Raw genomic sequence first — 60948 nt, 5'->3', positions numbered from 1 at the left:
CATTTGGTATTCATATATTCGTTTTTTTTTAAATAAAAATGAGTATATGAATATTGTTTCAGTTTGGTGTAAAAACAATATTTATCTTTTTTTTTTATTATTATTATTTATGCCCTGATGAGATATTTTATCTGTGTTAATATGTGAAATGTTTGTACATGTATTGTTTTCGCTATCATTGTTCTCGTAAATACAAGGTAAAACAATTATTGTTCTAAGTAAAATCTAAGATAATTTACTTTTTAAAGATTTTTTTAATTAGATGTATTAAATTTTGGATTTCAGTAAGCATTATTTTAAATACATCCTCCTCTTCATTTCTTCCTCTTACTTTTAGACAATTTTATTGAGTTAATAAGTTAAGTTGAGTTAATAAGTTACTAATAAGTTAAGTTTGAAAATTTACTTTTATATTGCTGAATATTTATATTTAATTTTTCCCTTTGGTATGTCTGGAAAGATAAAGTTTTAATCTCCTAAATGATAAAGAATTAATGCTAAGTTAAAATGCTGTCATAATATTGTGTACATTTCTACAGAATTATCTTTGATTTAAAATAAAACAATACAGAAAGAACTTATATCTTTATTTATATATTTCTCGTTTACTTTCAAATGATGATTTAAAATGATTTGTATCTAAACCCACTATTTTTATTTAATAATGTTATTACTTATTTAAGTAGTTTATCTTCTCGAGTTTTTGTTGAAATACAGAGATTTTTGATTCTGAAATTAATATTTCTGCTTTTTTTTTTAACAACTTGTGACTAAATTCATTTGTACAAGAAGGGAACACTGTTAAAATTATTTTTGTACTCATTTAAGGAACTTACATCATACTTATAAATGTGGAATTTTATAATTGATATTTCTCCATTTCCTGCTGCACTAAAATTTTGAATTTTTATGCATGCGTAGCGTCATGTTTTTTATGCCAATGTATTTTAGTATCTGTAGAAATTATGCAATATTTTCAGAATTTAATCAACAGAAATGAAATTCAAATTAAACAAATTCAGCAAATTAATGAAATTTCGATTCCCTACAAATGACACTCACTAATAACAAATTTGCAAAAAAAAAAAAAAATTGATTGCAAGATTTAATAATATTTATTACTAGCTGATGAACCAAGCATTACCCCAATTGAAAATATTTTAATGACTATTTTTTTATGTAGAAATTACTTTTATATAAAATATTATAATACACAAAATTCTCACATTATATATAAGCTCTTTAAAAATAAGTAAAGAATGAATTAATGGAATAGGAGAAAATAAGTTCAAGGTTTTATTATTAGCACTATTGTGAGAATAAATGAAGTATTAAAATAATAATTATCGCGGTGCGTAGCGTCATGAAAAGTGTTAAAAAAGTTCTTAAATTTGAAAATCATTTTTAAGCACCTTAAGTTAATTTTCTCTTGAAGGCGTAGAAAGCTTTTCGTTTGGTTTTATTTCCCAAGTTGAATACGATAATTCGAAATTATGGTCGTAAATGCTTGTTTACCGGATGTATCAAAAAAAGAAAACCAACAAAAGGGAAGAATTCGGAGAAGTATTCCAGGTGTTCCAGCACATTATAAGATAACACTCAATGGCTCCAATTTCTTAAAATACTCGAATAGTTATCTGGAAGAGGCAGTATGAAATGCGTACTACGCCATATGCTGGCTTTTAATGGGAAGCAATATATCCCTACATGCTGGCCATGTGTGTAGACCATTTAGATGGGTTATGCATTTTAGTCCGTGGTGTATCAATCAGCCGGTTTCTAGTCGTTTGACTGGTCTGTGAAGGGGATCAAGAAAAAATGATCAATTTCTGGAGCTTGGCATAAAGAGAGATCAACGTTCTCGTAAGTGGTCCTGAGCTTATAGATCCATCTAGCACTTACGAGGCTGGGAGTGAATAACTGGGCTGCTTTTTCCTATTGGGCTCGGTGGTGGCTGGTGCCGTCGTAACCCGAATCGTTGTCGTACTTGCATGGGTACTTGTTTGAGTGCCTATGTCCAAATTCTCCGCTTTCGTTTGTCAAATTTCTTAATGTAACACAGTAAAAACTGTCTCCTATTTTAATTCCCAAAACTAATATTATTATGGTTAGTAAACCAAAACATATAAAAAAAACGATTTCAGGTGACCTTGCCGAATGTTCACCTGCAAATCAAGCTAACAAAATTATGACGTAAGAAACATCGAATATGTAGGGAACATGAAGTGTCAGTCTCTCCACATAATTCTCTCAATGCTTCTCGTGACATTATCTCTTAAATTGATTTTCAAAACGATTCCGAATCTTCTATATTAGAAACTTTGAAATGCCAAAATTCAATGGAGTAAAAAAAAAAAAAAAAAAAAAAAAAAAAAAAAAAAAATTAAAATTAAGCGAGATAGGAAGCTCCTCCCAACCATGTACATTAAATTAGCATTTGATCAGCCTTTCCCTCCCAAATTACTTAAAATTGTATATTCAAACTGTCCGACCATTTATGTCAAGCCCATTGCATTGATACAAATGCGAAGAATTTAGTTACACAGTACAAAGCTGGCAAGCTAAACAGACATACCCTCGATGCTCCATATTCGGGCATGACAGGAAAATGTATTCAGCATCCTTTCCAATAATATATTAATTCTATTTAATAGAAATAATCCAGCTCAACCAAACTGATTTCATTAGCCAATATTATTGGCAAATGAAACATTAATATATTAAATTACCCTGATTGCACAGGTTTTGATAATTGCAACGAATACTTCATCCCTAAAATTTCTACAAAATTTAGGAAGCAATGAAAAGTGCAATGGAATAATGATTGTAAGATGCAAAGAAAAGCCTGGGTTACGTTCCGTAAGTACCCCTGTCCTGAGAACTTCATTCGGTTTAAAAAGCTTCGTGATGATTTTAAAAAGGAACGTCCTTGGAAAAACAGAACAATAAAAGCTAAGTCACAACTATGCCTTTCATTATGTATCGATGCTCTCGGTGATTTCTACCAAAAATTGAACAAGATCCATCCAAAGAAAGTCTGACTATTCGAGTACAAGTGAATACGATAACTACAAATTATAAAGAGCTAGATAAATAAAATTAGTACACAAGTTAAGTATTTAAAATGTAGATTCTTTTCCATTTTTGAACACGTCAAAAATTTGACCGTATGTCGGTCTGTACATTCGATACATGTAAGCTAAACGACTTAAATAGGTGAAATTTGTGGCAAAAATTCTAATTCCATTTCAGATTTTGGTTTCAATCGTTGGAAAAAAAGCGACCAAAGAACAAATTCAATTTTCAGATACTTATTCATTAACCGCATACCAAAAATGAATCGCCAAATATATATATACTAGCAGACCCGGCCACTCGTTGCTGTGGCTAAGGTTTTTGTTATATTACATAGTAGTAAACTATTCAAGGAAACGGTAGGAGAACACCAGTCATGGGGACCACCATGCTTTTTTACACAGATGACATTTGTAAAAAAAACATGGGGACCTCCATGATTGATTTTCTACTACCGTTGATATTGAGAAAAAATCAATACAAAAAAAATAAATTTAAATTTCTTTATTTTTTGTATTCAAGTTTGTAACAAATGAGTACATTAAAAAGTTGTTAGTAAAAAACACGTAACACTTAAACTTATAAATGAGGTAGGTAGGGCAGATAGTTTTAAATCTTTGACAATAATGTTTATTATTTTGAATTATAAATACTTTTAATTTCAATTTAATTTAGCACTAATCGGTGCACAATATTTTTGATTAACCTGTCTCTAGCTAACACAAATAGATTTGACGGTTTTCCTACACGTGAACATGCAACATATAGTTGCCCATGAGAAAAACATGGATTTTCCTAATCTAAACCGCAAATAGACATTGTTTGGCCTTGAGACTTATTTATAGACATGGCAAAAGCTAAACGAATTGGAAACTGTAGCCTTTTGAAGGGTATCGTAGATTCTGATGGTATCATCGGAATATGTGGCAACAGGACCACTTCTCCTTTAAACTTTCCAGTTAAAATGGTAGCTTCAAGTATATTTCCGGTGATCTTTTTGATGACCAAACGCGTACCGTTGCATAATCGAGGTGGACTAAAATTACGCAGGAGAATAATAGGTGAACCAATCTTTAATCGAAGGTTATGTGGTGGCATTCCAGGTATATCTAGTGACTTTAAAAATTCAATTGGAAAATTTACACTATCATTTTCATCAACAACAGTATCGATTGATTTAAAAGACATCAGATCGCCTGGTAACAACTGTTGTATTTGGAAGTTAATTTCGTCAACATCAACATTTTTGGCTGCCAAAATAGCCCGATCACTGAGCCAGTTATGATTCAAGTAATTACTCTGTATATCCGGAAAAATACTCTGAATCAATTCATTTTTTCCCTAAAGAACAGTGCAGAAATTGTCTGGCAGTTGAATGCATTGCGTATTTGGTTGCAGTTCTATTTTACCATTCGCAATATCTAGTAATTGTTCAAAAAATATTTGTGCTGATGGATCATTTTGCAATTGTACACGCATGTTTATGGCCAATCGAAGTGTTTCAACACTTCGCCATAAGAATGATTGTTTTAAACATGCATTTTAATTAAAGATTGTTGAACAATAAAGCACTAATAATTAAAAAGCAAGAAGAATTCCACTGTATTACTTTTACTATAATAGGAATTCAATTTATACTTCAGTCTAAATAACACGTGGTCGGCTATGCTAATACCAAAAATTGAAAAAGTAAGAACAATTGAATTTCATTGTATTGCGTTTACTACGAAATAAATTTAACTTATACTTTAGCCTCAGCAGCACGTGGTGGTTATGCCATTAAATTGTAGCTTATGTGAAACGTTGGTACTTTTAACACAGCGCCATCTGTTAGAATACTTACTCAATCCAGTCAACAAATATCGCCATCTGTTAGAATTGCTTGGAGCTAACAGATAATTGTGACTGTCAAATAATGAACAAATAATTTGTTCCTTCTTAGTATAAACCCTTTATGTGATGTATAATAAATCCTCTAACTTCAGTGATACAGATTCTGACTTCCTCAGCTTAAAGGAAAGATTTTAAAAAAAAAAAAAAGTTCTATATTCCACACATGAAGTTGCCATGAGATTTATTCCGTCATTGATACATTTGTCTGTTGCAATAATTCAAAATTCATTTACAAAATGAAATCAGTTTCAGAAACATTTATTAAATAATGATAAGCATTGTAGCTGAAGTGAATGATAGCTGAGTTGATGATAGCTGACATAACTTGATACGTACATGCAGTTTATTAGTAAAGAAATGAAAAACTGAAACGATTATTGTAACCATTTTTTATTATCATATCTTCAATAATTTATATAAAAAAAGATTAAATTTCATTTAGCATACAAATGAGTTAATATTTTTTTATTATCCGATTAGAGGAACTTATTATTGGCTCGTTCACTTACCTTTTTTACGATATCCTTAACAAAAGAAATAAAATCATTTAATTGAAAATTCAATGAAGGTAACAAATGTTATTGCCGTACAATTTTCTTAGTAAACAGTCAGATAAAGAATCGGAATTCATTCAAAACGAAAAGTAATAATTATCCGTGTGCACCTCCAAGTATTTTTCCAAACTTCTTTATAATTAAAAAAAGTAGAATTTTAGTATGTTATATTAATCAGTGATCCGTTAAAACGTTTGTAATTAATCATTTTCAAATAAAATATTGTGCGGGTTGAGGTTCGAACTCGCAACGTTAGGGTTCATAGAAGAGTAACATAACCACTAGACAAAAGAGTACTCTCTTCTCCGGAAGTTGTTATCTGGCTTATAATGTTACCACCACAACAGTCCCCCACCAGTGAGTCGGTAGAGTTTATAGCGCCAGTTATGGCGAGCGACGAACGTGATTATCGCGCCAAGCGTTATGGCGAGCGACGAACGTTGTTATCGCGCCAAGTGTTATGGCGGGCGACGGCGAGTGTGTGTGAGTGGTTGCTGCCGGTAGATGGAGCCACGACAGCAGAACGAAGGATGCGGTTGTTCAGAACCAGGGTCACCAATGTGCGGGTTGAGGTTCGAACTCGCAACGTTAGGGTTCATAGCCGAGTAACATAACCACTAGACAAAAGAGTACTCTCTTCTCCGGAAGTTGTTATCTGGCTTATAATGTTACCACCACAATATCTTATTTCTGAGAATTGCCACCGTGCACAGCAATACAAAATTCAAACATAAGATCGTGATACTTTATCCGTTGCAACGTATCAAATTTATTGTATGCATTAAAAAATAATTGTGGAAAATGATATCTTATTCCTGAGAAACGTTTTCGGATAGGATCATGAATAATTCGAACATTTGGATTCGAAACGTAACGCAAATGTGTGAGTTTTTCTACGCCAGTTGGGGTAACGCTATGCAGATTAGAGATTTTTAATTTCCTTTATTCTGTTTTATTTTAATTCAAAAGTACTTAAGAATGAATCTGAAAAATCGATTAATTAACAATGTTTAATTTTAAATGCATCAAACATTAAGAAAATAAATAGAATCGTTTCAAATAATCAGCCGAAAAATCTTAAGCCTAGCCTCATGAATGTTGGGGAAAAAACTGAGCCGTACTCATTTGGCGGTGGGGAAAATGAAAAGATTTTTTTGGCGGGAAAGTTAGTTTTTAATTAATAATTAAAATTCTAATTAAAAATTCAAAAAAAGGGCTATCCTATCTTTTAAGTTAGATCAAACTGCACACGGTGTGCAAATTTGATTAAAATCGGTTAAGTAGTTTAGGAGTCCATCGCGTGACAATGTGACACGTAATTTATGTATATTAAGATATACCAGGTGTCCCATAAATTTGTAAATACTTAAAAAATTCATAAAAATTGAAGGTCTGGGTATATTTGAATGCGTTTTGCGAAACTATTATTCTCATGAAGGGGGATTTTTTTTTGATACAGAAAAAAAAAAAAATTCAAAAATTTGTCAATAGAGGGCGCTGCACACAAGCAAATCAGTGGAAATATGCAAAGTCTTATGAAAGGCAGAGTGAGCGATTGACACATCATTTCTAACGGTTTGCATGATGTTTGTATTAAGATGTTGACACTGGTGGATAAAGCACTATTGGTAAAGTTGTTTTATGTCAGCAACGAATCGGCGGCTGAAGCCTTACGAAAGTTTAGGACCCACAAAAGATTGAAGAAAGGTTCATGTCCGATCACTCCTGCTGGACTTGTTTCCCTAGTACGCCGTTTCGAAGAAACTGGAAGTTTGTGTCATCGGCCACGCAGTGGTGCACCTCGTTTAACAACAGTCCGTACCCACGATGTCTCTTCGCAAATGGACACGCTAAGGGAACAGTCTACAAGTGCAGTCAGTAGCGCACGAGAAGTGGCACGAATAACTGGTATACCAAAGACTTCGGTCCTTCATGGTGTATTGCAATTGTACCCATACAAATTGCAATCGCTACATCAGCTCTTACCAAATGATACAGCTAAGAGATTGGAATTCTCAAATTGGGCTTTGGCGAAAATTGAAGATGATCCGCGATGGCTGCTGAAAATATTGTGGACAGATGAGGCTCTTTTTGCTTTGCATGGAGCAGTTAATACCCATAACTGTAGAATATGGGCACATGAGAATCCACATGCTTACACTGAGAAGCCCCTGCATTCACTACGGGTTACTGTTTGGTGTGGTTTCACTGCATCCATTATTGTAGGCCCTTTTTTCTTTGAAAAGCCCTGTAAAAAAGCAGGATGGAAGACATGTTCAGTTAATAGAACAAGTTACTTGGAAATGTTACAGAAGGAAGTGATACCGTCCTTATTGGAACACGATGTCCTTGACACAGTGACATTCATGCAAGACGGGGCACCTCCTCACATCGACACCGAAGTGAAGGCATGTTTGAGAAGAACTTTTACTGAAGAACGGATAATCAGCCGTCACTTTACACATGAATGGCCCCCACGCTCACCAGATTTAACACCCCTTGATTTTTGGCTATGGGGTTACCTTAAGTCTCGGGTGTACCGCCATAGGCCAACTTCGTTAGTGCAGCTAAAGGAAGCCACTCGCTACGAAATTTCATGCATTCTTCCGGATATGCTGTATGATGCAGTTACCAGTGTTGCTTCCAAACTGTTATTTGTGGTGATGGCGGACACATAGAACAAGTACTGTAGTACTGGTGTGATACGCATGTAAACAATTGCTTGCATGCAAATAAAAGTATTTTTCCCGTAGAATTGTATGTTTTGCTTGTGTTTAGCGCCCTCTATCGACACATTTTTGAACTATTTCTTTCTTTTTTTTGTATGAAAAAAAATCTCCCTTTATGAGAATGACAGTTTCGCAAACCGCATTAAAATATACTCATTCCTTCAATTTTTATGAATTTTTAAAGTATTGTTACAAATTTGTAATTTTGCTACCCGGCAAATATAGTGTCATCCTGGAAAAACCGTTAAAACCTTTGTAAGATCTGTCCTGTGCGTCAATGACCTGAGAACTTGGCGGCCATTTGGCGACTAAATGGATCATACTGGAAAGTTCGAGAAGTTTCACGATCCATCCAGTAAGAACTGAGATACACACAGATACGCCCTGATTGGTCTGAAGATTCTAGCCCCGCCTCCCGGAACTATAAAAGACTGGCAATCTGAAGCTGCGAGAAAGTTCTAGATTTCGGCCTCAGTCAGCCAATACAATAGACCTCACCTTAATTAAAGTCTTCCAGTACCCATATGAAATTCACTCCTTACCTGAACTTAGCTCTGACCATAATCCCATCTTATTAATTTTTTTTAAATATTCCCTGCCCAATAATCTTAATAAATATAAAACAAACTGGAATAATTTTAAATTAACCCTCAGTCAATCAGAAACCTCAAACATTGATGAATTTACAAACCCAGATAAACTTGACCATTTTGTAAACATCTTCGAATCGCAAATTATTAATACAAAAAATCTAGCCTCCACCCCCATTATAAATAGTCAAAATTTTATTGACCCTAAAATTAGAGACCTAATCAGGAACAGGAACTTTGCCAGGAAAAAATTTCTAAAAACCAGAGACCCAGTCTTCAAGCGACTAATGAACCAAATTAATAAGGAAATTGAAAAACTTAACAATAAAATCCAAAACAATGAATTTATACACAAATTAATTAGTGTTAACACAGAAGACGGATCAATCTGGAAACTTGTCAAAACTTTTAAAAGTAAAAAACAAAAAATTCCGGCCCTTAAAGGCCCTGCTAGTATTGCAATAACTGATAAAGGAAAAGCAAATTGCCTGGCGGCTAGCCTTGAGAAACAATTTCAACTTAATGAACTGAGCAATTTCACCACAGAACATAATGTAAATGATACAGTCAAAAGCTTTCTCGACTCATTGCCACAAAAATTTATTGATATTCCCCCTCCCTCAACTGATGAATTAAAGGATCATATTAAAAAACTTAATATCAAAAAAGCCCCTGGCCTTGACAGTATTAACAACAAAATGTTAAAAACACTTCCCGACAATTACCTAAAATTTTTAATTAATATAATTCATAGCATTCTCAAATTAGCATATTTTCCCATGTCATGGAAAACAGCTGCAGTTATCCCCATATTAAAACCAGGAAAATACCCAACTGATCCCTGCAGTTATAGACCCATATCCCTACTCTCCTCTGTCAGCAAAATTGCTGAACAGATGATTCTCAATAGATTAAATAATTACCTAGAAGAACATAATATACTAACACCTGAACAATTTGGATTTCGCCGTAACCTATCTACAACCCACCAATTAATTAGAGCAGTAGAATTCATTGAGGAAGGTTTTGAAAATAAACAAAAAATTGCAGCGGTTTTCCTTGGCATTCAGAAAGCTTTTGACAGAGTTTGGCAAGATGATCTTATATACAAGCTAATTAATTACAACATACCCCCACACCTTATCAAAATTATAATTTCTTACCTCAGTTACAGATCCTTTAAAATCAAGATAAACAATGAATTTTCTGACGTAAAACCTATTCTTGCAGGTGTACCTCAAGGATCTAAACTAGGGCCAATTTTATTTTCCTTGTTTATTAATGATATCCCCAAGCAATTTAACACTATGTTGTGCATGTACGCTGATGACACTGCAATACTAGCTAGAAAAAAAAATCAAAATTTCATTGCCATAGCTTTAAACCGACATATTAAATCTCTTGAGGACTGGTTCGTCGAATGGAAAATTGAAATAAATGCTAGTAAAACTGAAGCTATAGTTTTTAATAAAAATAACTGTAAAAAGAATTTCTCCCCAGTTAAAATTAAAAATCAAACTGTCCCGTGGTCTAAGGAATGCAAATATTTAGGCGTTATTCTAGATAGTAAATTAACTTGGAAACCCCACTTTATTTACACAGCTAAAAAGTTTCGAGACCTAACTCGTAAATTTTATCCCTTAATTTCTCGAAACTCCAAAATGAGTAGACAAAATAAAATGCTTATTTACTCTGCCTACTTGCGTCCAGTATTAACTTATGCCTGCCCTGTGTGGGGATATGCTGCCAAGACTAATCTTAGACTTATTGAACGCCAGCAAAATAACTTAACTAGAAATTTCTGCAATATGAAATACTACATGCCCAATACAAATATGTACTTATGCCTAGACTATCCCCCTCTTAAAAAATTCATTAAAAATTTAGCCACTAACTTCTTTAAAAACATGGATAAGAATGAAAATGAAGCAATAGCCTAAAATCCCTAAATATAAACCATCTACAAACTCTAGAAGACCCCGTAATATACTACTTTAATTTATCTCAGCCCTTTAGTTTTTCTTCCTAATTTTTATTTTTTCAAACTCAAATTAAACAGTATCTCAATAGCCAATTCTAGCTCACAAGCAGTAAAAACTTACTAAGCCCAACGGCAGCGTACCCTCCCTCCCTACCCTCACCCTAATATCAGACAATCACAATGAGTCCTGACACTCGTCATCTCCAAATTTCGTCGAAGACGGCCACGGCAAAGTATAGACAGCAAAGCACTGTGAAGTCTCTCCTTACTGGGGATAAGCCCCTGCCGGGGCTAGGCGCCCCGTCAACCCAACCATCAAGCTGCGAGGAAGTTGGTGTATCGTCAGAAGTATGTGTGAGAGTGGTCGGAGTCGCCGACGAGTAAAAAGATTTGGAGAGGATTAGACAGTAAGCAAGCAAGCTGCTGAACTAGCAATTGATTAGCGGTATTTGTAGAAGAAAATTTTTGTAACAGTATTTACAAATTTATGGGACACCCGGTAGATGTTTACATTAAATTTTCTTTGAAATGGAAACTTTTTAGTTCTCAGGAATTTTGTTTTTTAAAAAAGGAAGCTAATTAATAGTAAAAGATTTACATGTACGAAATAAAAATTGCCGTAAACAAAAAAATTTGATTAGTAACATAATGAGATTATTCATTAATTTTTTTAAGCTTTATATAAATATTGGATTCAAAATATTTTACTAGAAATGTTTGTTTAAAAAAATATAGCAAATGAGCTGTACTTGTATAAAGAAATAACACATTTTATTTAATAAACATGAATGAATTAAGAAATTATAAAATATGAACCAGATGAAGACACATATTAGTAAACATTTATTTATTTCAACATAATAGCAAAGAAAAAAAATACAATTATGCAGAGCTCGTACATATACAAAATAGAAATACTATTATACTCTGTTTCACCCTAACTTGGCAGTAGTGTATATTCTAGGCATGCCGAATCGCAGTTGTTGTCAGGGGAACTGGGTTATTTTAAAGTACAAAGTTACTAGAAATGCAGATCACTGGCGAAACTTCATCTCGCAAATTTTTCGCCAAATAGTAAATATTTATTTACTTTATTATATTATCATTTTATCAGCGAACTAATTTTTTCCTTATTTTCATTATTTTTTCAATAATATTGATACATTATTTTAATAAATCATTAAAATTATTTCATTTCGTTTCATCGTTTCTCAAAAGAAAACCCTAAATCTTTCAATATTCTGTAAAGCATAGTTCGGCTATTGTTTTTAGAAAAGATATCTGTAGCATCGTTCACATCTTTTAAAACTTTATCTAATGTTGAGATCTCATTTTTACGAAAAAAATGCATGGATTTTTTGCCAAATACAGGATAGTGTAAAATCATCATATTTTACAAGACCTGAATGTTTACCTAATGAGCCTGGTCGCTTCTTTCCTGGGGTACTTAAAGGACTGAATGCTTTATTTCTTTTTTCAAAAGGAAAACTGTTCATTGCGAAACACCTGTAAGATGCGAAACTTTATCGACGATTTGATTGATGGAATCTTGAGGGTTTTCTCGGAGACGAGAATAAACCTTTAATATGTTTCTGCATGTTGCACTTTTCGTTGGTTTCACTCGTCTTGAAGGTGTGCACAGTGTAGTCGGTGATAACACTTTTTCTTTTTCAGACATTTTAGAAATGAATAGAAATGACGAATCGAATAAATATTCAACAATCAAAACTAGTAACTACTAATGATTAATAGTATCAAAAATATCAGCTGGTAAAAAAGAGAGAATAAAAAAGTACGAAAGATGATAATGGTTGCGAACTGAATGAAGCTGAGTTGGCGGAGACGTAAAAGAAAAGCGCGCCAAATATTTGACCTTGAAGACCGGTTCTAGCCAAAGTGGAATTCATTATGTCAATCTTTTAGTTTTATTCGTTCGCTTTATTTACAAAATACTTAACAGACAAGCACTTCTAACTTGAGAATAATTTTGAATACAAACTGATAAAAAAAGAATTTCTGTAATTTATGATATTTTTTGACAAATTTCTGCGCATTTTAACTATTTTAAAGTCGGAATTGAAGGGGAACTCTTTCCCAACGCGGAGTGTCACATTTTCTGCCTTTTACAATACTGCCAAGTTAGGGTGAAACAGAGTATAACATGTGATTAATAAACAATTATTTTTATTTACTATATAAAAAATACAATTATTTAGAATACATATATGCAAAATAGAAATATATCAGTAAACATTTATTTATTATAACATAATAGCAAGAAAAAAATACAATTATTCAGAACTCATACGTATACAAAATAGAAATATTATTAAAATGTGATTAATAAACAATTATTTTTACTGTGTGTCCATGACAAGAACACTTCCAGACAATCGTGTATGTTTACGGCGGGCGTTATAGAAACAGGTTAATAGAAGGAAGAGTTCATTTCGCAGAGGTAGAAATTCATTCAAGTTTCTTACGTTGGCACGTTTAGCACCAAATTGGCGATATTTGATATTATTGCATTTAAATCTTGAAAGCAAATTTTAAAAAAAATTCACTAAGCTGAAAATCATTTGCATACTCGAAATATAAAATATCTGATATTTCTGTCATATGTATACAAGGAACAAAACAAATCAAATAGAAAAACTGAATATTTATTTGTATGTCTAACGATTGCACAAGAAGAAAAAAAAAATTAAGAAGTAAAATCATGCATGAAAAAACATTAATCGTCTTTATTTCATTTGTTTTAAATTTATATCAGTTATTAATATCAAATTCTCCGTAGCAAATGCGAGGTAATCTGTCTAATTTAACAAAAACTATAACATATATTTCATAATTTTTATAAAAGGTTGCTTTTATTCTGTTATAAAGTAAAATGTTCATTGTTAAATATGCTTGAAACCTTTCCAAATTTATATTTATTTATTTTTCTGATGTATATACTATTTCCCGAAACACAAAATGAACGATTACCATACTATCAATTTTCAGATTTTAAAAAATCAAACTTTGAGTTGTAACTTATTTTCAATATGCACAAGCTTTTTGCAGCATAATTAATTTTGCAAAGTTTATATGTAAAAGTATTCTGAATTTGAAGATAATTCAAGTGTTCATTCATGTACGTGCCAGATATCCCGAACTTAACGGAACCCAACTAAATAAGCTAAACATTGTTTTACATTATTCTACGAAAAAAGCTGTAAAATTTTGTTTTTATATTCCAGATTACCATTTATTCATTTCCCCCGGCTTGAAAAAGAAATACAATTATTTCAAAGAAAAAATTTTCTCACGAACTATCAATTTAAATAATGGAGTGATAAATGAGCTTTTCCTTTCAATGTATATCAGTAGTCATGAGCTCGAAGCAATAAAGGATCCAAATTCCTGCATGCATTTTATCATTTCGGGTTGAAAATTCTTCACTCCCAATGTTCTTCACATTTCTATTCAAAGCCCATCAATGCCGTTTGAGAATACTTATCTGCTACCGTTTTATTATCACAATCAGCGCACCTGAGTAGAAAGGAATCCCGTTAAATACTTTAATCCTTCTAACTCACATTAACGTGCATCAATTTTTAGATTCTTGGAATCATAGTTAAGAAGGAAAGCTATTGAATCAACAGGGAGGCGAGAAAACAAGCCTGGATAAATGACTATTTTTCTTTATTTTATTGAGAAAAAAAATAATGCGCTACCTATGATATAATATTTTCTTCATACCATTATATATTGAATAATATTTCGGAATACAAAATGAATAGAATGACTTCTTAACAATTGCATATACTCATTCAATTCCAGAAAAGAAATGAAATCGTTTGAATCTCTAAATATTTTCATATAGCAGAATAGAATCACTATTTTTAATTTCAAAGTATTTCTTTTTTCTTTAAAAACTATAAATACAATTTCTCATAATTATTATTTAACACTAAAAGCAAAAGGTTAAAACAACGGGTTTTTTTTTCTTTCTCGTTTTTTTATTTTGCCAGTGATTGTGATAGGAGATAACTGAATTATACCTGTAGATTTAAGGAAATTATTCAATAATTTCGATGCTAATAAAATACTGAATTATAAAGTATACTTCTTTAAAAAATAATGAAATTCAAAGTTCCCTGCAAGAACTTTTTTTTAATAAATTTTCAATACACTTTTCAAATAAAGAATTCAAAATCAATAATCAATTAATTTTACTAATACAAACAGCTGAGTATAATTTGCTTTAAAAGTTTCAATTGTTTATTTTTTTTATAAATATGATCTGAAATAGATTTCTATATTTTCCATTTCCATATTTTACGTGCTTGTGATTTTAAAGTCTCTCCTTTCTTAAATCGAAAAGGCATTTTAAAGGATGTCTAAATTTAAGAGAAAAAATGTTAAATAATGAAATGCAGTTTATGTTAACCAAAAAAGAGATTAATAAAATATAAAAGAAGTAAGCTTAGCAAATATAAAAATACGTGCAACTGCGACTAAAGCGAGAAGACGAATGAGCAACAGGTTTTCTTTTATCGCTTCACATTGACACCAAGAAAAAGAATACCCCCCCCCCCCTCCAGACTTCTGTCCGATTCCACCCATTCAAAATGGATCTTCCCTACCGAAACCTGTTTCTATAACGCCCGCCGTAAACATAGACGATTGTCTGGCAGTGTTCCTGTCGTGGACAGACAGTATGTACTATATAAAAAAGGTTCATTACTATATAAAATAGGTACTATATAAAAAAAAGGTTCATTAAAGGTATTATATAAAAAAGGCATTCAGGTTTACACTTCAGCAGATGATTTGCTCAAGAAAAAATTCAAAGAAAAATTTACATTTATCAGTAAATACTTCTTTTGAATTTTTGATGATAGATTCAATAATATTAATTTTGACATTCAATGAACTTGATAATCTATCACAGGGATCCTTTTCATAACCATCAAGAATATCAAATATTTGATTTATATAATTAACTTTAATTGGTAATGGGAATTGCACGTGTTTCAAAATCCTTTCTCCCATAAATGATGCATTTAAAAATAGATCATTGTTAATATTTACAGCATATGTTATGGTAGGAATGCCATCATTAACAGATAGGTGGATGAATAACATATTTTCATTCTTTTCAATAATAGTCCAAAAGGAAGAAAAGGTATGGTCTTTAATACATTTTTTTAATTCATTAAAATTAGTAAATGCAGTCTTGCTGTCATAGTTCTGTTTGGAATTTAAGCTTTCAATTAAGGAACGTTCAATTTGGACTTATTCTAATCGTTGCCTCTTTTTTGAAGGACTCTCTCGAATTGAGGATGTTGATGATGTCAGATATGTTGGACAGCCAGGAAAAATACTTGGCACATCATTTTCTTTCAGCCTGGGCTTCTTCAGAGGAGTAGATAATGTTTCCCCAGTACTTTCATTGTAGAAAGTAGTTCTGTAAAGCACTTCACCATCTTTAAAATGTCTTTAACATACCTGAAAGAAAAAGAGAGAGAAAAAAAATCGCTATCATGTAGAATAACTTTTTATATTTATAAACCTACAAATCAAGAATAAATTTTTTTTAAGTTCTAAAAATGTTTTAAATTACTGCTTAAAAATCAGTTATTTTCATGCTTTATTTTTTTAAAAAAAATGAATCTGAGTGGCCTATATTTTACGTTAACAAAAGGAATGAACTAAAATTAGTGCATCTTAAATAAATTTTAATTAAATCAGAATGACATTAAATATTTTTACAAAAATTAAGACTGTAACACAAATTATAATATTTTACATCTAAAATAATTGAAACTATTTCAAAATATTAAAATGTATTAATTATCAATGCTAATTTTTGCTAACCTTAGAATTTTTTGTAATGGTAAAAATTTTTCTTGGAATTGCATGCAGCCATTTCTCTTTTTAAATCCTCATCAGTGGGATATCCAAAAACAGCGACTTTACTTTTTTCATCATAATTTCCACGGCAAGCTAGAACTAAGCATTTATATGTCATCTTTTTTTTTTTTTTTTCTTAAGAAAAGGTAAAATTTATTTATCAAAAAATAAATAATTTAATTAAAATAAAAGTTCGAATGAAGTAATATAAATCTCTTTGTTTATCGATATTCAAAGTGATATTAATCTACATTGTAACTTTAAAAATAAAACTCACTGTCATGATTAAAAATACTTAAGAGATAATGGATGCAACTTTATAAATTTTATGTAACTAAATAGTAAATAAAAGATAAGCTTGAGAATAATTGATGTAAAAATTTAATAAAGAGTTTATTTAAACAGAATTTTTATATCAAAATTATGAATAAGAATCGAATAAGTAAGAACCCTGACAGGACTATCATAGATAAACAAATGATAGTCTAAAAATCGATTCGATTTTTGACATAAAGAAATAGAGAATTTGCATAAATAGATTACAGTTATTTATTCTTATTTCATTAAGTTCATTCTTAATCAACGCTACATCATTGCTTAACAGTAACAGATTCAATAACACTTTAAGTTTATATTTAGGATTATAAAAGAAATGCACTTACCTTCAATAATTTGTATCTTAAACTTGCTTTTGCATCTCATCTATTTCAATATAACACCATCTTGGATGAAGAAATAAATATAAAAATAGAAAAAAATGAAGGCTTATAAACGCCAGCCCGTCGTTCACTTCGCGCAGAAAACGTGCAGAGTGACGATTGTTAACCGGCTTTTCGATCGACTAGCAGTGGTGACTCATGCAGGAGCGAATGGGAGAGCCAGTAGGCCTTGTCTCTCGGAGGTAACGCTACAGTTGCGATGATAATGTCTTTAAAAAATTCCAAATCATCTTTAGCCGCTTGGCTATTTTCTATAATTTGTTTAAGCTGCACAAGATTATTTTTTTTTTCGGAACTACCTAACCTATTGCTTCAGCGACAATAATTAAATCTTTCTGTTTTGTATTTTTAAACATTTTGAATATCCCTTTATTTTTCCTAATAACATATGCTAATATAATAACGATAATAATAATAATAATAATATTTCTTCAAAACAGAAATTTCTAAAATAAACACATTCAAACAGTTTCTTTTTCTTGAAAAAGTCATTCTCAAATATACAAATCTTAAAATAAATGCTTGCAAGATTCTTTATTCAAAATGATATAGAAAATTCTCCTACCTGTTCTTCTTCAATTATATCCGTTGAGATAATATTCTGCAGGAATTTCACAACTTGCCGGCCACTGCCGAACTGAAAGATTTACTTGAACAATTTTGCCGGCCACTGCCAAACCGAAGATTTTCTTGAAAAATTTGTACACCACTGCCGAACCGAAGATTTTCTTAAAAAATTTTGTCGGCCACTGACGATCCGAAGATAATTTTTTCGAAAACTAATGGTGAAATTTCCGGATTCTTACCGGATCGAAGATTATTTTCCTATTTCCGAGGTCATTGCATCCAGGACCGAGCCCCCACATGTAGAGACATGTTAACTCTGACTTGAAAAACAGGCATCTACTAATCGGATTATATGCCAAATCAAATATCTCTCACAGGCCCTAGGGGAAAGCCCGGTTGAGATTAATGCTTAGAGATGGCTCATATTACAAGAATCACACACTAATTTAACATAAACGAATTTAATGAACTAGACAAACGGCTGGGCCGTTTTACATCGATGAACGCTATTACAGTACTGAATACAGTTTTAATGGCAGGAATCAGATAGCTTCTTATTGGCTGTTGAGTGATGACGCGAGTGCCGCCAGGATGACGCTCCGTATACCCCCCCCCCCCCACATATATATATATATATATATATATATATATATATATATATATATATATATATATATATATATATATATATATATATATGTAGAGGTATGTTAACTCTAGCTCGAAAAACATGCCTCTACTAATCGGATTATATATCAAATTAAATATCTCTCACGGGCCCTAGGGGAAAGCCCGGTTGAGATTAATGCGTAGAGATGGCTCATATTAAGAGAATCACATACTAATTTAACATAAACAAATTTAATGAACTGGACGAACGGCTGGGCCGCTTTACATCGAGGGACGCTAGTACAGTACCGAACACAGTTCTTAGAGCGGGAATCAGATAGCTTCTTATTGGCTGTTGAGAGACGACGCGAGCGCCGTTAGGATGACACTCCGTACCGCGAACGCCGCTGGGATGACGCTCCGTACCGCTAACGCCGCTAGGGGGACGCTCCGTACACTACATATATATATATATATATATATATATATATATATATATATATATATTGGTTCTTAATTAAAAAATAACGAATGGATTGTAAGTTTGTGGGGATGGAATCTATGACAGAAAGAGGAATGGAGCGCTGTAGACAATAATCGCCGATTAAAAAAGAACATTCATTTTCTCAATACAATGTATTTCATTAACGTAACGAACATATACATTGATCTCTTAAAAGTTAAACGTAAAGTGAAAAAAAGTAATATATTTTTTTTATCCTAAAGTTTAAAAATGAAATAAAGAATCAATATTCATTTCGAAGAGCAATTGATTGTGCGATATTTTTTGTCAATCCGTCTTTAGCCAACACAAATAAGCTCGATGGTTTGCCCACGCGAGAACATGTCACGTATAATTGTTCGTGTGAAAAACATGGTGTGCCCAAATTTCAGCCGCAATCATACATCGTTTGGCCTTGCGACTAATTTATTGTCATTGCGAATGCCAATCTAATAGGAAATTGAACGCATTTGAATTCCATTGGCACGTCTGTGAGAATCATTTTAATTCTTGGCAGCAGAACATTTTCGGCTCGGAATTTGCCATTCAAAATAGTGGCTTCGATAATGTTTTTCATCAATTTTTTAAAGACCGATCGCGTGCCATTGCACAGCCGTGTGGGTTCAAATTCCGAAGTAAAATAACCGGAAATTCCACTTTCAGTCATAAAAGGTGTGGTGGCATGCCTGCCAAATTCAGTGAGTTCAGAAACCCTGTTGGATAATTTACAGCTTCGTTAGCATTACAAACTGTGTCGATCGATTTGTATGATACCAAGTCGCCTGGCAAAGACTGCTGTACCTTGAATTTTAAATAGTCAACGTCCACATTTTTTGCTGCCAAAATGATTCTTTCTGCCAGTCATGCTTGATTTATGTATTGTGTGCGTACATCGGGAAATATGCGGTCAATGAGAGCAGTTTGCGAATTAACGACAGTGCGGAAATTAGTGGGCAATTTTAAGCATCTAGTATTTTCATAGACAGCAACTTTTCCATCGCCGATATCTAACAATTGGTCCGAGAATGTGTCAGCAGATGGATCTTGTAGCATTTGGACGCGCATGTTTATTTTTAGCTGGACTTTTTCAACATTTTCGAAATTTTTCATCATGGCCACAGTGGCGATGATTTCAAGCAAGCGTTGGTCTCATCAGTGTACGTTGAACGTGGATAGGGACACCCTAATTACCTAGCGTTATGAAATATACTTTACGACCTATTCTCATACTTACCAAATACACATAAAAAATTTCTTAAAAATCGGTCGAGCCGTTTCGAAGGAGTACGAACACAAACAACGTGACACGAGATTTTTATACATTAGATTAAAACTAATTATTTTGATACCATACACATCATGTTAAAGTGCTCTAATACATTTTTAAAGCATGCATAAAAAAATTACAACTAACAAATATATTTTTGAAGCATGAAATTAATAAAATACATATAAATTAACTTGGAAGAGGTACATTCTTTTCAACACAATGTGTCAAACTATGCTTTTTTAGATGTCTTTTATAGGTAACTCAGAGAAAATTCCATATACATGTTCTTTTAGGGCAGGTGGTAATGCTCGCTTAACTGGTCTTCCACCAACTTGACTTTTCCTTCCACAATAGATTGATTTTGTTCTTCAATTGTTGTAGGTTGGACAGGTATTTGATTGCCTCTCCTTCTATTGCACTTCAAAACTCTGCTTGAGTAGTTAAGATTTCTAAAAGGAGGGAATAAATAAAAGAAGAAATTTAAGTACATTTCTTCCAACTTTCATCATACAACTGAAGAGTTTAGTGGAAGAAAGTCCTACATGACATTTTAATGAATTAAAGAAATTTAGCTTTAGAATGTATAAAAATACAAGAAAGCCACTTACAAAACCTCTTTTCATATTGAAACTATCTTATTAAATTGTCTATAGAATAGATCCTACCATATTATAAAAGATGAATATATAAGTTTTCAAACTGCCATTTGATACTTTCTTCCACTAAACTCTTTAAGTGTGGTGTAAAAAATGATAAGTTGTTAGTGTTAATCCGTAACATATAGCATTAACTATACTTTAGAGAACATTAAAATAAAATTAATAGAAACCCAATAAGTTTAGCAAAAATTTTAACAATATATTTTTAGATTCTTGTACTGAATGTATATCGTAGTAAATTTATCACTCTTTCAGTTTCAATTTTTACAGCTATAAAAATTAAAAGAAAAGCATCAAACAATTAAGAAATCTAAAGGTAAACAGACTTCAAAACTAGATTTTTTAAAGTTTAGTCTTTAAAAATAATAAAAAAAAAATTACTTTGCTACAATATAATATAAACATTAAATTGTCACACAATAAATCTTATTTTCTATCTTGCCAATTTTTTAATGTAAACTTAACAAGCCTACAAAAATAAGTTTAAAAAAGTACCTTCCTAAGTTATGCAAGGCAGACATCAATCCAGTTTCTGTTTTTCCAAACTTGTTTACATTCTTAACAATTTTTCATTGCTGGCTTAAAAACATCGGAATTATTTTTGTTCCCTGATTTAATACAATTATTTATATCATCACATTTTTGTAAGTAATCATCATTATCTGCTTCACTAATTTTACTCCATGTTTTCGTTATAGTTTATTTCCCCTTAGCCAACAGCATTCACTTAGTAGCAGCAAATATCGTTTGTCTCACTGGTGGAGGAGTATTGTGGTGTAGCTTCATAAGGAAATTAACAACTACCGTATACGATTGATCGCTTTTGTCTAGTGGTTATGTTACGCGGCTACGAACCTTAACGTTGCGAGTTCGGTCCTTCGCAACTCAACCACGACCGTTTCATTTGGCTTTTTTCTTTCTTAAAGAAAAGTAAAATAAGGAAGGAAAGATTTATTTTTATTTATTTATTATTATTATTTTGTGAACAAGACTACAATGTGGAAAATTTACTGTCAGAATAGCACTGCTTATGAATCTATACGTAGTATAAAATGAAGTCTCCAGAAAGCGTCGTATGTTTGAAAGAGAAAAACTCGAGAAATACTTAACTTATATTGGAGATATTTGTACCATTTTGTAGGGCATTTATTGGGAAAGGTTTTAGTTTATTAAAATCATATCAAAATAAAAAACGAGTTTTATAATTACGATTTTAATTATTTTTTATTACGATCCGCACATGCGTAAAACAGAGGTATCTGTGCTTTGCATTTATCCGCACATGTACGAAAACCTCAAACTGCGCATGCGCAAATAGCAAGAACTGTGGTATGCATATGCGATACATTTCTTTGTTTACGCTTGATTTTAAACAGCGATTCAAAACTCAATGTGCCCCCTCCCCCGAAAAAAACAACAACGGAAAACCAATCTTGGACGGAGCACATTAAATGCCAAAATGCTTCTTTGATATTGCGTGACATGCCCATGTCATATCGGGTGGAGGCTAGACTTAAGTATAAAGTTAATTTTTCCTCTTGGATGTTATGTCATAGGCAACGTTGTGCGGGTACTGCTAGTTCTTTCTAAGTGAAGAGTCCTGAGCTGATTAGGGGCGACGAATATTTTACGAGCGGTTATTACCAATATAATAAAGTCACAAATACTAGTGATCAATACTTTTCAAAGAGGGGCGTGATTCAAATCCTTGATACGTCCTTACTGGTGATATTTCGATTACAGGTTTTGGATCACGATAGAAAGTAACAATCGATACGATATCACTGAAATTTATCGGAGCGGTGACTTCACTGGAAAGTGACAATCGATACGATCTGTCCAATGGAGGCTCTTGAACAAAATAGAAACGGAGAAATCTGTGAATGGATTGAAAAGTGAATGAACCGGTTATTGGAATTATCATATTATTGAATTGCATATTACTGAAATTTATCGGAGCGGTGACTTCACTGGAAAGTGTGAAGTCGCTGCTCCATTTCGTGAGAGTAACCTTGACTTTCCGATATTCGTATTTGATGATGCACTATTCCATACAAATCCTTTTTAATTGCTTGTGACTTGACTTTGCATATATTCCATTTACTGCTGGCGCCATCAATTGGTAAAATATAGAACTAAAGTAAACAATTTAAAGAAATGACATGTATATTTAATTCAAATTTTTTAGAAAATGGTTTACTCCAATAAAGAAATTAAATAAATAGGTTTGAAAAATAATCAAATTTAAGAAGTAAGCTGAAATAGATAAAATAATCCAATCACACGTTACTTAAATTAGTAAATTAAGTATTAATTGCAATTAATATTTATATTTAATAATAAGTAATAATTTTTAATTAATAATATGATTGAAATAACAGATATTTGGAACAAATATTTAAAAATAACAATAGCAAAATTATTTGTTATTCAAAAAATCGTGGATTATGCATCTCTAGAGCTGATTGCTTCCAATGTCTGTGCAGAGAACCGCTGCTGCCCAGCTTTTATCCTGTCAGTCAATATTTACAGATTTCGTAATTGGTTGGACGCTCAATTTTCTTCATTATTTAATCCTAATGCCGGGTTTACACTCGACTTGTTATAAGACGGCCAGTAGGCAGAGCATGCGTAGAAAGGGACTGATTTTTATTTGCCACAATTTCATAAGATATTTCCGGTATTCAATTCTTGACTATGAATTGCCGTTTCGGCGTCTCTGAAATTTTCTTTTTCACTGCGTATCGTTTAAAATGATGGATATTTACACAAAGAAACATGGTACAATAAAAAAAAATTAGGTCAATATACCTAAATTTGAAAAACTATAGAAAAAAATGGCAAATAATATGAGAAAAAAAACAACACCCTCGCAGCAGAAAGAACAAAGATAAAAAAAAATGTCGAAATAAATCTATAATAAGTGTTTAATTTTTTCATGCCCCCCCCCCTCCAAAAAAAACCCAACCTTCCCCGCCAAATTCTACAAACGTATGCTCAGAAAGAAATAAAAGTGCAATATAGCGGCATGTTGTTGTCTTACCATGAACCGAACTGCATATTTTCAGCCTTTAAACGCATGCGCTACCTGGCCATTTTATAACTGGTATAATCCCGGCATATCTGTTGAATGACACCTTGATTGCAAATAGCTTAGGATTATGTTAAAAAAGTATCGGGAGTTCGTGCATGTAATCATCTTCATGCCCCAGCAAAATTTAAAACAGTAGTAACAAACGGATCTTAAGTAAAAAGTAATCGTCGTGTACTACTACTACTAGTAATAATGAATAAAATGCAAAACCATAAAAAAATTTCGATTTTTTTAGTTAATTCACTTATTTGAGCTAATTGAAGCCCCTGTTCCTTGGCATAATCAATAAAACTTCTTTACATTGAAGCAGGTTGATTATTGATGGTTGTAATAGGGAATGATATTAGGGAGCATTTAAAAAACAAAACGAGATTAATGAATGGATAAGGGAATTTAAAATGTTAGGAAATGGTGATTAAAGTAAATGTTGACAAATATGCTTATCAGAATACAAATATGCTTACCCTGCAATGTAAAATATTCATTGCAGGATAAACATTTTCTAACCATCTATTCCTATTTAATATAAGGATAATCTTTAAATAAGCATCATGATTGCTACGTCATTGCTGTCGGACAAAATTCATATCAATTTAATTTGGTTTTATTGCATTTCGAATTTTAACCCAGAGTGTTTTAGAACCATGTCGTTAATTCATAAATGAGTGTTTTAAAATGAGCCTCAAGATCAAAAAAACATTTTACATTCATCTGTAAAAAAATAAATAATTATGTATTTTTTATTTACTGTCTTTTTTTAAAGAATAATATGAAATATTACATTAACTTGTTTTATCCTTCATCTGATAATATTCGAAAAAGTTTTGGAAAAACTTTTATTTTGTTGGCAATAGATCATTACAAATCAAATACCAAAACAAAACTTCGATATACGATGGCTACTGGAGTTCGTCTAGTTGCAAATGGTGTCCTTTGTAAAGGTGAATTATTATATTTAATTAATTTTATATTTGTAAACAGAATATTCGAAAATGGTATTTTAATTTTTCTCTATTAACATATATGTTTATATTATGCATGGATCTGATGACATTGTCTGCTTTTAATGAGGACAATTACATAACTCTCTCATAATTGTTCGATGCAAATAATTTTCCTTTTAAACAAAAGTTATTCTTTTATTCAACTAATTTCTGAAGATTCCAAACTTAAACTATTTTTTTTCGTATTTCCTAATATTTTTTATCTGATCTTTATATCGATTATGCATAAAAGTAATAACAGAATAGCTCTACAAAACAGTGTAATATTAGATATAAATAATTCTCTGTGCTTATTTGGGTTTGGATGTTTTATTTATATATTTTTGAATAGGGCATTGGGGTTAAAAGAACTAAAAACCTTAATATAAGAGGTCTTCTATCTAAGAAAATATAATTTGTGACATAATTATTAGAGAATTTAGTGTTGGAAGATCTGAGGGATAAAAGTAAATGATTAGATTTTGTTTAGGGAAAACTATAGGATTTTCCTTAAAGAGCATAGTATCAAAATATTTAGTTTTAATAGTTTGGACTTGAATGCATTGTTCTAAAATTATTTATTTTAAGTATGGTTAATTGTTCTAAGCACTTATCCTGATGATTAAACATTCTTACAATTGATGTTTCTATTAATTTTTTACCCCCCCTTAAAATAACTGACATATATATATATATAATATTAATATGGATATAAAAGATTTTTTTTTTCAAATTCATTGTCATAAAATTTAGGTGTTAATGTTATTTTTTATTATCTCTTCAAGCTTTATTATAATAAGTTATTTTTATTATTCTATTCATTTGGAAATTAATGTACTTAAAATATAATACTTGTAATAAAATTATAAAAGGTAAAGTCATTTAACATCTTCAAGGGCACCACCATGTAAATGTATTTATAATTTTTTTCTAATGGAAGTGATGACCAATTTATATTGGAAAAAAATTCTGAAAAGTATGTTTTACTTTTTTGGGTATAATATGATCAAACAAGAAATATATATATATATATATATATATATATATTGCATCCATAATTATATAATGTATATTGCTTTAATGTTTAAAATGATTTTAATATGTCAACAATTTAGGAAATTGGACAATTTTATTTCAAATGAATTTCATAATTTCTAAGTGAGATTTGAATTAATTACAAATAATAAATTTGTATTGAAATTTCAGGGCATTTTAATACAAGTCCATTAAGTGCTTTGGTTAGATGGAATTCTACATCAACTGAATCACCTACAAAGGTATAGAAATATTATGTAGTGAAGAAATATTCTGACTTGATTTATTTTTTACTTTATTGATTATTGTTTTATGTGAAATGTTATAGTCAATTGTTTTTACTTTTCTTTTTTAGATATTTTCAATTGTTAAATTATGACTACAAATGAGGTTGCATAATAAAATTTTAGAATTATAAAAATTTTAAAATTATGATTTTTTATATAATTTTTTAATATTAATAATGGTTATTATTAATTATAAAGTAATCAAGTGAAAGATTTTACTTAAAAATTTATGAATTCTATGCATTAATTTTCTTTTCATTTATTAAAAAGTATTTAAATTTTATTTTATCTTCTAAAGACATATGCTTTAGATTGTAAAAACATTTTTCAGCTGTAAATGGGCAGTGAAAAAGTTTTAATCAAAAAGTTTTAGCAACAATTTTCTGAGGTCCTGATTTATCATGAAGTATTTAACATATTCACAGGTTGCTTATATGGCCGTATAAATGAAAATTATACCCAGCAATAAAAAAAAATTACATTTTTTTTTTTTTTTTTTTTTTTTTTAGTTTCATATTTACTAAGATATTAGTCTATGATAATTTGAAAGAAAAACCACTTCAACCTGGAAAATAAAAATATGACATTGCTAGTTTAAAACTGTCTGTGAACTGTGTTAAGAGATATTAACAATAAAATGTATTAAAGAAAGAATGAATTGACTGAAAAATTATGATTGTAATAATTATAAAAATATTTCTAATTCTATATGCTTTTATGTTATTCAGACTAAATTTGGGCCTTTGAAAGATCAAGATAGAATTTTCACCAACTTATATGGTAGACATGACTGGAAACTCAAAGGAGCTCTTTCGAGGGTAATTTATTCCTTTCAATTTTAAATGCTTTCAGTTTATCACTTACATTTTAAAAGTTATTTCATAATCCTTTTTTTTTTTTTTCATTAGGGAGATTGGTATAAAACAAAAGAAATCCTTATCAAAGGAGTGGATTGGATCCTGAAGGAAATAAAGGATTCAGGTTTACGTGGAAGAGGAGGTGCAGGTTTCCCCACTGGAATGAAATGGGGATTTATGAATAAACCAAGTGATGGAAGGTGATGCATTTCTATCCATTTATTAGATCCCCCCCCCCATCAAAATTGGAATGTCATAGTTCAGTTTGCTGTTAAAATTCAACAGTGCATGAAAAATGTAAGCAATTATAATAATTAAAAATGTGTCCCAAATGCATAATGATACTGAAATAGCTGATATGACCATGATTTTGACTATAACATAAACAGACTTTCAAAAAGTCTTGTTTTATTAAAAAGTGCTTAATTAATAATGATACAAAATGAGTATTACAGAATCAAAAGGAGAAATTAACCCTGATCCCCAAAGCAATTATTCTAGCTCCACTTTTTCTCATTTTTGGCAGTATCTGCATACCATTTCCTGTAACTGGTCTGTTTTTTCCTTTCTTTAAAAATACATATGATGGACTATTTGCAGCACGATCCATCTATGATTCTGAAGAGAAACCAGTTTCTATACTCTAAAGGAAACAGACAATACAATGACCTCTGATCTGAATGTAGTCATTACAGGGTGATAGTGCTAGGCCATAGTCTGCTTAATTAGAAATTCCTCTTAATTTTTTTAAAAAAAATATTATTTTCAAATTGTAAATTTTTTGTTTGTAGTTATTTTATTTCTATACATGGTGTATGTTTTTGTTGCTTTGCAATATGAGTAGTTGGTGTAATCAAATTCTTTGAATGTATTTTATGCATGTAATTCTTTTTACATAGCGTAAATGCTTTGTGCACTAGTCATAAAAATTGATTTTGAATATATTATAATTTGTTTTTATTAGTACTAATTGCAGAGAAAATTTATTTTAAAATTATATTTTCCTACTAAATTAAATTGTACCATATGAATTCATCAAAGATATTTTATTTGACTTTTACACAAACTGTACCATTTTCAATGATTTAATTACTTAACCTAATTTCCCTTCTTTAGCACTGGCTACTTAATACTTTTCACTGCTATATTATTTATTGATTTTGTCAATTTTTAGTTATGTATCTTATATATAGTAAAGTTTTCACATTTTCCTCATTAAAATGCTTTAAAATAAATATATTTTTTAAAATTATAACTTAAATATTGATAATTTAGCAATATTATTTTAGAAGTCTTGCATTATGTTCATACTTTTACAATCACTTATTTACTGTCTCACATAGAAATAAGCTTAAAAAAATTATTTCATTAAAAAGTGAAAATGATGAAAATTTAAATAATGTAATATTTTGCTATGGAATTCAACAAAATTCATCAAAAGAATTATGCACTAAAAAGAAAAGTAAATCATATTGCTGATGAAGTAATAACACACATTTTTTGACAAATTATGTAGAAAAAAGGAAAGCATTGTTAGAAAAAAAAGCAGATTATAAAAAATTTCTATCTTTGCATCTGAAATTACGAATCAGTTAACTTAAAGTTAATTCAAAATTGAGAAAGCATGTTAACCTAAACATTTAAATCATTCTTTACCAGAAAGTTTTCATAAGAATATATTATATAAGAACAATTTTAATGTCATTACCATGATGAAAGGTATTTTTATCAACTATTTATCAGACCATATAGTGGTCTGCTATGTAGAGCATTAACACAAACATACGAATATATGTATGTTATTCTCTCTCTCTCTCTCTCTCTCTCTCTATATATATATATATATATATATATATACACAAATTATGTTATTATTAATAATATGTTCTGTAGTTGATGGCTGTAGCTGTCCAGTTTTTCATAGGAAAGTGTGTGCTAAAATTAAAGTACATGGCAGCTTGTTAGAGATATATGTTATTGGTCAATTTTACTCTTATGTTAACTGAATTCAATGCTTTTAGACCAAAGTATCTTGTTGTAAATGCTGATGAAGGTGAGCCAGGAACATGTAAAGACAGAGAAATCATGAGGCATGATCCACACAAACTTGTAGAAGGATGCTTGGTTGCTGGAAGGGCTATGGGTGCAAGAGCAGGTAAAAATTATTATTTCAAAATTATTTTAGTTTTATATTTTTTTGCAATGCCTGGGTAGTAGATTTTTATTTGTCTTAACTTCTGAAAACTCTTATGGTTCTTTTTTTTTGTGTGTATCAATGAATTTGTGTAAAAAATTGATGATTAAAAAATTAAAATTAGGATTAAATCTCTAATTCTAGAATTCTAGGTGTAATATAAATATACCAATTTAACGGTTTATGTAATTGCTGAAAATAAATTTTTAAAAAATCTATCTTAAATAATATATATATATATATATATTTCTTTTAAGTTTTAAAGATCACTGCATTTTATTAATTTTTAACAAGTGGATTATTTTGTTTTATTTCTGATTTATATTTTTCTTGCAAATTTCTTCATATCCATTATGTTGCCGATTATTTTTACTATAATATTTTAATTAAAAAGTATTAAAGTAAAAATACTGGTAAAATTTTAAGAAATAAATGTAATCTTTCAATGTAAATTTAATTATAGCCTATAACTTTTCAATATAAATTTAATTGTAACCTAATTTATACAAACAGTATTTTAATTTTTCCATGTTAGTTGTGACAAGTTTTTCATAAGATCTTTGAATGGTAATATATGCATTTCAAATTTGGTGAGTTACATACATATCATTCTATACCTTTGTCATTGCAGCATATATTTATATTCGTGGAGAGTTTTATAATGAAGCATCTAATCTGCAAGTAGCCATTAAAGAAGCCTATCAGGCTGGATTTCTTGGAAGAAATGCATGTGGATCTGGATATGATTTTGATGTATTTGTTCATAGAGGTGCTGGGGCTTATATCTGTGGTGAAGAAACAGTAAGTTGAATATGAAGTAAATATAATTTCTTACAAATTCAATACAAAAGCACTACAGATATGTTTTCAATGACTGGAAAAATTACTGAGTTGCAGAAAATACATAATCATGTCTTTAATGTTACTTATCATTACTTGCAAATATGATAGCAGTATATTTTCTATTCTCTGGATCTAATTGTATTGTTAGTTACTTAATGTGAAAAAAAAAGTTAGATTTTTGCCTTATTTATTCTTAAATTAATTTTAAAAGGTTGGATCAATTTTGAAATCAATGTTTCTATATATGCATGAAGCAATAGCTTTATAAAAATTAAGATTTCAGTAGAATAAAGTTTGCAGACTGTTAGTTTTGAATGTAATTATTTATTTTTATTAAGTTCATTACATCAGTTAAATGTATAATTAATTCTCTATATTAAAGTTATGATCTGCCTTCAAATTTTTTTTTTAATTGAATAAATTTGGGTAAGTGTATTCAACTATATTTTCAATATAGGCTTTAATTGAATCCTTGGAGGGCAAGCAGGGTAAACCTCGACTGAAACCACCATTCCCTGCTGATGTTGGCGTATTTGGTTGCCCAACCACTGTTGCCAATGTTGAAACTGTTGCTGTTGCACCAACTATTTGTAGGCGAGGAGGAGCTTGGTTTGCTTCATTTGGTAGACCCAGAAATTCTGGCACAAAGGTAATTTTATTTAATTAATCATGTAGATATCAGTTTGATGTTTACATAATTACAATTATCAATGTGATATCTGTTAACAGCTGAAATATTAACTAAAAACAAAATAATATCCTTATTTATATTATAACTTTTTTTTTAAAGAAATAAAATATTGTGAGTAAATGCTGAATTATTAAGAAGTCCCATTGGAGTTTTCAATTTCTAATGTCGATTTTAAACAATAATGCAGATGGAGGAATGTCTAGATTGTAATAGAAAATGCAATGATGTATTCACATATGGTGATGTATACATAGATATAAAAACATATTAGAATTCATTATCAAAATAGTTGTTTCATTTTGCATGGAGTTAAATAATATTTAACTTCTTATATGTTAATGTCTTGTTTCTACTGAAATTCAAAGTTGTCTAAAACTTTGAATCTAAGCAGAATCATCTTTTTTTTTTTTTTTTTCATTTAAAGAAATTGGGCTATTAAATATAAAAAATAAATGCAAGTGATAAGTTTTATATAATATATAAGCTTGAAAGTTAGAATACATTAATAATTTTAACTTTCAATATATATACATATATTTGTTCTGTGAAATTATTATTTTTTGTCATTGTATTTTAAAATATGTAATAAAGTCATTTTATTTCAGTTGTTTAACATTTCTGGGCATGTGAACAATCCTTGCACTGTTGAAGAGGAGATGTCCATTCCTTTGAAAGAATTGATTGAGAGGCATGCAGGGGGTGTTTTAGGAGGATGGGACAACTTACTGGGAGTTATTCCTGGAGGTTCATCTACTCCTGTTATTCCAAAGAAGTGAGTATTGCTATGTGTATGAAGATAAATATATGTATCATATTCCAGGAATGTATGTAATAAATTGCTTTCTTAAATACAGTTATAGTGAAACCACCATATACTGAAAATATCTATGTATTGAAAAAAATTCAAGAGTTTTGGATTTTCAATGCAGAAGCCATTTTTGGGTGTTAACATTTCTATATAAATGAACCAAGAATATTAACATAGAAATTATGCATATTTTTTGCAGTTAAAAAGAATGGAATACAAAAATAATTTAATGCAAAATTAAATTTTTTTCTCATTAAGGATGTTACAAATATGTATTAGCTTAACTCTTTGAAATATAATTTAAAATATAGAACTTTAATAATTTAAAATATAATAAATTTCTTTTAAATTGTGTTAAAAATTCTCAGATTAAGATAATTGTTATAAAAGATTAAATTTAAAAAAATTTGTTGGAAATTAAAAAAAAAATATTTGTAAAAACTCATTTTATAAAACTTTTTAATAGATTGATATTAAAAAGGATTAAAGTCCAGTGAAATATCTAAAAATAAAAATTACTTCTATATACATTGCATTAACTTGGAACATAAATCAAAGTAATAAATAAATAACAATTTGACTTTCAAATTTCATAAATGGTTGATATATGCCAGTTGAAATGTATTTAGGAGTTAGGAAATGCATATTGACTTCTTAGAAAGACACAATGAAATGTTTTTGGTTTAGTTTAGTTACAGAACTGAAATGTAACTATGTTATAAATAGAACATTGGACATTGATAGGTTAATGGAATATTGATGAGAAAAATGAAAGGTTATATGAAAAAATTGTAAATTTTCAAAATATTTATTCAAGAATATTTATCAATGTAAGTACAGTAGACTCCCGATTATCCGCGAGCGGGTTATCCGCGGTGCGGATTATCCGCGCCTGCCGCACGAAGGTTTTTTTTTTTTTTTTTTTGACTGATTTTTTCAAAAAGGTGCAGTTTTACAGTTATGCTTTTGTAATTACATAATACATTACAGTATTAAAACAGTACATATGTATTAATTTTTCTGTGTATCCTTGACGCCTCTCGTAAATACAAAGCACTTTTCTGTTTTCATTAACAAAATGCATTTTAGGTTAGTTTTGAGTGATATACTAAAATATTAAGCGTTAGTTAAACATTTCCTGCTGTTTATTTTACATTTTATTGTACATAAAACAATTTTTCAAAGTTGGAATGACTGTTTTCTTTTTTGCTATACCCTTTTTTAGCTTTATTCGGATTATCCGCGATTTTTGTTATCCGCGGCGGCCGCGCCACCCAATTCCGCGGATAATTGGGAGTGTACTGTATATTGTTCTATGAACTTGATAAATTAACAGTATTTATTTTTACTGTCTGCCTTGCAGTAAACTTTACTTTTTATTTTGATGAGATACAAATTTCATGAGTTAAAATTTAGGACATCATAAGTCATTTTAATAGTTTGGGGTTGAATGTGCATTTTTTGTAATATTAAGGTCTCATGTCATTCACCATATTTCCTGTTTGTTGGTTAATGTTTTAGTATATATAAGGCAGATATATATATGTAATGATATTTTGATATCTAATTTAATCTAAATTAATTTCTTATATTTTTTGCCTAATTTGGCCCATGTTGGGGTCATTCTAAAGTGTTCTCTTGTTTCCTGATCCCCATTCCACGTATGAAGCTGTATAAAAATGACTACGCAATCAATTCTACATATCAAGTGAAAATGATCTCTCTGTTGCCCTTGTCAAAAGTCAACACATGTATTCAATCGCCACGTGGCTGGAAATCCCATGTTATATAAGACTAGCGATCCTTTGTTTCGGCCCTTTTTCTTACTTCTGCTATTGTGCCGCACTGTGGTGGACGTGTCTTGTCTGCGCCTGCTTGTAAATAAATTGCTTCCTCGGGATTAATTAAAATGAATTTAAAAATGTAAAATGTATTTAAACCTGCTGCTTTAAACAAAATAAGATTACATATTATTTAGTCGACAGGATAGTTTCCTGTGAAAATTTTTTTAATCTCCAGGATGAGAGGCAATTTGGCAATTTGTTGCTATGGTATGGCTCCTCTGTTACTTTGAAGATGGTTCCATGCTTGTTTGGCCACTTGCTTGCTGACAATGCCGGGTTACTTCCCGAGGCATAGCGTCTTCAGATTCGACCACGTCGCTGAAATTCCAGAACTGATGATGCTTCTGTTCTTGTTACTGCATCGCAGATGGCACCTGCAGTAACCTGTGATCTCATCTGATACTCTTGTTCAATACCCTAGTGTTTTTGGGTTCCTTGTCATCATAGAGAAGTTCCAGTTAATCAGTGCTCAAAATTACCTTTTGTGATTTCTTAAAAAGTGATTAATGTTTTCTGGCTCAACGGATAAAATTCAGGATTTATCTTTTGAACTTTTGATTTTATTTTGAATTGCATTTTTCTATTATAATATAATTGTAAATAATCTTTTTATATTATTATTCAAAATATCATGAGTTTTAGTTTAAAATATTGAGTTTTTAAATTTTTTCAAACTTATTTAAAAATTATGCATACAGACCTTGTGAATGAAAAAAGTAACATACCAAGATTCTTATATACTTAATAATTAATGGCACGTGATAATTAGACAAATGTAGTAAATACCTCATGTTAAATTTTTACACCTCTGATAGTTATTAAGCTACCCTCTATTATCACTGTGTCCAAATACTTGTTTTTTACAAAATACAAATGTTTTTTTGCCCTTCAATTACCAAATATTTTTTTATATATTTTATTTCTCAAACACTTATGATTAATCTTTTATTTTGAATCTTGTGTTTGTTACATTCATTCACAAGTGTTTTGTTTGAAATCTTTGAATCTTGCATTTATTACTTTTAGTTCCAAGTTTTTCATTTGATATTTTTGAATTTTGCAATTATTATTATCATTTCCAAATGATTTATTTGAAATACATGAATCTTAAATTTATTTACATTTCCAAAAGTTTTATATGAAACCATTCAATTTTACAAGTATTATTTTCATTTCCAAGATTTTCATAAGATATTTTTGAATCATATATTTATGGTTTCAGTTCCAAGTGTTTAATATGAAATATTTCAATTTTGAAAGTATTATTTTCATAACCAAGTTTTTTACCTGAAGTTATGAAACTTGTGTTTTTATTTACAACTAAAATATTTTTCTTAAAATCATTGCTATACTGATATTTCATTTGGGTGAAATCATACCAATATTGATATTATATTTAATAATTTAATACTTTATTTCTAAATTAATAATTTTGTTGAGTCAGAATTCTTAGCATTTCGGAATAATATAGACAAATATGCCATAAACTGTCTTCATTAAATTAAGTTCATCAATTGAGTTTTTACAGAAAAATGGTCAAAATAACTTTGTACTTTATATCATTTAAATTTTAATATTTTGTTATTACTGTTGATTATTTAAGATTTTTATTTAATATTTTCACAAAAATAAGTTTTTTTAATAATTCTAATATAAAATGATGAATGGGATTTCTGTGTTAATGTTTGTATAATGCAAAGGCAAGGGAAACTGAGGTGTCACTTTCAATATACTTTTAAATTAAACTTACTCAGACACCACTGTAAAGTATGGCTGTGTATCAAAAGGCTCTAATGCACTTCCACGTCTTGCGGCGGGTGGAAAATTGTAATGATATTTTAATATCTAATTTAATCTAAATTAATTTCCTAAATTTTTTGCCTAATTCGGTCTATGTTGGGGGTCATTCTAAAGTTTCTCGTTTCCTGATCCCCATTCCACTTATGAAACAATGTAAAAATGACTGTGCAATCTATGTATCAAGTGAAAATGATCTCTCCGTTGCCCATGTCAAAATTCAATACATGTATTCAATCTCCATGTGGCCGGAAATCCTATGTTATATAAGACTAGTGATCCTTTGTTTCGGTCCTTTTTCCTACTTCTGCTGTGCCACACTGTGGTGGATGTGCCTTGTCCACGCCTGCTTGTAAATAAATTGCTTTCCCGGAATGAATATTAAAGTGAATTAAAAAATCCAAAGCATCTTCTATGTCTTCAAACATGCATTCTGCTTCAAACAAAATAAGTTTACATATACATTTTATTTGCATTTAATTATATTTAAATGATATTTTATATCATTTAAATATATCATTTTTATTGAAATTTTTAGAAGAAACAAAATTTGATCAAAGTTTTATTTTAGAGTTTGTGAGGATGTTCTGATGGACTTTGATGGGTTAGTTGCTGCTCAAACTGCTTTGGGAACAGCTGCTGTTATTGTGATGAATAAGCAGACAGATATTATCAAAGCTATTGCACGATTGATCGAGTTCTACAAACATGAGAGTTGTGGCCAAGTAAGTCATGTATTTGAAGCTTATTAAAATTTTTGGTAATTCTGAACCTGCAGAAAAATAAAGAATTTAATTCAGATTTAATTAAAAATGCATATGAAATTATATATAGATATATAAAATAATATCTGTTGAAACTAAGTTTATAAGTGGGAAAAGAGTTTTCTATTTTAATTATATTATATTTTTATTTAATTTTTGTTGAAATTATAATAGAATTTTTTTCAAATTGTGAATTTTAATTGAATGACTAAAAATGTTTTATCATGCAGTTTATCAGAAACTATATTTTCTTGCTGTTTCATTTAATTTTTCCATAATCCCAATATTTTTTATCTATTAACTAAAGAAATTAAACTGATATTCATAATTAATGTAAAAATTTTGTCTGAGAATGTTATGTTTATGCATATGTTATTAAAGCATAAAAAAAAAGTTACTTCTGAGAACTAATTTTAATATCAGTTGTTGAGGACAAATTTCAAAAAAGTTAAAAGAATCTTAAGGTAAAATAAATATTTATAATATTTAAATGCATTTTTAGAGGCTAACTATGACTGTTTTGACAAGATAATATTAGTAAAATTGAAGTCATATTCTTTAAATAACTTCAATATAAAAACATCAAAATAATATTTTTTAAAGATTGGCTTGATCATTGAAATAAAGCTACAAAACTAGGAACAGATATTTTTTTAATAATTAGTATTAATATGCTATGAACTTAATTGGGTTTCATTTAATGATATGACAAATTTAAAATGAAATAAACCATTTTATTTCCCTTAAAGCATTTAATTTTTTTTATTGATACAATAATAAGTAAATGTTAAGAGGAATTGTTTACTTATTTCTCATAGACGAAAAATGAATGCTGTTTCAAATTCAATTATAAATTGAGTTTTTCCTCAAAAGTGTATTTAATTAAATTTTATCAATAATTAATTTTATTCCATTTAAGTTCATGAATAAACCTGTAAAAGTCTATTGGCAATAAAGAAATGAAATAAATTTCAGTACCCCTATCAGCAAATAATTTATATTCAGTGTATTAGTGTTTTTTATCACTCATATAAATGTTTGTCTTCATTTTTTAAAATTTTAGTGCACTCCATGTCGTGAAGGCGTAGGTTGGATGTACAAAATTATGAACAGATTTGGTAAGTTGATTTAATCATGCAAATTTTATTTATTCGGCCTTTTAATTTTCTGTTTGAAACAATATATACAGCTGTTATATTTTATTATAGTAACCTCCTTCCATTTCATGAAAGATTAAGCTGATTGTGTATAACAAATTATTTCATCTGAATACAAATGAATCAACAAATGCTTTCATAAAAAACTTTTTGTGTTTGATAAAAAGTTGCTGCATCTAAGATTTGTAGGTTATTTTTTTCTGTCATGCATGGTTAAAGATCTTTTAAAGATGTGAAATAATATCAAACATGGAAAAATAGCTTTAAAATCATGCTAAAATCAAGAAGCTTGCAGACATTTTTAAAAAAGGAAAAGCAATAGATATTGAATGGATTCTATAGCATTTTACAATCAAAGAAAATAACTTCTCTTTCTTTGAAATTATTATTGGCATGCAAGTAGCCATTGTAAGATATTAAATTGTTATCTGTTTCTTTGCATCTCTGAAATACATAAATTAAATCTCTGTAACAATATATGGTGAATTTTTAACCATTTCATTGCAAAATCATAAGGAATTTAAAAACAATTAAGGATTTCATTAAGGAATCTTGTCTCTAGATGCATTTATGTCAATTCATTTGTTACTCATGATTGATAGATTTAAAACATAACTAAAATAAATGAGAAAGTTTTGTATGCAAAACATCATTCTTTTTTCTACTGGATAAATTTCTTTTTGGCTAAGTTGTTATTTTTTGTCAAATGTTTTAAAAAAAATCTTTTTTTCCCCCACCCAGTTGAGGGCAGTGCACAAGTGGATGAAATCAATATGTTGTATGAAATCAGTAAGCAGATTGAAGGACACACAATTTGTGCTTTAGGAGATGGTGCAGCATGGCCTGTACAAGTACTGGAATTTTTAGAATGATTTATATAATATTTGATGGCTGTGAACTAATATGTTTTAATTTATTTATACAACATAATTATATTTTAAACAGTATTTTCTTTTCTGTTCAAAGACAAGCACCATTTAATTTTTGCTTTATTTCAGGGTTTGATACGGCACTTCAGACCTCTCATCGAGGAAAGGATGAAGAATTATGCTGCTACGCATAAGGTTGGCAAGGCAGCCATTTAGAAATTGATCATTTCTTTGTAGAAATATTATAGCAAAAAATTCCCATGGATTAATAACTTATGAACTGTACAAAGTTCTAGAGCATAATATTGTTCTGAATGCAAATAAATGCTATCTATGTAAACATATTAATTCTCTGCTTTTCTTTATGAAAAAATTACCCCAAATTAATTGATTTGACGATTTAATCATAAGAAGCGCCAATATCAAATAGTATATGTTGTAACTTGGCAGGCGGAGTGAAAAAGTATATTAGGCATACATAGGCAAGTTTCCATTTGACAACATGAAATTATACACACATTATTCAACCTCTACAAGGGTCTTAATGAAAGTGTTTAAGGTACGAGTTAACCTATTCCATTCTGATAAGGTATAAATGTTTTTTCATTATGATATATTTAAAGAATTCATGTCTTGATATGAAAAATAGCAATACTAAGGCATTATTAATTTTTAAAAATAAATACTCCAGATATTGAATGCTGTATTACTCCAAGAAAAAAAATTTGTATGTAAAAACTATAAATTAACAAGAAAATTCAATTGCTATGTACTATTTGAGTTTTATGTTAAATGAAAAACTCAAATATACATAGCAAATAATATATATTAATGCCATGGAACTTGATTAGACTACACCAAGATCTGATTTGTACAATATTTTGAAAAAAATTATAGGCATGGTATAGAAAAATATAAACAGAAGCCAGGATTATAAATTTGAATTTTGTCTTATTTAGCTTACATCTTTTTTTTAAGGAAGTCTAAGTAGATAAAAAAAATCAAAGGAATGCATTATAAAAACAAGCCATTTTCTGCATTCAATAATTTAGATAATCCTTACATCTTTCTTCAAAATATTTTCCCTCCCTTTCATCAAATAAGTGGGTTATTATAGAAAAATTTGAAGATATGGAAATGAATATGAGCATCAAAAAACAATCTATAATGCATAAGTTACTGCTGTTTTGTAAAAAGGCTTTTTTATTGTATGACAAAACTATCTGATATTGCCTGATTTTGTACTTTATTGTACAGAAATATAAAATATTGATGGCATCTTGATGAATCTCCATGTTCAAAAACTCCCTGAGTAAGCAAAACACTTTTTAAATTATATATCTATCAGTTTGTGAGCATGATACCGAACTATAAATCTGTGGTTGTGTAATTGCCATTTCATATCTTTATAAAATGTCAGATGAAGTCCGTGCATGGGAAATGGACCAAAATGGTCTTATAAGACCTTGGGGATCAGAGGGTTCTGGGTTTCAACCAGATTCCATTCCTGAAACGAAGAACCTTCGTGTAAGTGGGTCTGGTATATGCTAAAGTTGTCAGAACCAACTATCCTTCCACTGATGTGCTAGCTCGGTGGTTGTTCTCATCATCTAACAGCGATTCAAAATTATAAAGTTCATCCAAGAATAGCCATAGAGTTGCTTTAAAACAGGATGTTAATATTACTAATTAAACTAAACCATTGATGAGTATAGCCAAATAGATGAAATGAAGCATGTAATATATATATAATCTTTAATTAGATTTGTTCCAGTTCATCAAAGGAATGACCTTCTATATCTTAACAAATACGACTATTCAAAAATCTTCTTGCCAACATTGTAGATGTATACTGTTCATTTCAGCATCCCACGACTACGTGTTTTTCGACTATTCTGTCTTGCTAATGTGCGAGCCATATCCAGAATTCTTCTTCAATCTTTGACCTTGATTTCCACTCCATTAAATGCTTTTCGTTCAATTCCTCCCCCTCTGTGTGTAAGTGAATGCTGTGTTGTTTCTTTCAAGTTACAAAACTTTCAGGATTAGCAAGAAAAATATTTAAAATAATATCAGTAAATGTGATTGAGATTATCTACTGTTGTTAATCGTGAAACATTATAAAAAAAAGTGAATTACCAATTTTAAGAACAGAAGTCATCTGTTTATTCATCATAATTTAATGTTTAGGTCCCTTACAGTAAATCTAAGAGGCTCCTTTTTCTTCTTTTAGCAATTGTACATAAAAGATATAAATAAGAGATTTAATTGAAATTAAAATGAACCATTATTTTTGGCATACCAGCTAGTACTTATATAAAATTGTATTATTATGAAGAAAATAATTTTGAGCAAAACAAAGGTACTTTTCAACATATAAAGAATACAGTTTTTTTAAAAAAACATCCAAGCGAGATGCAAAGCAAGTTTATTTATATATGTTACCCATTTAGACCTTTACATGTTAAGAAACTTACACAGAATATAAAAAAGTAAAATTAACAGTGAAATGATTCTTTGTCTTATATTTACATATTTATTTAGTTAAGTTGTTTTCACATAGCATAACAAATAGCAGATCTTGTAATCTAATTGTGAAAGTTAAGTAGTGCGCTTATGTGATTTTATTGACAATTGTATTGGAATATATTTTTTCTGCCTTAGATATAGCATTAGGTATGTGATCATTGGTTCTTGATACAGGCTTTCCTAATAGCTCAGGACAACTTTCTTTTCCTTGAGTTATTTTATCCATCTTTGAAAGTAAGTCATAATTGATGCCTTCATTAACAACAGAATCAAAATTGTAACTGGGATGCTTTGATACAAAATCTCGAATCCAACGAGCAGTTGTCATAAGTTCTCCTGTAACGAAAAAAAAAAAACCATCAATTATTTTACTAAGATTTTTAAATTTTAGAATAGAAAAAATACTGAACACTAAAAGTACGATTGTGTGTGCACATGCAGTATGCATGATGCAAAATAAATAAATAAATAAATTTAGTATAAAATTATGTTTTGAAATTTTTTTGTAACTCTGGAATAAGACAATAAATTTGAAAATTAAGCACTATTTAATGATTAATAAAACAGATAACATGTTCTGAAATATTTATTATCAAAGAGAGTTTAGGATTCCAAAACAAACAAATGCTGGAAACCACCAGCTCTTCATATCTCCAATATTGTTTTATATAACTTCTCTAGAAGCTATAACCCAAAATGTTTTTACAGTCTAAGAAAAATTTTGAATTTTATAACTAAATCAAATAATAGAGAACAATGAGCTACTGAATGGGTAAAGTTACTTTAATGGAGATCGAATTCTCTAACTACATAGTCAGAAACATCCTTTTTTAAGAAAATAGTGAAGTTTAGAATTTTAGGCAATGAATCATACTTAAATTTTACTTCAAGTTGATAAACATTGATACAATTATTTGCATTGTTATATACATATATCATAGTAAATACTCATACTTTTAAAATTCAGTCTAGACCCAGAGTTCCAAAACTGTGTTACACAATTCAATCATCTATGGATTGTGACAAGATATAACGTATATATATCTTTCCGCAATTTGTAAAAATATTATGCAAGTTTAAAAGTTTTATCAAATCACACATTAAATTTCCATTTTAAAATCATATTAAAAAAATTTTCAGCACAAAAGTTTATTTTTGGTTCTCAAAACCTTTTTTGAAAGGAATACATGCTGCGTGTCATGGAAAAAAATTAAAAGTGCTAAAGATGTAGGGGGTCACAATGTCTAAAGGTTTGAAGGCCACTGGTCTAGACTGAATATCAACTAGGCTGGAAAAAATACTTTGTCTCAAGAATCCTTTTATGTTTCCATTCAAAGTATAACATAGGAACTGTTTTATGGCTGTTCTCAGGTTAAATCAGTACCCATAGTAAAAGGCATGTGCAACATAATTCCATTAAAGTTCCTCCATAAATAATCAAAACATTATTTTATATTAATAATTATATTATAAAAGTTTTAATCTAATAATTCTACCAAATTTCATGACGTTAGAGCATTATGCTTTCGTCTAAACTAGTTTCAATTAATTTTCCCTAAATTTACAAATTATAACTACTCCAAATTAGGATGCGGAGCTGCTTGTGACCACTTTGTGGAAAATCATGATATTGCTGTTCTGATGCCATTGTTTTAAAGAAAATTTTTTGCACTAAAATCTTTTACATTATTAAAAGCAATATGAATTTTACCTTTGTAGATAAACTTTTAAAAATAAATTATAAAATAAAGAGTAAAAAAAAAAAAAGTGCTAAAATTAATATACTGTAATGTATAATTTCTTTTCTTAAATTAAAAAAAATAAATTGGATATCAAAGTTAAACAGAAGTGAGATGTGATGTAGAAGCTCAAAACAAATTTTGGAATTTGAATCCCATTTATAATAAATTATAAATCTTCATGCATGATTAATTTTTTAAAATCATCACTGGAATCTTATTATTTTTGGCACTGCATACTTTTGTAATTTCCCCTTTAACCTTTAAATTTTTGAGAAAAGCTATTTTCTACATTTTCAAACACCAATTTTTTCCATTGCTTCCCTTACATTTTACTCTTAAACATGTCATAGTTTATTATAATTATTATGTAACAAATTTGTGAATTCATTGATAAACACATTTTGAAAATATTAAAATAACATACTTCCATGGGAAAAACATAAAAATTTTGGAGCAATATTGATTTCTAAAACACCAGAAAGTGAGTAAAAAATATTGATAGCACAATTTCATTTTCACATTTGTAAAAATTGGCCAATTAAAATAAAAGCATATAAAAAAACTTGCCTTTTGCTCTCATCCTGATCAACTGCAAATACTGCTGAATGGAGCATTGTGTGTCCACATCTATATCCATGCTGGTTAAGAACTTCTGAATCAGAGGTACTAATCCAGGGAATTCGTTTCCCTTTCCATTGATAATTTCATTAATTGTCATTTCAGTGTACTGACATTCAGCAGGGCAGCAACATTCAGCCATATAAGCAGTTGCCTCGGGTGGACTTTCGCCTTAAAAAAACAATCACTGCTTTAGCTAAGGATTATTTTAATATTGATGATAGTAATTCAATTTTTCCCCGACTAAAGAAAGATTGAAACTGATTTGCATAAACTTACATGTAGTTAGATCCTTACGAAACCAAAATTTTTCAGTTAAGATAGCATCCCTTTTCTGAGCTTTAGCTAGATTTTCATCCACCTAAAAATTAATTTTAAAAGCAATGATTCCAAAGGAAAAAGTAAATGGGAAAATTTTAAATAAAATTGAGTGACAAGCTTTAAACAGTATTTATTCTCAAGTTAAATCATAGCATTTCAATCATATTCAGAAAAATGGATTTATACCAAAAAATACATTAACATATAAATTTTCTGTTCAATGGTATCAAAATTTTTATACCAATGAAATTTTTGCATTCTTCATGAAGCTCTATATTAATGTGTTTTTATCTTATTATTCTAATATATTTTTTAGAATTTTTCATTCAAATAGCTTGCCTTCCTAAAAACATTAATTATTAAGCAGCAGGTAGAATTATTAGCAATTTATAATAAATGCTGACTCCATATCTTTCATAATAGCTCTGCTGAGTAAAATATTTAGATTTCTTTGATTTGAAAGCAATTGAAAATCAGTGTTCATGATAGAAATCGCAATTTTGAGTATTAGATTTGTTCTCATGCAATGACTAGTAATATACTTTAATATAAATTTGTCTATTTGTAATTGATCATATTAGAAGCGATACTATTTTTTGTTTTGATCAAATTTATTAAAGCCTCCAAATCATTAAAATCATATGTTTTTTTAAATATTAAAAAAAAATAGACATTTTTATCACAATATTTTTCCATATATTTATCATGGTAAAATATTAAACTAGAATGACCAATTTTTATGAATTTGCATTGATGTATATAAAAAAGCTGACATGCAGAAAAAAGAGGAATTTTTACCATAAATTTATCCATATATACATAAAAAAAAAAGCTCTTGCATTTTCTAACCAAATAAATTTAAATTTAGGACAAAATTTGTTTCCAAAACACAGACATTCACACATAAAAAGAATAAATACTGCAGTAATTTAATGATAATAAGTTAAATAATTTTTACTCTACTGAAACAAATTTTAAATCTAAAAAGACTATATACATTGTGTTTGTGACAACTACTGTCATACCTTTGATATTGGAATAAGAAAATTCAACTGGTAAGTAAGAATAACCCTTGTAAGAAGAACTATAAAAACAACATATGCTGCATTTTCAAATTCTGTTAGTTGCACCTAAAAGAAAAAGAGCAGATTACAACAAATCAAGAAATTATCTACTTTAATTTATATATATATATATAATCAATCATTATGTAAAATACTGTTGTGTTCTGAGGTTTAGTAAGCTAATTTATCAAATAATGGCCTTTATCCATTCGAACAATAAAACAGCAATAAAAATAATAGTTCATTACTTTTTAAAAAATATTAATTTAGCTAGTTCCTTTAAATTTTGAGGCAATATTTAAGACATGGAGTTGATTTACACAATGAATTTATTATATGGTATCACCAAAAAGATGGTATAAAAGATAGGTAGAATTTTTACTAAGTAAATATCAATGAAAGTATGGACAGTATTTACTTGCTTGTGAAAAGAATTGTATTTTATTTTATAATTTGTTTATCATTGGTTAACTTACAGAACAGCTAATTAACGTGTGACTTTATTAGTTTATTACATAACTTAATTATATATTTTAAAGGTAACATATATATTTTAAGAGAAGATATGATATTTTCAAATTCATCAACAAAAATAATGAAAAGTCTATTTCAAGTTATACAAAATTAAAACTTCATACTAATTAAATAATGATGAAAAGAAGATAATTCAATCTCCAATCTTTCTTAAGATATCAACATTGCAAAACTATTTATAAACATTGCAAAAATGCTTACAAAACATTTATTAAAATAAAGCTGAAGCATATAAATAATATTATATTGATTATATATAAATACACACACTCAAATTTCTATATAATTCTGATATTTCCACTTAAATAATTTGTTACGAAGAAAATATATTAAACAAAAGTTTGTAATTAAGTTAAAAAGAAAAAGTAAAAAATTGAAACCAACTTATTCCACTTGCTTGCTTTAACAAATATCTTAAACATAAAAAAAAAAAAAAAATCAATTTTGCTTTAAAGTTTATTATATATAAATTTTTCATAAAAATCTCCAGATTTTACGAAGATTGAAAAACATTGCCCAAAATATTTCATTGAAACCATAATCCTCTTCATATGCTATTAGTATTTCCTCTTGTAAAGGTAATTTTTTAAAAATAACCCTTGCCACTCACTGCAGTTCATACATTTTTTTTTCATATGTTTTCTACTATTGAATATATCATACTTTGCTGGATATTCAACAATAACATTCCTTTCAAAATGCAGAAAAAAATTCAAAAGCTCTTATTTTCTTCAATAAAGTTTCATATCATCAAATGCAGCTATGTTTCATGGCAGTTGATAACTAAAAAGTTTCCAAACATGAAAATTTACAAAAAAAGTTTTAAAAAAATTAATCAGAAAAATTTCATTACATAGAAATTATCTTTTGCGACATGGAGATTAAAAAACATTTAAATGTCGTTCAAAGCCAAGGTTCCGTATTTCATTGAATAGAAAACTTGATTAATTTTTAATTCAAAAGATTGAAATTTATGTACATTAATTCTAAGAATTCATACGCTATTCTTTTTAAAAAATGCTAAACAAAGTAAGGTAAAATTTAATTATACAGTATTGCTCACCTCCATTGAGCGAAATTCTACTCGCCATCCAATGCTGCTATTTGGAGGAGGAGGTTTGAATCTCATAGTCTGCCAATTGGTTGATTGGATATTCTATAAAAGAATTGGCTCTCAGTAACATATTGGATTGTACAGTTAAAAACATAATCAAGAATTTTCTTTTTTTACATACATGACTTTTTAATTATTTATGTCTATCAAATCTGTGTTTAAATGAAAAATAAAAAATAAAATATATTAATATCTTAGAGTAAACATTTCATTCATTTAATCCCAATGATGTTAAAGATGGATTTAAAAAATTAGACCATATATTATAATGTTAAATATGTATAAAAGAAACTAACCTGACTTTAAAGGTGCAATTTTATGTGATAAAAAGTTAAAAATTAGCAAAAAAAATAAATAAAATAAAATAAAAAATACATGATGCGCCTGGATGACAAGTTTTGAGAAATTTACAAGTTTTGAGGGAAGACTTGGGCATATTCAGCTAAAGTGGTAAATATAAACTCTGAATTTAACTGAGTTTAATATAGTAAAATGTGATGCCAAGGTATTTTAATCAAATTGCAAAGACAGTACAAAATAATAAAATTAATATAATATTTTGAGTAATAATTTTATTTTTAAATTTTTAATAAAACTGTCCACAGATTTCAAGAAACATTCTGCTTTCAACAAATTAAAAACATATTTAACAGGAAAATTAATTTTAAAAAATAGTTAAGCTAACCAATAAACCCTTGATAAATAATTTAGATAATTATATATGAAATAATTTCAAATGAAGTTAGAAAGTTAAACTATTTTTACCTCAAAATGATCAGTATCTTCATCATCATTTTGGTTAATCTTTTCAGAAAATAAGGATATTGGATCCCTTATAAAAAGATGAGCTATGTGCTGTGACAACAAATGATCAATATCTATAAAATAAGAAATATTAACATTTATACAAGAAAAAAATATAAAAATAATAGCATTAATAATAAAATTTGCAGTCATTAAAAGCTACTAAATATTCATAAAATTGAATTCCAGGAACAAAGAATAGGATATAGATTTTTGAAGCTTTAATTTCTAATAATAATTAAGGATAATGTGTAAGTGTCTATAGACAATCTATAGGGCAGAACATTTGACCTAAAGCTATCAAATGCACCTAGCAGATTTTTTCTTTTTGGAAAAGTTATTAAAAGATGAATTTTTACTATATTTTCTGCTATAACTTTTGAAAATGTTACAGTACTTAAATAATTTTTATACTATTTTAAAACTTAATTAAAATGTCAAAATGTTTTTAATAATATTATTTTTGTCAACATTTAATTTTCTTCCCATCTGAATTTAAACAACTAGAATGTAAGAGAGAAACTTATACAATAAAAATGCCATAATTTCATCAAAAGAAGTATTCCTTCATATATAATGAGACATGGAAGAAAATGTTTTTTTACAAGCTCTAAAAAAATAGTTAAAATATTACTGTAGACATCTCTTGTTATCACTTGAAAAATCTAACTCTAGTTCAGACATAACATTATCAGATTTTTACCTTGTTTAAATTACTGCAGCATTTCCTTAATATAAAATATTTCAAAAGTAAATAAGAAGTAGAAATTGTAATAAATGAATGTTTTAAGTCAAAATGTAAATAATTCTTTGAATTTGAAATTGATCAGATTCTTGAACCTTATTGAAAATAATGTATAAGCTTAATTTTATGTATCTGTTAATTTTATTTTATTTTGAGAAGATGTCAATCTTAATCTTATATAACTTTTAAACCAATCTAATATAGAAACATTTAATAACTTAACTCATACATAAGAAAAAAAAATTCAATTTTAAATATTAAACATTGTTCATTCTAACATTTTTTCACAATCGTCTTTTATGACACTTCACAATCCTCTATCATCCTTTTGTGATGGGCTTGTCATATATGCATTACCTAGGAACATCTATCACAACTGGGCGTACCACCCGTGCATTTCTGGAAATCAAACTCGTAGGACGATGATGCATATATGTATTCTTAGCAGGGACAAATTTTAAATGCCACTAGATGGCTTTATGTCCACTACTTTTGAAATATAGTTTTAGTACCTTGACCTTCAGTTTGCTCATAATCAGCCTGACTTTGAAGGGGGGGGGTAAGAGTAATGTAAATAAACAGAGCTGAGTTGTGTGACTTTCCACTTGATAGAATCATTCAGTTTCTGATCTGCCTCTGAATTCTTTTCTTTTTTTATTATTACTGTGTAATTGCAACTAGACTTTTTGTATTTTACCATTAGTTCAATTGCATTTTGTGTAGTTGTAGGATAAATTTTGCATACATCTCTTTTTATGACAGAAAGCCTTGGTTTCTGTTTATTAAGGCAAGAAAGCACTATTTGTCAGAGGAAGAATGAGCTTATGTTATGAATTAACTAATAATCTAAAAAGGAAGCAAAAATGACAATGTTAGGACTTAAACTTTATTTTTTTTTATGATTTTTTTTTCAAAGTTAGACTTAGCGATGCCCCCCCCCCCACCACCCTGAGGAATGATTCCATTTGTGTACGCTCCATCCAGAGCGTGCCTCTAGGATTGAGGCCTCCCGTCCCAAAAGGGTTAAATAAGCTTATAGTAGTAAATGCAAGCCATAATCAATAAACATACAAGCTGACTTACTGAAGTAGATTTATACCTGAAGACTGATATTATAACTATTCTATTGTTAACATAATGTTAATGTGAAAGGTACAATATCTTATTATTATTTATTAACACAATTAGGTGTTGTAACAATACAACATAGAACAGTTTCAAATAACATACAAGATTAACATAACAGAAGCAATATAAACTATTTAATTATTTATCTATTCTATAATGTATAATAAGGCCCTTTACCTGCTTCTCTTAGTGTATTATACAATTCTTCATCATAGACTAAATCAATGTCATTGAATTTTTCACCAGCTGGGGATAGGTATGAGTCTATAGAATCATATCGAGATTTCCTAATTTTAAACCTATTATTCTTCAAAGGCTGGAGGGAAAAAAATTATATGTATGGCTTTTTAAAAATAAAACAAAAATATAATCAATAAAACAATTTACAAGACATTTAAAAAGACGAGGGGAACCCCCCCCACACTACAAACTACTTATGTTAGATGCAACAAACATAAAATTTAACAAACATAAAATTAAAACAAACATAAACAACACCAATGTATAAAAATAAACAATCTTGCACATTTTTTAATATAAATACAAGGAAAAAATTTGATACTTTATATGACAACGTTGTATGTATTTAATAAATTTAAAAATAACAAAAGGCATAATTAATCACATTAACATTTATTAACTTTATTACTAACCTCTTTTCCTAGTTCCTCATCAGTTCTGTCATCTACTGAAGCAGCTATAATGCTCCATCGGCAATCCCTGTCTGTTAAGTAACCTCGATGAACAGGAGATGCAGCACTTAATGCTAACTGAAAAGATAATTTCAATAAAAGTTTTACTGATTGCATCAACATCCCTTCAACGAAGCTTTTTCATTTTAAGATTGAACATCATGATTTTCCATAGTATGATAATTTTCTATAATTATTCAAGATGTAATCAGTTTTTGTATAAATTTTTCAGTTGAGAATAAATCAAATCTTTTCTTCCATTTTATCGTCAGCATCTGTTGGACGATCTTTATTTAATTCGATACAGTTGCCCAAGAATTAATATCTAGTATGATATGCTAATAAGATGACTAATTAGCATATCATTAAAGAAGGTGCAGTTTTTTCTTTATCACACACACACACACACACACAAGATGGTTATGTTGAAGTTGCCGGTTGTTATTAGTGTACAATTTGATGTGCATCTTTGATAAGTATATTTTTCCTTCCCTTCTCTTATGTTCTACTTACAAGATGTTAACAACATTTTAATAAATATTCAAGTTATCCTATAATCGTCTTGTATGATTCTCTTTCTTCATAGATAAATTATTAATTTAGGCTAATTTTATTTCATGACTTTCTTCCACACAGAAGAATATTTAGTACAACAGCCTATTAAATTTAGAACTGGTCACTAAAATACCCACATTTTTGTGCTGTTCTAAGCTAATACAAGTTAATACTTTAATATTAATCACTTAATGTAATTCCTTAACTGGTAATACAATTAATGGATTCTAAGTAATTAACAAGATTATTTATATACTCCAGTGATCCTGAAACTTCTTAAACTCACAATATCCTTGGAACTATAGGAGCTTCTGGCAAAAACCTATATTCAAACTACTGATGTATCTTATCATACTTAGTGATTGGGATGTGCTGGCAACTATATTTTTTTACACAAACTATAGAAATCTAACTCTATAGACATTATTTGCACAAATTTTATATTTTAGTTCAAGTTTCAAATATTGAGGGCGGAGGATTTCATATATTGGAAGAATTCTGTTTTTCCCGTCACTCTTGGTATCTCTAAAAATATCATATGATACATTATGGTGAATTTAATTAGAAGACTGCTGATATGTATAACGAAGAAAGAATAGAGAGGAACATCAGAAATGTTATTAAGTAAAATATACCATAATTGAGAATAGTATATGATAAATTAATAATACGATGGACAAAAATATGAAAATTAATAATTATATTGTTGACTTGAGGCAAGCTTTAAAAAAATTCAATCTAGCAAATTATTTTTAATTAAAAAGTAACCTTTAAAATCATTTTTGGAATTACGTTTCCTGTATTTCACATTCTTGTTCATAAATATTTTTCAAACTTTGGTTATTGGGAAAAAAACCCCACCTATTAGGTGAAAAATGAAAATAAATATGCATGTAGGGAATTACTGAAGAGGATTAATTTTAAAATGCAATAACTATAAAATATTTTTTTTATTGAATGATAAAAGAAGACAAATGAACTTATGAAAAAGGCTGCCATTTCTTATTAGCAATCATTTTTTTTTTTTTTTTTTTGCTAAAACTTTTTTTCTTTTCTTTTTCCAGGTGAACTTGAAGGAGAATGTCATTTATCAACAACCAGCAACATTCAGTTATGTTAACAATAATCAACCTTTCAGATATTTTTCCATTTCCTATATGTTTTGATGAGATGTATTATCTTGTACCTATATTTTCCACGATAATAGCTTAGATGTGAATGAGGAAAATAAAACTTTTTGCTCATATTACAAGAAAACTAGTTATATTATTGGTTTGTAAGAATTCCAGGTTTTTTTTAATTTGATTTTTTTCCCATTTGGAAATTAAATTTTTTTTTCTGTCATCAATTTTAAGATGTTAAAGCTTTGTTTATGATAAACATAGAAATTTTTTACAACAACATTGAAACTTCATTAGATAATAAATTGTTCCATATAGTTTAATTGCATATAGAGCAGATGAAGTAGATTTTCCATGGATTAATCAAATTTTGCCTTTAAATATTTTTAACTTCAAGTTTCAATGGCTTCTTCCTATCTGCAGTTTCATGCCAAAATGAGCAAAATATACTTTTTTTAGTACAAAATATTTCTTTGTTGTCTTTACAGCGCAGTTAGCACAAATATAGCAAAAAAATTTTTGCATATTAAGTTTCTAAGCCTGGCCTTTCAACCATAATACGAACAAAATGTATAAAGTTTACTCAAAGTTCAAAATTATACATTGCATTTACAGAACTGAAAGACATTGATGGATTAGAAGGAATAAAAAAATGATAAAAAAATGCAAAATAAATGGGGAAAAAAAGAGGAAAGGAGAGACAACCACTAATAATTTAGTAATGCAGTTTTAATTTGATATACTGCAAATACTGGTCATATTTGATAATTTATCATTTTTAAAGAAAATTCTAGATAAAAAATACTTTATCTTCTCTTGTACTGAATTTATATCAATAAAATTACTATTTAAATATATAAACATTTGCACGAAGATGCAAGGAATTGTAAGTTACAATTTAGCAATAAACTAGATTTAATAATTCAAAAAACTTGTAACATAAGAATACAGAACTTGCTCACAACTAGTGGGATTAAAAAAATATACAGATCATTTTAGAAAATTTATCCACAATTCTAAAGAAATAATTAAAATTATCTTAACTCAAACTGCTGTTTAATATTATAAATAAGAAGTTTGAATTAAAATGGCAGTTTTTAGATTAGTCTACTGTGGCTAAGATTAGAGTCATAGACCAGCAGATTGACAATTCCATATTCTACTGATTGAATAAGAATTGTTGATAAAGTTTCTTTATGCAGTATCATAATTTAAAAGCTTATATAAATAAAACTGTTACTTTTAAATTTACAAAATTTGTATACATATTAGACATACAATTTATGATAAATTTTATGGAATGGAATTTTTAAACACCATCCTTAAAGTCCTTCACTTTTTCTAGCAATTAGCATTGAAAAAAAAATACAAAAACATGAAATATTTTTATCATTACAAACCCATATTACTTTGAAATTTTGGTTTAAAGAGAAAAAAATTTCTAGAGAGGAAAAACATTTCAAAACATTTCTAGATTGATGCTTTTTAACAATTGTAATTCCCTTCAAACCATGAGTATGGGAAAAGCAAACAAGCATATGCAATTAAAGAAAAAATTGAAAACTCAGACTTCCAGAAGTTTTTATCTCTCCACTATCAGGTATATTATTTTCTCATACTTTTGTCCTGAACACTTAGAGCATCAAAAGGGATATTGCTTTCAGACCACTGATTAATTCAAACATTATACAAAATTAAATAAATCAATGATTAAATTTATAATTGTAAAAGGTATGTATGTGTAAAGAGTGCAACAGTTCTGCAGTGTTTATACATGCATCATTTCTGCATCATTACGATTTTTTCCATCCACATTCTAAAGATTTAAACACAAAAAAAGAAATTTTTGTGACTGAAGATGGAAATTACCGATCAAAATACTTACAGCTATGGGACAAACAGGTGCTAATTGATCATATAAAGTTCGGGCTTCACTAATATTGCAAGCTTGAAAGGTCACTTGAAGGCAACAGCAGCCCATCCCAAAGCCCATGGCATCCATATATACATGATTGGGCAAAGCAGCAGCTGCCCCTTCCCCATCATCTCCTAGTACACTCAAATCTTCAACAAATGGATCTGGAGTCTTTTGGTCCCTATAAACTAATAAAAATTACCCTACAAACATAATGTAAATGAAACAAAGTTATAAATAATAAATGCTGAAAGAAAACTATTTTATTGTAATAAGAAACTTATCTAAATTACATTGAGATTTTAGAATAAAAATAATGTAAATTTTGTTCAGTTAAAATTGATGATTTGAAGATTATCAATATGAAAATAAAAGATTGGAAATGTTATGTTATTCAGAATGTTATTATCTTCATCTTTTAAAAACCAAAATTTTCAAAGTATATCCAGCAAAGAACATATATTGTTAAATCAAATTAAGTATAAAAAACATTGTAGATGCTAATAGTTAATAATGTCTAAAAAAAAAAAAAACTGCATTTAAAATTCTATATTAAAAAATATTTATCTAAAAAAATAATAAAATATAATTTAAAAAAATTATTTTTATTTAACACTTAAAACTTATTAAATAGAATTAGAGTTTACATGAAATATTAAAAAATACTTACTTGGTACATTGATTACAACCTTTTTACTCCTTCTCTGTCTTATATTACGAGCTAAGGTTCTGAAAAGAAAGATTATGCAACATTGATATGCTTTCAGATCTTAAATAACAACACTAGCAGCAACTGTAGTTAACTTAAAATGGTGATTATCTGAATATTTAAGAGAAGTACCTACTTAAATCTAGGATGTCCTTCATATACAACAGGATCGGGGAAAAACAAGGAGCGTAAGGCACTTCCTTTAGGATCTGTTTTCACTGGGGGATCAGTAAAACCTGCACAACCTAGGCTTAAGATAAAATCATTTTTCAGTAAAATGTTGATTATGTTCAATTCTTAACTCTATAATTTAGGACTATAAATGTTGGACTTTGCTTTCAAAATAAAATAAAGATTAATATAGATCCAAATTTGCATTTAAAGACTGCATTCCAATAAAGATGGAAAACCTCTTACAAAAAGTAAATATACCACACAAATGATAGACATAGGGCTATAGTTTCTTAATCTGTACAATTTCGAATAGAAATATACCTAAAATTCAAAAAGCAAACGACTTTTTAATAAAGTTTTAATTCATTTAATTAAAAAGGTATGCTCTACAAAACAAGCTATATCTTCTGATAAGCAAAATATAATGAGCAATTACTAAAAGAAAAAAATGCATATTTAAGCTATCAGAGCTTTTAATGTCACTTTTATTACCTCAGTTCATTTTTCTGAAATGAAACAGGTCATGAGAAGATTTTTTAAAAGAATTTTTCTTAAGACTTACAGTTAGTATCTAAGTGTTTATCATTCATTAATACAGACAAAAATTATTGCTGAACATATAAAATATTATAGAAAAGTAGCATCTTTATAATAATTTATATGCTAAGTATATTTAATTAAACCCATCATTCAATTCAGTTGTGAATTAAAATATCATGCAATGAGTTTTAATGAAATATTTCATTGCAAATAGTTTATAATCGATTAAAAAACATCAAAATAAATTTTGATTATGTAAAAGACCAAGGATTATAGAATATTGTAAACACTTGAAAATTGAATGGTATCTTAAACAATTACCTAAAGAAAATATTTTCCCAATACAAGCATATCACTTTCAGGAAGTGACAGAAAAAAAAAAGTCTTCTTACATTTTGATATTTATTCAATCATTTCAAAGCAGAATATCAAAATTAATTAATTACTAATCGGAAAAATATTTTAAATCAATATCAACTAACAGTCATGATTTTTAAAAGGTGAAATAATCCATAAATGGAATGAGAGTAATTTCAATAAAATTTAACAAACAATCTTGTTTGCAAAATGTCTAAAAAATTCTAATTTTTTTTTTTTAATTTACAAAATAAAAAAAAGAAACAAGACACATTTATATGCTTAAATACATTTCTCTTTAAATATTTTATCAATACCATAAAAAATATCAAAAATAAAATAAATTTGCTCACCGTGGGAAACTAGTTAGACATAATAAACTTTCATCATTTTCAAGAAGTTCAACCACTTCGTCTCTCCTAAAAATTAATGAATTCACATGTATTTTAACTTTATAAAATTATAATCACAAAAGATATTAATTTTCATGACTTTTTTTTTTAAGAAAGAAAATGTGATAATATATGAAAGAAAAAATGTACGTGTAAATAAAACATATTTGTTAGTATTAAGTTTTAAAAAGCATTTAACAATCAGAAAAAAATTATAGTCTATTTTTAACAGCAATAATTGTTTAGAAACTTTTTTTGCCTTAACTATTTGCTTTGGTTAATAATTTTAATTTAAAAATATCATCTGTCTCAAGAATGGAAATGTGGTTCTAATTTTATCCTGATATATTTCTGGATTTCATGTAAGACTAGAAATATACTTTATACATATATATATATAATTTTAAAAGTATTATGTAAGCTGAAATTAAGGCATTCATAGATATTAAGTTTAAAAATATAATCATGCCGAGTAAAGCCATGTAACAATATCATTTAAATGATTAAGTAATAGAAACTTTTTCTAAAGATAATAATGTTCATTTGTTTTAATATTGGAAATATTTTACCTTGCTCTCATATTAGCTTCAACAACATTGAAACATGATGAAAGAGCACCATATGGCTTCCCAGGAGTACCTTCGATCATATAAGCTCCAAATTCTGGCCTCCACAATGCTTTCACATCACTAAACACAAAAAAAGGATTTTTTTTAAAAATTGCATATCAATAAAAATATAGGTATTAAAGACATAATTGATTATTTTAACAAGAGATTTTAAAAGCTCACCCAAAATTTTCCTTCTCTTTTTCTTGCAACACAGAAAGTAATCTTTCTGCTTTCAAACATACCTTAGCAGTTCGATTTTGATGATTAAACTTTATGATCATGTATTCAATCTAGAAGAAATAAAAATTTTAGACAAGTTCATATTTTTCTATCATAAAAAAAAAGCTTGATATTTTTATATAAAAAAACATTTAAAAAAATTCTGAGGACCCCATTCATTTTTTTTAGATGAAACATTTCCACAACATTAAACATAAGGCAGTAACATATTTAAGATCAAGTCAATTTATATACTGGAATATTTTATTTGATTTCAATTGAATCTTGAAACAGATGGCTTGTGCTACACAATTAGAATCACCTGGAAGACTATAAGAATGCAAATAATATTACTGGTAATTTAAATTTACTTAAATTATTTTTAAAAAGGACTGCATCATCTTTCTTTCTCTTATTTAATCTGATATCTTTAGAAGTTCCATTTGAAAAATGAAAATAGAATAGACAACCTAGAAATGGATCCCTGGATCACATGTGCAAATTATTTTGAATTGTAAAGGTGGAAAGGAAGACAGACATACATATTTTTTATTTCATATTTTAATTTAGCTACTTACAGGCATCAATTCATTCACTAGGAATACTGACTATGTTTGATTTCATTTGAATCTCCTGTGCGTAGTTTTATATTCAAGGGTCTCTTAATAAACCATTTGCTGATGCTTGGAATGTTATTGAAATCTGCTATCATATATATTTTAAAAATTAACAAGAAACAAAAAGCAGCCATTTATTTATCTTATAGTGATTAAAATGTGCTTGCATTGGAAAAATGATTTACAATTAAAGTGAAAACTAATGATAATAAATAAGATATGTTAAATTATTTTAAAATGGGATAACAATTAAGATAAATTTCTTGGTTGGTTGGTTGTGAGTTTTAGTGGCACAAGAGCCAACCTTGGCTAAATTATAAATTTCTTGGAATTGTTCTTTAAAAAATTAAAACAACTGACTTAAGAAAATATAACTAAGGTAAGCAAGAGAATATCATAATGCCATAAACTTAGCTTTTATTTGTAGGTGTATTTCATCAGTTTGTATTGTTCATATTATCTAATTCTTTTTTTAATACAAATATAACTCTGATATCCAAATTTAATTGCCAAGTACTGAAGATATTTTGTTCATAAATTTTGATCTCAAAATTGTACGCATGCTTATTAAAAAATACATATGTATATTTTCATAATATTATATATAATTGGAAAATCTGACTTTTTATTTTAGGATAAAAGGAGTAATGTAGTTTGGAAGATCAACATTACACATAAAACTGGAAAATTCTTTCTATTTCAAATCTGAGTATTATGGTAAAATTATAAAAAATTATTTAAAGACAGATTAAAATACCATGGAATTTTATTTATACACTTTCTGGGTATCTTAATGCAAGTAAAAAATTTTTTTTTCCTAACCAGGTAAAGAAAATAAAAGATATCAAACAAACAAGTGAGAAAACATCAGAATCAATAAAAATGTATAAAAATTTATAATGAATTAGTAACAATAAAAAAATGTATATAATCTAACAACTCTAGTTTAAAAAATGAAACAAATTTAATGAATGAAAAATAATTTAATGAAATTGCAAATTAAAATACATTTGAAGTTTATGACATTATTATAATAACACATTTCTAATAACATGTAATTGAAAAAAAATGAAGTACTTTTATTCAAATATAATGCACTATATATTTTGAATATGAATTTGAAATTGGAGGTAATATCAGAAAATGTTAATACTCTGCATTAATTTTTTTTCATTTGCTTCTATAAAGATGTTAAAATTATTATGTAACCATCCCAAATAACCTCTATATCATTATATAATTGTTCAGTTCAACAATTGGAAGAGTTTTGAAACTGGACATTATATTATGGCATGAAAAACTAATGATCTTTTATAAAGATCAATACACTCATCAAACTTAAATGAATGAGACAGCAATTTTTACTTCCTCTTATCATATACCGAACAGAGATACATATTATTTATAAATACTGATAAATACCCTTCTAATAGATATGGTTTCTAAGGACTCTTTGAAGTTCCAGAATATAAACAGTAGTATTATGTAAATCATATAGTAATTATTAAAAAAATGTATTTTTTCCTAATATACGGTTTTAGTATACGAGAAAGATTCATAATAATAACAATAAAATCTTTAAAAAGTTGAAGGGAAAAAAAGTGTGAAATTGAAATGAAATAAAACAAATGTCTGATAGTAATTTCCGAAAACAGGTAGCTTTCTGAAAGCAAACGAACGCTTTCACAAAATTAAAACACAAACTAAAATTCAAATCAAAAAGAGAAAATTTTATACATTTTTTTAAAAACCTTCAAAAATTAATAACAAAGAAAAAATAAAGGAAATTAATAACACAAAAAATTACATTTCACACTCAATTCATTTAATTTCATTATTTTAATTTAAATATTGCAAAATTACAAAACTTCAAGGCCATTGATTAATTCTCAAACGTGCATATTAATATTTGTAAACTTTAATTTCATTAATTAAGTTACATTCTTTTAAAGTAAGATTTAAATAAAATGCGCTATGATTTAATGAATGAATTAACACCTGTTAAAGCGTAATTATCTACAATTGATTGAGTAAAAGATAAGATATACGAGCCATTCATAAGTTGCCGACATGATATAAATCTACAGAAAAGCCCTATAATAACATTTAGAAGAATATGAAGCCATTTAAATTAAGCCGTATGACAAGTTAATACAGAAAATTATTGCTAGAAATTAAAGAGGAAATATTTATATAAATACATAATTATCCTGTTGGAAAAATATTTTTAATTACCTACCTCATCACCCCATTTTAAACAATCGTTTTGTCTGTCTTTTAAACGATGGTATAATTTTATAAACTGTAAAATTCCATGCTTCCTGACGTGATCCGCGTACTTTTTAGTTTCTTCCCAGGTTAAAGGGGACCCTTCAGTTAAAAGACCCATTGCATGCGGACTAGTGTCTGAACTCTGTTGTTATGTTGCTGTTTTCTGCAAATCACCAAGCAAACACAGATGGCTTACGGAGAAATTGGTTAGCGGCTACAGACTGCCCTCGATAAAATATTCGGATGCGCTGATTGGTTGATGAGAAAGTTCACAGCACATGCCAAATTCAGGGACGTTGGCGATTCATGAATGGTTGTAGTAGGTGATGGTCGAAGGTTACTTTTAATAATGCGTTGTAGGAAAAAAAAAAAAGGGTAAATAAATTCCCTTGTCTCTTCTTTGGAATAATCCGTTGCGCTTTTTAATCTACCGAGCGTTCAAACTGCGTATTAGCAAAAAACTGCGGTATTGTAGGCGGATTCGAAAATAGGTTTAGTGAAAATTGGATTTCTCTTGTTAGAGTAACTTAAGTTAAATGTTATTTAATACAGATATATTTTAGAATATAAATTTATACAATATTTTCAGCTAATGAATTTATAATGGAATGTTATAAAATTTTAACGATCAGAAAAGAGAAAAAAATTTTAGTAATAAAAAAATTAAATGCTAAAAAAAAAAAAAAAAGAGTTGAATCAAAATTTGATTTCTACGAGATTTTTAATTTGACATTCAATCTTTTTGAAGTGCTTCCTTCACTTTAATGATATTTTAATATTTTAAAAGTGATCGAAACAAATATTTTTAGAAAAAATTATTATTCATAATAAAGCTGAATTTTAAGATCTAATTCTACACAAGAATATTTAATACTGAATAAGTTAAAAGCTTCTTCCTAGTTGCTAGTTTCGATTGGTATTAACTCTAAAAATATGATTTATGATTACAATTTTTTAATAAAAATATTATTTATGAAATAACATTTCTATTTATTTCATTTATTGAGAATATAAAAGTTTCATTGAATTAAAGACTCGTTTAAAAACTGTTTAAAGGGTATTTTGGAATGGGCATCATCATTTACAACCATGACCAGAAGACCAGGACGACATGTTAAGCGGCATTTTTCTCTCTGAACTTCCACACCACGCTTGTCATAAAGTATGTAACAATCAACATATTTAATGTGTACATGGTTAGCATACAAGAGTAAATTAATTGTTTATGACATGAAAGATTTCAATTTATTTTTACTATGAAAATATCGACTAGAAATCCTCCTAAAGTTGTTTTTTCCGCATTATTTGCAATTCTTATTTAAAATTTCAATCATTTTGCATCTTATTAAAATTAAGATACCTGGGGAACGAAAATTAAGCAAAACAAACAAACAAAAAAAGGTAGCATGAACTTTTATTTGAATCTCAGATCTGAACGATTTTTTTAATTTAAATTGTATCTAAACATGCTCGAGAAGCATTGTGTTCTGAGCTTCACAATTTTCATTGAACACCTATTTATCATCAGCCTACACTTTTTTCAATTAAAGAATGTTTTTTTAATGCCATATTGGAGCGGATCCTTTTTTCATTCACTGCTTTAAAAATTTTTGTTTTTTGGTTGCTTAAATGAATGTTTCTTTTCGTCTAAAACTTCTTTTACGAAGAACTGTTCCTCATAGTAAAAATTAAATACCATTCCACTTCTTTTTTCTAGGTAAAATTAAAAATTGTATTTAAATTCAAATAATTCTAATGCGATAGAGTAAAGTTCTAGGTGAATAAGTGAATCACCATAAATGTGACACAGTTGAACCAGAGACAATTAACTTCAAGAAGAAAGAACTTTTTCTGCTTAGTTATAGATTCTCAATGTTTTTAATATAATTTGTGTCTTTTCTTTT

General features: G+C 28.6%; 2 protein-coding genes across 2 annotated transcripts; one reads left to right on the top strand and one right to left on the bottom strand.

Annotated features, from left to right (window-relative positions):
* The first annotated feature begins 24953 nt into the window (after window positions 1–24953).
* On the top strand, window positions 24954–38616 carry LOC129972821 (NADH dehydrogenase [ubiquinone] flavoprotein 1, mitochondrial-like). The gene is made up of 12 exons (XM_056087101.1): window positions 24954–25084; window positions 26333–26403; window positions 27177–27266; window positions 27357–27505; window positions 29327–29460; window positions 30131–30300; window positions 30800–30991; window positions 31639–31805; window positions 36054–36207; window positions 37310–37364; window positions 38145–38254; window positions 38402–38616. Exons 1-12 carry the CDS (start codon window positions 25039–25041, stop codon window positions 38486–38488), a joined length of 1425 nt encoding a protein of 474 aa, XP_055943076.1. The 5' UTR covers window positions 24954–25038; the 3' UTR covers window positions 38489–38616.
* Window positions 38617–40683: 2067 nt separating this feature from the next.
* LOC129972600 (glutamate--cysteine ligase catalytic subunit-like) lies at window positions 40684–59267 on the bottom strand. The gene is made up of 15 exons (XM_056086798.1): window positions 59013–59267; window positions 56118–56227; window positions 55896–56015; window positions 55288–55353; window positions 54000–54113; window positions 53825–53883; window positions 53125–53342; window positions 49525–49641; window positions 49049–49187; window positions 46960–47072; window positions 46144–46236; window positions 44508–44612; window positions 43441–43522; window positions 43111–43332; window positions 40684–41137 (listed from the first exon to the last, which is right to left on the bottom strand). The coding sequence occupies exons 1-15, from the start codon at window positions 59160–59162 to the stop codon at window positions 40887–40889; spliced, it is 1959 nt and encodes a 652-aa protein (XP_055942773.1). The 5' UTR covers window positions 59163–59267; the 3' UTR covers window positions 40684–40886.
* Window positions 59268–60948: the final 1681 nt, after the last annotated feature.

Source organism: Argiope bruennichi, chromosome 6 (genome assembly GCF_947563725.1).
Source record: "Argiope bruennichi chromosome 6, qqArgBrue1.1, whole genome shotgun sequence".
Taxonomy (NCBI): Eukaryota; Metazoa; Arthropoda; class Arachnida; order Araneae; family Araneidae; genus Argiope; species Argiope bruennichi.
This window is presented reverse-complemented; position numbering and strand designations above follow the sequence as displayed.

What these genes read in the sequence shown, in the direction of transcription:
- LOC129972821 (XM_056087101.1), top strand. Translation starts at nt 25,039, where the DNA reads ATGGCTACTGGAGTTCGTCTAGTTGCAAATGGTGTCCTTTGTAAAG. An exon ending in TCAAAGGAGCTCTTTCGAGG is followed by an intron (nt 27,267 to 27,356) that starts GTAATTTATTCC and finishes TTTTTTCATTAG; the next exon opens with GGAGATTGGTATAAAACAAA. An exon ending in CCAGAAATTCTGGCACAAAG is followed by an intron (nt 30,992 to 31,638) that starts GTAATTTTATTT and finishes ATTTTATTTCAG; the next exon opens with TTGTTTAACATTTCTGGGCA.
- LOC129972600 (XM_056086798.1), bottom strand. Translation starts at nt 59,162, where the DNA reads ATGGGTCTTTTAACTGAAGGGTCCCCTTTAACCTGGGAAGAAACTAAA. An exon ending in GAAGGACATCCTAGATTTAA is followed by an intron (nt 53,884 to 53,999) that starts GTAGGTACTTCT and finishes CTTTCTTTTCAG; the next exon opens with AACCTTAGCTCGTAATATAA. An exon ending in GATCAGGATGAGAGCAAAAG is followed by an intron (nt 41,138 to 43,110) that starts GCAAGTTTTTTT and finishes TTTTCGTTACAG; the next exon opens with GAGAACTTATGACAACTGCT.